The sequence below is a fragment of the Urtica dioica genome, chromosome 12, assembly GCF_054948205.1.
Source record: "Urtica dioica subsp. dioica isolate 48M chromosome 12, U.dioica_male_clone48M_v1_H2, whole genome shotgun sequence".
NCBI classification, from domain to species: domain Eukaryota; kingdom Viridiplantae; phylum Streptophyta; class Magnoliopsida; order Rosales; family Urticaceae; genus Urtica; species Urtica dioica.
In genome coordinates, this window is record NC_142767.1 from 9,469,821 (window position 1) to 9,541,909 (window position 72,089).

The 72,089-nt window shown below is 39.0% G+C and overlaps 3 protein-coding genes across 3 annotated transcripts; 1 reads left to right on the top strand and 2 right to left on the bottom strand.

The window, feature by feature from the left end:
* Window positions 1-4,341: 4,341 nt before the first annotated feature.
* LOC149378986 (cyclic dof factor 1-like) lies at window positions 4,342-8,290 on the bottom strand. The gene is made up of 4 exons (XM_089603923.1): window positions 8,171-8,290; window positions 5,480-5,582; window positions 4,564-4,842; window positions 4,342-4,364 (listed from the first exon to the last, which is right to left on the bottom strand). The coding sequence occupies exons 1-4, from the start codon at window positions 8,288-8,290 to the stop codon at window positions 4,342-4,344; spliced, it is 525 nt and encodes a 174-aa protein (XP_089460049.1).
* Window positions 8,291-21,296: 13,006 nt separating this feature from the next.
* LOC149378987 (tryptophan N-monooxygenase CYP79A68-like) lies at window positions 21,297-25,173 on the top strand. The gene is made up of 9 exons (XM_089603924.1): window positions 21,297-21,571; window positions 21,686-21,842; window positions 22,143-22,201; window positions 22,254-22,385; window positions 22,463-22,550; window positions 22,618-22,655; window positions 23,150-23,664; window positions 23,774-24,195; window positions 24,547-25,173. The coding sequence occupies exons 1-9, from the start codon at window positions 21,297-21,299 to the stop codon at window positions 25,171-25,173; spliced, it is 2,313 nt and encodes a 770-aa protein (XP_089460050.1).
* A 2,569-nt stretch (window positions 25,174-27,742) lies between these two features.
* LOC149378988 (butanoate--CoA ligase AAE1-like) lies at window positions 27,743-30,038 on the bottom strand. The gene is made up of 4 exons (XM_089603721.1): window positions 29,841-30,038; window positions 29,494-29,765; window positions 28,775-29,404; window positions 27,743-28,289 (listed from the first exon to the last, which is right to left on the bottom strand). Exons 1-4 carry the CDS (start codon window positions 30,036-30,038, stop codon window positions 27,743-27,745), a joined length of 1,647 nt encoding a protein of 548 aa, XP_089459847.1.
* Between the last annotated feature and the right edge of the window lie 42,051 nt (window positions 30,039-72,089).

Below are 72,089 nucleotides of genomic sequence, written 5' to 3' on the forward strand. Positions count from 1 at the left end.
TCAAACGAAGAAACAAACAGGGCCTAACCTTCTTTGGGCCACAGCTTTTCGATGCGGCAATTATGTGACGTAATGAGCATTAGTTGTCATTTTTATTTCATTTCTGTTTCAGACTTATTTGGTGGCATTTATTTCCTCTATATTTTTTTTATTCTATTTAAAGACCATATAGGTCACACTATGGTTGTAATCGATTAGCTTTTTTATAGTTGAAAAAACTCGAGCTTGAACAACCCTTGCGTTTTTCTCTCTTTCATATATCGCTCTACATCAGTTGGTATTAGAGCCAGTCTGACCGCCCTCACCACCACCATGGCTCGTCGAGGTCAACATGGAGGAATTCCTTATCACGAGGCTGATTTAGACGTGAAGAGTTCGCTGGATTCCGTCAACTATTTGAGGCTCTAACTCGCTCCGTGGAAAGTGCTTATGCAACAGCAACCCGAATCGCAGTTAGCTCTCATCGACGGTTCTGATACCGACATGGATAACCCATTCACATCAAACCTCGTCGATCCGCTCCTAGTTCATCCGCGTGCAGACAGTTTAAAGGGCGACATGTGTTGAGAATCGGCGTTCAAGATGGATATTCCCGAGTTCCACATCAACAACGAAGAATTCTGCGACTGGCTTGTCGCGCTCGAAGAAGTCCTCGATTTCAAGTGGTGTTAGGATATCGGTGAGCCTTCCTCATGGCTACCCGGTTTCGTGGCCGCGTAGTCGCTTGTGGACCCAGACGAAGGCGCAATGCACACGTAGAGGAAAGGCGAATATCGCTATATGGGAGAAAATGAAGAAACACATGTGTACCGCTTTTCTTACGTACAACTACGCCCGTACATTGTATCAATCTCTCTAGAATATCTCCACCAAGTTACAAGATCTATCACAGATTATTCGATGAAATTTTTCATGCTCATTGCCTGGAACGAGATTGCCGAGACAGTGGATCAAACCGTCTCCTGCTACATTGGAGGGCTACACGTCAAATCCAAGATGTATTGAATATGTTTGATCCCGTAACGGAGGCCGAGGCACATCAGCGCACCTTCACAATCGAGAAGCAACAGTCTCACCGTGCCTATAGCGCGGCCCCAGCGAACATGAAATAGCCCTAACCCGCCCCCGTTGTTGTCCCTTGCGTAAATCATGTGCCTATCCAACCCATCCCCGGTGCGAATCAAATCACGCCCCCGATCGTTGGTGGTGGTCTTCATTGTTTCGGATGTGGCGAATCGGGCCATCGTCGAAATAATTGCCTATAAAAATCGCAATGTGGCTTACTCGCAAAGGAAACACACGAACTCTTTGGCGATCCCTTCTTTGATTCGAAAAGCCATAGATCACGGTCAATTTATAAGCTTCAAGAGTGGAACTTAAAGCCCGCGTATTGACATCTCTTCTTCGCCGATGACTCGCTCATATTCTATCGAGCCGATTTGAGGGACTTCATGGTCCTTCAGCATCTCTTGGATCTGTATGCCTCGGCTTCCAATCATATTGTGAGTTTTCAATAATCCGCCATAAACATCAGCCAGAGTCAGCCAGCATCGAAGCTGTCATACCCCGGGAAAGTGGGGTTTGATTATTGACTATAAAATAAACTAATAAACTTTAGAGAACTATCTCACAGTGCATACTCAGTCATTTACTTCACAAGTCCAAAGATAAAATAAACAAAACTCGAAATAAACAAATTTTTATTTGAGTCTCCCCTCTCTCATCAGCTGTAGGAAGAAATCCCTTTCAAGCCCATGTATGACATGGTCATATCCTGCATCACGTCATGGTCATGGTGGGATATAATGTTCTCTTAAGCAGGCCGTGAAACCCTCATAAAGGCGGTGGCTCTAGCTCTTCCTACTTACTCCATGAGCGTCTTTCAGCTTCCTTATTCTTTTTTCGACGAAATGAAGTCCATTATGGTGCCTACAAGAAGAGTAGTAGTCATTACTTATTTACATTTGATGTAATAAAGTCTTACGAAGACTATTGCTTGTAACTGCTGAATAATTAATAAAAGTTGAAACTTTCATTCATTCTTCTTTGTCTGTTTGAAGCTTTATGATAAGAATTAAAGACATTTTTGTTATAATTGATCTAGGATTTAAGAAAAAGTTTAACGCTTCGTTAAGCGGCGGAATTTTAAAAAATTTCTTTTTCAAGTAAAACAGTTTTTACTAACCTAGACGAAGTGCAAGCACATGTAAATAAAACTAATATGAGCATAATAAATTTACTAACCTCTTTAGAAGCTTGAACGTTGATGAGCCTTCGGAAGGTTGATAACGTTCGTCTCCCTCGCAGCACGTCTCTCTTTCTTTCCTCGGCGACTCGAGCAACCACGAAAGTTTCTATCACTAAATCACTCGAAATAAAAGGAATTAGTGTGTGGGCACTTTTAAACACTACGACTTAAGAACGAGTCTTGAGGTCGCAGAGCTAAACTCTAGGTCAAATGAGGACCTAGGTGCCAAAACAATAAAACGAAATTGAACAGAGAGAGAGAGAGGATTGGCCAAGCTAGAGAGAGAAGCTCTCAAATCTCTAGAACTTTGGATGAATGAAATGTGAAGAATGGGGCTCCTATTTATAGGAGAGGTCTCACCTTCAATAAGATAGTTTCCTCTTCTATAGAATATCACATATTCATGAGCAAAAATTGCCCATTTCCCCTTTAATTCACTCGGCCAAGGCTCCCTTTTAGAAGGCTTGGATTTGTTTCCTTTTTTGTTCCTTGCCTTTCCTTTTGTCAACTTGGCCGATTCCCTTAAGCATCCTTATGCAAATTTGTTTCCTCTTTTTCTTTTGGCAAGTATCTTGATACATTTATGCACAAAAAATTCTCTCTTTCTCTTAGGTATTTGGGCGCCCAACATCATTCTAGAAGGAGCTTCTAGAAGCTTCTTCGTTTGTTCATGACAACATGAAAAAGGCCCATTAAGAATTTTCAATAAAATTCTTATGAAATGAAATTAATCCACAAGGCCTAATGATCAAGTCATGGCCGAGTGTTATTAAGTCATCAAATGACCTTGTCAAAAAATTTATTGACATTCATTTCATGCTATGTCTCAAAAGACAAAAATACCATTTTGACAATTTTCGTTCTTGTTTTGACTTAGCTTCCAGTTTAACTATTCCTAATCGATGTGATTCGTGACAGTGGCCTCATGGATCCAAATGAACAACGCTTGAGCTAAAATACTTGGACTCAAAAGTTCACAAACATTTTCCAAGTTCAGCTTAATGTCAACTGACTCCACTAAAGAGTTGACACTGAAAATCTCTCGGTCCAAATGAATTTATTTTCTACTCAAGAATTCAACCAAATTGTAATGAGTGGATCCACAGAATATTATCAGTGTTTACCCTTCATGAATATCATCAGCTAGTCGGGATTTACAAAATTACCATTTTACCCTTCTAGCTGTTATTTCCTCAACTCTTTTGTCGCTTGTGAATAAGTTAGAAACGATGTATTGACGAGGAGCTAACAAGTCACATTGTTTCATCCAAAAGAGTCAAGACTCAATTTGGACACTGGCCAGTTCATTTATTCACACTCCAAGGAACAAAGCATGAGGTGATATACATTGCATTTCAGCAATCTTGTACATGAATTCCATGTCTATGAGAACTTCACAAAGTTACTCATGACATTCTCACAACTCAGTACTTCACCAATAGGCCTTGTTCGGAATCACACAGTGAGTCCGAACTCTGACTTTCTCAAATGAGAATACTAAGGTGTGAAATGACATGTCTCATTTCAGGATTAAGGTAAGCACGATGCAATTCATACATAGTGACTTCGAGACATAAGAGGTTAAATAGTTTATTCTTATCTTGTCTCTAGAAGTGCACTGGTCAATTCAGTACCTTCGGAAGATACCTAGAAGAACTATAGAGTCTCGAACTCTCAATGCCTCATAACCAGACATCATAGATTCTTCTAACAATCATACTGAGGTCAATAGTCCTTTGACCCTTAGATTGCGAATATATCGTTTTAAGCAAACTACGAAGAGTTTGTTCATGCAAATCTACATTTGTCTCTTCGTAAGTTGTTTAGTTTGTTTATGGACTAAAGACTAATGTTTTATCATAAAGCTTCAAACAGACACGGAAGAATGAATGAACGTTTCAACTTTTTATTAATGAATAAGCAATTACAAGCAAGAGTCTTCATGAGACTTTATTACATCAAATGTACAATATAAAGATTACAACTCTTCTTGTGGGCACCATTGACAACAATTTTTGACCCCTCGTCTTTGACCTCTTTAACACCTTGGTCCCTGATTAAAAAAAACTTGCAGTCTTGACCCATTATTATAGTCACTTTTTCACTTTCAGTCCTTCTGTTAAAAAAACCGTCAAAACAGATGAAAAAATTGATCATGTGCTTTTTAAATGAGGACAAAATCGTAATTTAATAATAAATTATAAAAACAAATCATATTACAATTAAAATTAATAAAATAAAAAATAAATAAAAATAAAAACAAATCATCTTCTTCTTCTTCTCTCTCTCGCGTTGCTTCTCCGTCGACGCAGAACCGGTCTTCTCGTTCCTGATCCCGAGCGTAGCCCAAATCGAGCTCTTCGCCGTCTCGGCCGGGTCGTCGATCCTCAGCATCTTCGGTATCAGAACCTCCCCGTCGACGACCCTCGAGCGTTTCCCTAGAACCCCCGGCTGCTGAGCTGTCCACGGCCCCGCGGGGCCCGGGCCCCAGAACGGTCCCGCCGGGTAGAACGAGACGGGGTAGCCCGAGTGGCAGAACCCCTGAGGAGCCCAGTACGGCCACGCGAGAGGCGGGCCCGGGAAGCTCGCCGGAGCTTGGTGGTTGTGGTGGTAACCACAAAAACACAATTACACTTACAACCAGATCTATTGTACTTAACCCACTTTCTGCTTCTGAATCCATCATCATCGTCCTCTTCTCTCAACCAGATCTATGCATCTGAAACCCATATTACAAAATCAACAACTCAATTCTCATCAATTCATAACCAATATACTGCAATTCTCCCTCTTTTTATTTTATGCAAAACCAGCAAACAAATCTGGAACCCAACAACACTCAACTTGCAGATTAGTCCCAAGAATCACTCAAACCCCAACCCAACAAAAGACCTTTCACAAAACCAGCAAACAAACACAATAGGGCTTCGTTCCTCTCTCTCTCTCTCTCTAGGGTAAGAACACGCATATTTACAGAGTAATTATAAGCGGGGGGAGATGATTTCACTAGGTCGAAAAATAGGATACGATTCGTGAGTAACAGAATTCCAAAGGGAAAGTGACGAAACCGTAGGAAAATTTTGGGGAATCAAAAAGGCTTTTGTATCGGTCATTTTCTGTTACCCACAGCTACGTCAACTATGTTCGATTGAAGAATAGATTTTTCGCATTACGGGCTTTTCGCACTGAACTACACCATAAAGAGTTTTTAGGCGCGAAGAGAGGCGTTACCTGATCTGGACTGACATAAAGTTTGGGACCCATCAAGCTGAACTGAAGCGATGAACACACGGGCTCCTTTCTGTGCAGGTTGTTCTGCTCGGGTGCCCAGACTCTTGCGATTTGAAAATCCAAGAAGTACTAAAGATCTTCAATTGGTGGTTTGTCGTTTTGGGTTGTTGTATCGGCTGAGGGGATTCGATCTGTATGTGCGTTTGTGTATATATGTAAAATGTGTATGTGTACGGGCAAATACTGAACTCTTCTTTTTTTTTTTAACAAAACTTAAAATTAAAAACAAATAAATTGTATAAATGAGAAGGGCATTTTAATAACTTTACTCTTTTTATTCGACACGTAAGCATTTTCTGTCTATTTTGACACTAAAAGTAACAGAATGATTATAATTGAAAATTTGATTATCATAAAGGATCAAAATGGCAGTTTTTTTTAACATAGGTTCAACATGTTAAAGTGGTCAAAGACGAGGGACCAAAAATGTCATTAATTCTTATGATAAACCATAGTCTTTAGTCCTTAAACAAACCTAACAACAAATGAAGAATCAAATATAGATTTACATGAACAAACTCTTCATGGTTGCTTAAAACAGCATATTCACAATCTAAGGATCAAAGGGCTATTGATCTCAGTATGATTGTTATGAGAATCTATGATGTCTGGTTATGAGGCATAGAGAGTTGGAGACTCTATAGTTCTTCCTAGGTATCTTCTGAAGGTAATGAATTGACCAGTGCACTTCTTGAGACATTGTAAGAACAAACCATTTAACCTCTTCTGTCTCAAAGTTACTATGTATGAATTGCATCATGCTTACCTTAATCCTGAAATGACACATGTCATTTCATAACTTACGTATTCTCATTTGAGAAAGTCAGAGTTCTAGATTCACTATGTGATATAGACAAGACCTATTGGTGAAGTACTAAGTTATGAAGATGTCATGAACAACTTTGTGAAGATCTCATAGATATGGAATTCATGTACAAGATTGCTAAAATGCAATGTATATCACATCATGCTTCGTTCCATGGAATATAAATAAATGAACTGGCCAGTGTCCAAATTGAGTCATGACTCTTTTGGATGAATCAACGTGACTTGTTAGCTCTTCGTCAATACATTGTTTCTAACTTATTCACAAGCGACAAAGGAGTTGAGGAAATAACAACTAGAATGGTAAAATGGTAATTTTGTAAATCCCATCTAGTTGATGATATTCATGAAGGGTAAACATAGATAATATTCAATGGATCCACTCATTACAATTAAGTAGAATTCTTGAGTAGAAAATATATTCAGATGAACCGAGAGATTTCAGTGTCAGCTCTTTAGTGGAGTCAATTGACATTAAACTAGAACTTAGAAAAGATTTGTGAACTTTTGAGTCCAAGTATGCTAGCTCAAGCTTTGTTCATTAAGATCCATAAGGTCACTACCACAAGTCATTAGAGTAGGATTAGTTAAACAAGAAAGCTAAGTCAAAACAAGTTCAAATGTTGAACTAGACAAGTTTTACAAAAATTGTCTAAAGGGTAATTTTGTCCTTTTGGACATAGGATGGTATGATTGTCAATAAATAAGCTTTTTGACATTGGCATCAGTCATGAACTTGGATCACACGGCCACACTTGAGAAATTGGGCCTTGAGGATTGATTTCATTTCATGGGATTTTATGTGAAAATTCTAAATGGGTTTTTCTTATGTTGTCATGAACAAATACAGAAACATCTAGAAGCATGTTCTAGAAGCCTCATTTTCGTGCACCATCAAGAGAGAAAGAGATTTATTTTGTGCATTAATGTATGAAGATACTTGCCAAATGAAAAAGAGGAAACAAATTTGCTTCTAGAAGCAATAGGATGGGCGGCCAAGAGAGAAGCAAGCAAATGATGAAACAAATCCATATGTCATGAAGACATGTTGGACGTGCAAGGGTAGAGAAAGAGGAAACTATAATTTGCTCATGAATATGTGATATTCAATGGAAAAGAGGAAACTACATTTTCAAGGCAAAACCTTCTCCTATAAATACTCCACCTCATTCACAATTCACAAGACACAATTTTAGAGATTGAGAGCTTCTCTCTCTAGATTGTTGGACGCTCATCTCTCTCTCTCTCTAGATCTTTTCTTGTTCTTTTCTCCTGGCATCTAGGTCCTCATTAGACCTAGCGTTCTGTTTTAGCTCTTTGACTCATAGACTAGTTCTTGAGTCATAGTGTTTAAAAGTGCCCACACACTAAATCCTAACCATACTCGAAAGACTCTAATGGTAGAAACGTTCGTGGTTACTCACAAGTTCAAGAAGACTCGAGGGAGACAAGCTAAGTGGGGAGATAGTGATTCAACCTTTCCAAAGGCTTCTCAATGCTCAAGCTTCTAACGAGGTTGGTACCAAGTGAAAACTCAAAGTAGTTTTTAAATTTTAATAATACGCTTATGCACTTTGTCTAGGTAGTAAAATCGTTTTACGTGTTTTTAAAGAAATTTTTATATTTCGTCGATTGCTAGAAGCGATAATCTTTTCTCAAATCCTAGATCTATTCCAACATGCGTTCGATACTATGGGGCAGAGAAGTTCTCGAGAGAGGTCTCTATTGGCAAGTTAAAGATGGCTCTCGTATAAACGCCTTCTTGGACCACTGGCTTCCAGACCGATCTAGCTTTTCTCCCATTACCAGAGCACCATCGGACCTGGAATGAGGCCAAATCCGGAGTATTATTTGGTCACCCAACGTCAATTCAATCATGGCCATCCCGCTGAGTCTCATCTTGGCTCGGACTTGTAGCCATGGCATTATGACAGCTTTGTCATATACGTAGTGAGATTGGGATATGGTCTCCTCTCCGAGCACTCTGCCACTCTTCCGTCCTTTTCGTCTCCACCAACATTTTGGATGTCCCTTTTGATCTTTCTATCCTCCCTAAGATGACGATTTTCATGTGAAGATTGGTCCGTTTAAGCTGAAAAACACATGATTATCTGCATCACATAGTTGACTCACACTGAACAAGTTTGCCTTCAAACCATTGACAAGGAGAACAATCTTGGGACGTGGAAATCTTTCTTTCTAAGCATTCGTTTTCCCATAATTTTTCCTTTTGCTCAATCTCCAAAGGTTACATTCTGAGTCTCACATAGCTTGATGCTGATAATACAGTCTTTGACACCAGTCATGTGCCCTGAACATCCACTATCAAAGTATCAGCTCCCTTCTTGTACATTTGTAGAAGAGTTGTAGGCAACAAAGCACTGATGTTGCTTTACTATCTAGTCCATCCAGATTGGAGTTGGCATTCTGACTCTGTGATTTTTGAGATCTGCAAGATACTTGAAACAACAAGGTTTAATATGGCCAGCTTTATTACAATAGTGACATACCCACTTCTTCTTCTGTGTGCCAGCTGTTGGAGTTGCCTGTTGCTGAAGTAGTTTGAACATCTTCTTAGCCACTTCAGTCTTCACATGCTCTCCAGCTTTCACAAACTTTGTCTGACCCTGTGATGATTCACCGTGACAACCAAGTCCTCTGTTGCTTCTACTTCTCCCCTGCGATACGAGTATCGTGTCAAGGTTGCTGGACCGAGAGTTGAGCATTTTCACATTCTTCTTCAGTTTGCTCAGATCATTAGAGGCTTCCAAGTATGCTTGTCTGGAACTTATGACCTGCTTCTCCATCATAGCAACAATATCAGAGATTAGATCAGCTACCTTCATCTCAAGAGCAATCTTCTCAATCTTCAAATCAGATATGTTCTGGCTCAACTTTTTGTTGTTTTCGACTACCATGACCCACTTTTCATTTAGCAATGACTAGTTCTTGATGATATCCTCTTCTGTGATTTCAGATTCTTCATCACTGCTTGAGTTAGAAGGGGTTCCCCTAAAACAAGTGGGGAGAAGCAATCTTGTATGGAAATTATATTTTGAACAAGTTACTTCGAACGAAGGAAGATAAGTCCACATCTGGGTTATTTAAAGGAGAGAGACCTTCCTATAAATACTTGTGAATGTGGGGGTGCTTACCCAAGGTAATGGCACTGGCTCCTAAGAAAATGAAGATGAGACCAAAGATCGTTGATTATATCTTCATTCGATACGCACACCTTAGTAATGCTTATCAATTTCTTGTGTATGACTCGAAAAACCCGATATACATAAAGATTCAATTATGGAATCTAAACATGTTTCGCTCTTCAAACATGTATTTCCTTATAAGTCTAAGGAAGATGGACCGAGTTCTTCAAATCAATTTCTTGTGGATATTGAAGAAATAACTCAAGAAAATGATGAACAATGCGAAGAAGAGATATAGTGTAAAGGACTTAGACAAAACAAACGAACAAGGGTAGAAAAGTCATTTGGTTATGATTTTCTAACCTATATGCTAGAGGCTCAACCTCTAACATACAAGGAGGCTGTGAACTTCGTCGATGGTCACTTATAGAAAAAAACCATAAGAAGTGAAATAGACTCTATCATGCAAAACCACCCATGGTAGTTGATTAATCTTCCTCCTAGAAGTAAAACACTTAGGTCAAAGTGGATCTTCACGAGGAAGATGAAAGTGGATGGCACTATCGATAAGTTTAAGGCAAGACTTGTAACCAAAGGGTTTAGACAACAAGAGGGTCTTGACTACTTTGATACTTATTCTCCTGCGACGAGAATAACATCTATTAGATTGATAATTTCAATTGCAGCGGTATGCAATCTTGAAGTTTATCAAGAAATGAAAGTGTTTAAGTTAGTCAAATCACTTTATGGCCTTAAACAAGCCCCAAAGCAATGACATGAGAAATTTGACACTGTTATGATTTCAATTGGATTTAAGATCAACGAGTGTAACAAATGTGTATACATTAAAATCACTGAACATGGGTATGTGATTTTGTGTTTATATGTAGATGAAATGCTCATGGTGGGAAACAATGATCGTGTGGTACAATCCACAAAAGATATATTGAACTCAATGTTCTATATGAAAGATCTGGGACTTGATGATGTAATTTTGGGGATAAAGATCACACGAACGACCAATGGAATTGTCCTGGGTCAATCACACTATATTGATAAAAATTTAGACAAGTTGGAAATGACAATTTTGGAGTTTCTAGAACTCCTATAGACATTAGTCAGCACTTTTCTACGAATAAAGGAGAAAACATCTCTCAAATTGAATATGCGCGAGTGATAGTTAGCCTCATGTACTTGATGAGTTGTACAAGACCTGATTTAGGCTTCACTGTGAGTAAATTGGCTCGATATACGATTAGTCCAAGTGCTGAACACTGGAAGGCAATCATGAGAGAACTGTGGCATCTACGATTCACTTGTGATTATGGTCTACATTATACAAAATTGTTGGGGAATCAAGTGGGTATCAGACACGAACAATCGCTCTGATACCACTTGTTGGTGGATTCGAGCGCGCATCGGACACGAACGATCTCTCCGATGCGCCTCGTTTGAGATGATTCCACCATATAACCATATTAATGCGGAAAAATAATTAATTACGCTGATCATAAGCTAATTAAATTATGGTTATAATTAACAAGATCTAGTTATGTTTAATTAATTTAATTCACGAGAGCATATCTATCAAGCAACCGATTATAAGAGTAAAACGAATACTTACATTGATTTTCGGTTCACGAACTGAAAGCTTTCACAATCCGTCTTCGTCTTGAACGTACAACCTTTCACACGATCAAATAAGGAATTCCTCCTTCAAGGACTCGATGTGATGACACCTTAGTCTTCCGAAACGTAATCTCCGAGACGAATAAGAAAGATGAGTGGGCACAATCTTTATCTCACTAGATCACGAAACTAGGTGTTTCGAGATCTCTCTCTTATTTTACTAAGAATGGAAACGAATTTCCGAGGGGAGGGAGAGGCTGAAAATTTCGCACACCTAAGAGGGAGAGCCACGAAATTTTCCACAAATTAATTTCCACTTTTTGCCTTCTCATGAACCCCTATTTATAGTAGTAAAAATGAGATATTCGTGGAATCTTCCAGAATATTTTATTTCCTTTTATTGTGTTCACACTAGTGGATTAAATCTGGGCCATTGGATCTCAACAAGTGAATCCTACTTTTTCTCTCATCCATCAGATCAATATCTATGGGATATTATTCTTTTATTTAAATAGAGAATAATTTATTTAGTGAGATAATAAAGGAGAATATATTATTCTCCTAAATATTCTCCTAAATATTCTCCTAAATACTTTCCTTTAAATAAGGAGAAAATATAGGACAATATCTTATATTTTTCTCTCTCCTTTATTTAAACAACTAAAGAGAAAATATTGGTAAATACCAATATTGAAATTTTCGAACTTGATGGCACACGGCCAAGGGGATTTGCGCAAATTCCTAGTGCCAAAACCATAATTCGATTTTTATATTTTGTGCAAGGCCCAATTGCTTAAAACCCAATTAATTATTTATTTACTTGGTCCAACAATAAACAAATAATTAATAATTGTTTATTTACTTGATCAAACAATAAATAAACAATTCTACCATAAATATTTATTTAATTCTGCGAATACCCGTTTTCCAGAATTAATGCTGTCAATCACAATTACAGCAAGTGAGATTAATAATGATAGACATCATTATACGAAAGTTCTTATCCGCCTTTATCAGAGCCGAATCGGGGACTATGGACCTAGTAATAGGAGCTTAACAAATCCGATGAAAAAGACGAAATAGTCCTTTCTCTTTTGTCCATCGATTCGTCTAATCTTGGTCAAATACTCCACCTTGTAAGCCAAGACTGAACTCTCCTTTATACTAGAATTATATTTACTCATCGTGACGAGTGTCCACTGATATAGTCAGTTCGTGATCAAGATCCTCCAGGTTCAACCCGTGTCAAGAGAAGTCAATTTATCCGTTATACTTCTCTTGATACATATCAGCCCTAAGCATTGTTGCTTCCCCAGCGAAAGATTCTTTCGAACGTTACTTACTTCAAAAGTGCTACCAATCTATCGGTTCTGGAATCAACCCTTAGGTGAGTGAACATTAACCTTCTTTCAGGAAGGCTAGATTCCGTATCTGTAAATCACTTCCCACTCGAATTATGCTCTGAGAAAACTCCCAAGACATAAGCTGTGATTAGCATGAATAGCCTTTTAGCGAATGAGTCAAAGAGCTCAGTAACATAACCCAGTGTCCATGATCACTTCAGGATTTAGATCAAGTCTCACTGTGACCATCATAGTGGCCTCGGTTAGTGTGTCGTAACGGTCCTTAAACGACACATCTACACCAAGACCTGTCCAGGTCGTACACTTACCACAAGTGTAGAATGCTCCCACATAGTGATCAGCCTTCACCTATGTGTTCCACATATATGACTTTAGATATAGCTTTCCAGACGTATATCAGTCATCGACCATGTTTTAGCACATCGCCCGAACTCAGGTGCCCAGCACGTGACTCAGTTAGATACGGAGGCTATGGAAGATAGTTTTTATTGATTCTAATTGTTTAGAACTCAACCCACTAATCATATAATGCTAATAAAGTAATCTTATTATTGAATTTAGCAATCATTTATTCATTATCTTCAGGTGGGCAATATTCCTAACAAAAATATCCTAAAGTCGTTGAAGATTTCACTGATGCGAGTTGGATATCTGATATTCAAGGATCGAAAGCAACTAGTGGATAATTATTCACTCTGGGAGGTGTGTTGTGTCTTGGAAATCCTCCAAAGAAACTATGATAACGAGATCCACGAAGGAATCCAAGTTTGTTACATTAAATAAATGTGGCAAAGAAGCTCAATGGCTAAGGAACTTCATGGAGGATATTCCTGATTGGACGAAACTTGTGCCTGCAATATGTGTATATTGTGACAACCAATCTACTATTGGTAGAGCACAAAATGTGATGTAAAATGGTAAGCATATACATATACGTCGACGACATAATACCATTAGACAACTTCTCTCGTCTGGAGTCATTGGTATCGACTATGTTACGTCCAAAGAGAATATTGTGGATCTGTTAACCAAATGGTTAAATAGGGATCAAGTAGAGAAGACATATAGAGGAATGGGGCTTAAGCCCATAGAAAATAAAGCCAAGGCAAGAAAAACCCAACCATGATAACAGGAGATCCTAAGATCTTGGTTCAAAGGGACAACCTAATTGTCAAAGGCGAAGTAAGGTCACTTAATGTCACTGTGGGGGAAGATCCTGTTAGGAATATTACCCACTGAAGATAATAAATATACATGAATGATTACTGAATTGGATAAGAAGTTAACTTTATTAGCATCATATGATTAGTAGGTTGTTTTATGAATCAGAATTAATAACAACTATCATCCATAGCCTTCGCATGAAACTGAATCACATGCTGGTATCTGAGTTCGGGCAGTGAGCTAAAACATGGTCGATGATTGATACATGCATGGATAGCTGTATCTAAAATCATATATGTTTAACATAAGTGAAGGTTGATCACTTTGTGGGAGCATTCTGCACTTGTAATTAGTGTACCACCTGGATAGACTTTGATTATTGATGTGTCGTTGAGGTATCGTTACGACACACTAACCAGGGTCGCTATGATGGTCACAGTGAGACTTGATCTAAATCCTGAAGTGATCATGGACTTCTAGGTCATATCGCCGGGTTCATTGACTAATTCATTAAAGGCTATTGAGATTCTAGGATACTTATGTCTTGGGAATCCGGAATGTGATCTGAGAAGGAAGTGGTTGACAAATATGGAATACAGCCTTCTTGAAAGAAGATCAATGTTCACTCACCTAATGGTTGATTCCAAAACCGATAGATTACTAGCACTTTCGTAGTAAGCAACGTATGGAACAATCTTTCGCTAGGGAAGCAATGGTGCTTAGGGTATATATGTATCAAGAAAGGTATAACGGAATAATTGACCTTACTCGATACGGTTTGAACCTGGAGGATCTTGATCATGAACTAACTAGATCAGTGGACACTCGTCATGATGAGTAAATATTATTCTAGTAATAAGGAGAGTGCATTCTTGGATTACTTTGTGGAGTACTGAACAAGATTGAACGAATCGATTAAAAAGAGAAATGACTATTTAGTCTTTTAATCGGATTTGTAGGAACTTATGTTACTAGGTCCATAGTTCCCAATCCGGCTTTGACTAAAGAAGACAAGAACTCTCTAGTAATAATAAAGATAAAGATTATTTATTATTATTACAATCTCACAGCCGTAAATTGTTTAGCAGCAGTCATTCGAAAATTTGTCTATTTTCCGAATTAAATATTTATTGTGGAATTAGTTATTTATTGTTGGATCAAGTAAATAATTAATTGAATTTTAAGTTGGGCTTTGTGCACACTATAAAATTCAAAATTCCTAGGCCCAATAGTAGCTACGTTGGGCGCCTACTATGGGTATTAATTACCCAATATTCTCTCTAATTAGTTGCTAGATTTGTGGAAAAAAAAATCACGTAACTAATTAAATAAGAGAGAGAATAATAATGGTTGAGATATTCTCTCTCAATTAAATAATGAAATAAGATATTGTCATTTATTCTCTTTCATAATTAATTTCCTAATATCTATGAGAATAATAAAGGTAGAGATATTCTATCTATTAAATATAGAACTAAGATAATGTCCTCATTATTATCAAATATCTAGATTCTATATGAGAAAAATTAAGAAATATAATATCCTAGATTCTGAATATGATAGATGAGAGAAAAAATAGGATTTGTAGTCATGATCTAAGGGTTCATGGTTAACTACAAAATATGAAAGAATAAATGAGAATAAAATATCTCTAGGAGCATCCTAGAACATCTCTTATCTATTATTATAAATAGGGGTCAAAGAGAACACAATATACACACAAGAGAAGAAGCAAAAATTCGCCCAACAACATAGAGGTGGACGAATTTTCTTTTCTCTCCCTATCCCTCGCAATTTCACGATTCCATTCTTAGAAAAATAAGAGTAAATCTGAAACTCCATAATCAAATCTTGTGAGATTAATAGAGTGTGCCCACATTGTATTCTTGTTAGTCCTGAGATCACGTTTCGGAAGACTACGGTGTCATCCAAGGAGATCCAAGAGATTCGGAGATATCCCGGAGATCAGATCGGAGCTCAAAGATTAGAGAGGAAGATGAGAAGAAGAAGGTGAACCTGTTTCAAAAGATTAAGGATAAACCCGTTAGTTTTCTGATAACTCATCTATTTATTTGGGTTGTTTGATTATTGCTCTCATGGTTTGATATTAATTAAATAAATCTAGATGTTGTTAAATAACCTTAATTAATTAGATAAGTAACGTAATTAATTTATTCCGCATGGTTATGAAGAGGTGAATAATCACCAACAAATCTCTAGTCTTATTCCTATGATAAAATGGTGATACCCATATGATGTTAAGCTTTAAGGTTTTAATGATTCTAAGAAATCAGATCTAAGATTTTCGAGTGAGTAATGCACGATTACTCTTAGGTATAAGAACCACCTATGTGAGAGAGAAATGAGACGGCTTTGAAATAGAATTAATTGGGCTAAATTCTCTAGAATCTCTTGCAGAACCAGGCGATTGTTTAGGGTCGAAATGAACATAACCTTGAGAACTAAACCTGTGTCATAAAGATATAAGTGGGGGATATGTTTATAGTTTATGCAAAATGACTAACATTTCAAAGATATCGTGTCTACTGAGTAGTAAGTAAAGCTGACATATCTTTCCGAGGGAAAGTTCAAAGGCCGTGACTACTTATCATATACTCATATTGAGCGTAGAATCTACCACTCATCGAGTCGTGTCGTTTTTTTTTTGTCGTCGCCGCTCAATTTCATAAAGTGTGAGATTGTTGGTGAAATATATATTAGAGAGTATTTAATACTTGGTGCTAGGCCGATTTGTGGCAATTGGTTGAGTGGATCCACTCATCGGAATTGGTTGGGCTGGACCTAACTAATATTTTTCCTTCCATAATATTAATTTTATTTATTTATAATAATAAATAAATATTTTGGTATTAGTGCTCGTTAATGGGTTGTAACCGAGCAATTAATGAGCTACTATTTTATATGAACCTAAACTGGTGGCAATTGTTTTTCAAATGTTTGTAACAACTCCATTACTTGCAGTAATGGTATTAACGAGCACTTATTGTGAGCGGTTATAACCGCACTTGGTTTCTCCAATATAAGGAGACTTTCGCTTCTCATTTGAGGAAACCAACACCGTAGCAAGTCTTCTTCTCTTCATCTTTCCCTCCTGAAATTCGAGTTTTTATTTTTCCTTTTGTAGTCCGGTGGTAGTGTCTGATAGAGTGGTTCTAGTTTGCCGATGTCGAGACGAGTGGTGCTAAGCTCGCCTTGTAGTCGTTATATCATGGGAGACTTTCGCTCAAGCAATCCACCAAATGTGGAGGGCTTTTAAATACTTCAAGAAAACCATCTAACTGGCATCAATGCTTCCTTTATTTCATTCCGTTCTTGTTCTCATCGGTTGAGGTTTATACCAGTTTATTTATTATCTTATTGTTTTATGTTTTCTTTTGTTTTATTAGTTTTTTTATTTAATTATTTTATTTAATTTTCATAAATTGTCTTTATTCCGGCACAATATTTTATTAGTATTACTAACAATATTTACCACATCGTTAGATACCCAATTGGGAAAGGGCGGATGCGAGGCACTTGCAATGTGGAGGGTCTGGAATCAGCTGTACTGCCCTTTTCCGTACCCAATCGAAACTTTTTCGCCGTACACAACCCCTGCCCGCTCTAAGAAGCTGATCGGATTGAGAGGAGTGTAGTTCACTGAGCACTTTATCGAACCCTCCATTGATTAACAAAGACCAATCTCAGACTATCTTTACACCTTCACTATATTTTAAGTACACAACACTGCATTAAGATAGATCCCACTAGGACAATATGGAGCTTTAGACGCGACAAAAGTCGTGTCTAAAGCTCCCAAAGTCGCGTCTATTTACCTAATAGACGCGACATCAGACGCGACAATGGTCGTGTCTGTATGTTCGTGTCTGTTGGTAAACAGACGCGAGAAGTCACGTTTAATGTTAGACACGACTTTCAGTCGCGTCTAATCGTGATCCAATTAAGCAATCTCTCCTCTTAGTCTCTTTTAAAAATTTTCCCAACTTTCTCTCCTCTAATTCCATCTACTTCATATCTAAAATTTTATTCTAGCGGCAAGGATGCCCTAATCTCCATCTAAATCTAATCACACATTTTGGCTATCCACTTGATTGCTTTAATTGGATTTCTTAAGCAAAACACTTTTCCAGATAAAAATTTCGGGTGACATATTGTACCTGAGGATTGGTTGGGCGAGTTATGAGAATATTAACGATAGGCGGATTTCTCGAGCGATGAACGGACGCGGTGGACTTCTACGAACCAGGCCGTCGACTTCAACAAAAAAGCAATAGGTAATAGAAAGCAACCAGTATACCCTGTTATATATGATAGCAACAGGTAGGATTTTCAGCTGCATACCAGGCTTTTTAATCATGTCGAGTTGATATATTCGTCTTGAATAGTGTCACTGGTAAAATATGATTGTAGTTTTCTTAATAAACAAAGTGTTGATGCCTTACATTTCTAAACATCTTTTAATTTAATGTATTCTTATTGATGCTTCTTATTTGTTTTTATTTGTCCTCAGGACTGTATTGTCTCTACCCCCTATTATAAATGGTGCTCACTCTGCAATTACTCTTAAGACAAAGAATGTCTTCATTGAATGCACAGCTACAGATTTGACAAAGGCCAAGACCGTCTTGAATACAATTGTATGCGAGAAAAATTTCAATATACATGTTTGGTTATTTCTATGGGACGTATGTTCTCATGGATGGTAATCTAATTCATTATTTTTATAGGTAACTGCTTTATCATTTTACAGTGAAAAAAAATTGAGATAGAACCAGAGGAAGTGACTTGCTCAGATTTGCAAAGGAAATTCGACAATTCCACAATTCAGCTTCGTCCAAAATTCCCTTTAACATTTCAATTTTGTTACAGTCAGTGAGCAACACAGTGTAGGAGAGAGATCAACTCACCTCGACGAGCGGCGGAGCGGCGGCCGAAATCACGCGAAGAGAAGACAATTTGGATTTTTGGGAATCACCGAACCTGGGTTTGGGAGTGAAACCTGCGATTGGAACGACGGAGTTAGAAAGAATCAGAGGAAGAGAGGAAGAACGAGAGAAACACTCACCAAAGATGGCCGTCAATTTCTGGGACAGAGCGGCGCGAAAACTTGGGAGAGTTGGGAGAGTGGTTAGCGCGCGTTCGTGCGTGGAGGTTAACCTGATTATTTTATAAGAGAAGATAAAATAATTTAAGCCGAAAAATCTGTAATCAGTTGTGTCTATTTCCTACAGACACGACTTCCGTCTACAGACGCAACTTCTCGCGTCTAAATCTCTACCGCAAAAAAAAATCGATGCAAATATTTCCATTTTATTTCCCCAAATCTATATAGAGACTCGACATGATATTTTGACGCGAAATGTCGCGTCTATTACCAAACAAATTTACTAAATAACGGGATATATGTCGCGGGTAAAATTTTCGTGAAATTTTGTATCAGACGCGATAAGTCGCATCTGAAACATGAAACGTCATGTCTATGTAGACGCGACTAGTCGCGTCTGAAAATATTCGAGTCTAAAGCTTTAATTTGTAGTATAGCAGACGTGAGAACTCGCGTCTGAATCTTGAGCGAATTTTTTTCGGAGCAACTACTTTCCTTTTTATTTCCCAATTCAATATAGACACGGCTTTATGATTTAGACGCGAGAAGTCGCGTCGGTTGACAAAAAAAATTAATAAAAGGCGGGATAAATGCCCCGGTCAAAAATTTGCATAAATTTTTTATCAGACGCGACCTTTCGCGTCTGAAACACTAAAAGTTGCGTCTAAATAGACGCGACTAGTCGCGTCTGAAACATTTCGTGTCTGATGCCTTAGTTTGTAGTAGTGTCCGTTGATATATATGAGACGATTCTATTATCTATTTTTGTGTTTCAGAAAGCAACAAAATGAAATGTACGAACTATATATAGCGATATATGATACGATATCTAAAACGATTATAGAAAGTACATCACACATATTTATACGATATCTGTACGAACTTAATGACTCTACTTGATTTCAACTCAAATACATCACCCATATTTATATAAACCCATATTTATATAAGTGGTGAATTCCTAAATAAAGAGTGACGATTCTATCATCAATAATTATACACTTATACATCTTTGAAAAATTATATTTTATATCTTGTATAATTAAACTCAATGACTACTTCCATTCAACTTATCTAGAATTCGATTATAAAAATTAGACTATTATTTATACTCCAATAAAAGTTTGGGTAAATACTTGAAATCAATTTTAACAATTCAACACCTCCTTAAACTTGATTATTTGCTACTCCATGTAAAATTCTTAATGTGACAAAGTGTTCGCGCATGAGCCGTTATGTGATATCATCCAAGAAATGAAATACCGATACCGATATAGTACCGGGACTCAAATTTTATGGGTATACCAAGATATACAAAGTGTTTTCCAGGGTTTACCCTTGAGTTTATCATGAGTTTACCTTATATGAGGGATAAACCGGTGAATTCTGTATTTACCGAGGGATTTTTAGTAAACAAATAAATACGAACATGTATTTATATATATATATATATATATATATATAATACATATATAATTAATAATAATATTTAGGTGAACTAAAAAATATTAATATTGAATATATTATATTTACATATTGTTATCCTCTTCTAAAACTAAATGATAACACAAGATATGATTTTATTTTATATTTGATGAGTAATTATCATATTGTAAATTAATTAGATGAAATTTTTTAGAGTTTATAATAATTAATTTTTTCATTTATTGATTTTTTTATTAGTGTTGAAAAGTTGATATTACTAAGAAAATACTTAAAAAAAACAAAAAAAATAAAGAATAAATAAAATAGAATAAAAGAAAAAAAAATATTTTGGTATTAGTGCTCGTAAATGGGTTGTAACCGAGCAATTAATGAGCTACGATTTTATATGAACCTGAGTTGGTGGCAACGGTTTTTCAAATGTTTGTAATAGCTGCATTCCTTGCACTAATGGTATTAACGAGCACTTATTGTGAGCTATTATAACCACACTTGGTTTCTCCTATATAAAGAGACTTTCACTTCTCATTTGAGGAAACCAACACCGTAGCAATTCTTCTTCTCTTCCTCTCTCACTCCAGAAATTCGAGTTTTTATTTTTCCTTTTGTAGTCCGGTGGTAGCTTATGGCAAAGTGGTTCTAGTTCACCGAAGTCGAGCCGACTGGTGCTAAGCTCGTCCTGGGAAGCTTTAATTCGCTCAAGCAATCCACCACCTTCAAGAAAACCGTCCAAACGACCTTGACACTTCATTTGTTTCATTCCGTGATTGTTCTTACCGGTTGAGGTTTATACCGGTTTTATTTATTATCTTATTGTTTTCTTTTTCCTTTTGTTTTATTCGTTTTCTTATTTAATTATTTAATTTAATTTTCTCAAATTGTCTTTATTTCCTCACAATATTTTATTAATATTGCTAAGAATCTTAAAGCTTTTTATCTCGTGTTTAGATAGTTTGCGAGGAAGAAAATAAAGAATTTATTTTCATTATTTTACCGGATTTGTTATATTCAAGAAAACTATTTTTTTTATTTCTTTTGTAGAAATAGAAAACACGACTAACATGACCATTGATGGGAACGTCACCGAGACTCCCAATGTGGTGAAATCCCCGAATATGACTAATGTGACCACGGCTCAAGTCTCCAACGCGGTGGGACAAACCTTGATGCCGGATACGGCCGAGAACGGCGCCGTGGGCCTTGTTTCAAGCGGTTATGTGGCGCGCATGCCCGCCACAACGTTACCGGTCAAGAAGCCCGAGAAGTTCACGAGGCTAAAGTTCAAGCGTTGGCAACAAAAGATGTTGTTCTACTTAACAACTATTGGTCTTGCGCGGTTCTTGACCGAAGAGCACCGACTCCTTGCGAGGAGGAAACCGATCCACAAGTGCTAATTGCATAGCGCGTGGAAAGATTTCAACTACTTGTGTCGAAATTATGTGATTAATAGTCTCAATGACTCGCTATACAATGTGTATACCTCCAAACGCTCCTCCAAAGAGCATTGGGAATCATTGGATCGGAAATATAAAGCTGAGGACGCGGGCTCTAAAAAGTATATTGTGGGCCGCTTCCTCAAGTTTCAAATTGTGGATTCGAAGACCATGGTGAGTCAAGTGCAAGAGCTGTAACTTATCATCCACGAGATTCATGCCGAAGGGATGACTATTAGGGAGTCATTCCAAGTTAACCCGTTTTCGCTTCTCATTTGAGGAAACCAACACCATAGGAAATCTTCTTCTTTTCCTCTCTCACTCCATAAATTCGAGTTTTTGTTTTTTCCTTTTGTAGTCCGGTGGTAGCCTCTGGGTAGAGTGATTCTAGTTCGCCGAAGTCGAGACGAGTGGTGTTAAGCTCGTCCTGAAAAACTTTCGCTTAAGCGATCAACCACCTTTGGCTCTGTGAAGCGGCAATCAGCGGTGATGGAGCAAAGGCTCTTGAAGCTTCAGTCAGATAATCTCAAATGGTAGCAAGATTATTTCCACCGGATTCTCAATCTGATGGGGCATCACCACAAGGAAATCTGGGATTGTACTCGAGACTCTCATCGCTTCTCCGCCGGAGCTAGAGCAGACTGTGATTTTGTGCGGCGGCGGGGATGTTTCCGCCATAAGTCGGATACTAGATCTTCTGGTTGGCGGTGGGGATGGGTTTGTCCTTGTCAGAGTTCACGACGGAGTTCATCAAATACCCAAATTTTGCGAAATCGTTTAACACCATTTGACAGTGGCAAAGTGGTGGAGGAGGGAGGCGATATTGTTGACAATGACACCGTTGACGTGGAGGAGAAAATCGTGGTTATCAGTGGAGGATCGGTTTATTTTTTTTTTTTTTGGGTTTTGTTGGTTGAATAATATAAATATAAGTTAAATTATTGAAAAGGTTGATTTGGGAATAATATCTCATTACCACATGAAATGGTTCATTCATATCCCATTTTACAAAGAATCAAATCAAGATCATTTTCATATAATGATTATTACACCATATTTATATGAACCAAAATAAAGCAATGATAACTTTCAAAAATCCATTCCATTCGATTCGTTAAAAAATAATCACCAACCAATGCCAATTTCTAGCAATATGGAAACATATATATAAACGTTTGTATAGAAATTCATTAAAATTCTATAAGATAAGGATAAAGTAGAAGATAAGGATAAAGTAAGTGATGATGATGTTTATATTAGAAATGCAACCATTATATAAATATGGGTGATGTAGTAGTATAAATCAAATCACACATCAATAGTACTGTATTAGCCGTTCATCACCACACTTCTCTCACCATCCAAATTTTTTTTTTTGCGGACCTGTTAAGGATACAAATATTGGACAGTACTCCATATTTGATTCTCTCTTATATTTTCTAAAATCTTACTATCAGAATATATAGTTTCATATCTCTCAGTATAATGTTGGAAGCAAGTACCCTAATAATTACCTGCGTAGCTCTCGTAGCCCTATCACTTAACCACATGATCATCAAGTGGTTTACCAAAAGATCTCATCCTCGGCTTCCACCGGGGCTGTCTGCGTGGCCAATAGTGGGAAGCATAGCGGCAATGTGGTGGAACAAGCCGGCCTACAGGTGGATCCACCGCGTGATGGACGACCTAAACACCGACATCGCTTGCATCCGACTCGGGAATTCGTATGTGGTCCCTGTGAGATGTCCCGAGTTGGCGAGGGAATTTCTGAAGAAGCACGATGCAGTTTTTGCTTCGCGACCATCAACTGTGACCACTCGGATCCAGAGCCATGGGTTCCTCAGCACGGCAGTTGTCCCGTCAGGACATCAGTGGAAGAAGATGAGGAGAGTTATCGTCTCGTCTGTCTTCAGCGCCTCTAACTTGAGGTGGTTGCTTCACAAGAGAAATCTCGAAGCTGATAACCTCGTTCGCTTCATTTATAACCAGTGCGGAGGTGATAACACTTTGTTTCAATATTAACTTAAAAAGTATGAATAAAAAAATATTAGATATTTTGCTTGGTTATCTATAGCACTGAAACACAGTTCTGAATGTATGTATAGGTACTGTCGGAAAAGTGGTTAATGTTAGAACCATTGTGCAACATTATACAGTCAACGTCATGAAAAGAATGGTATTTGACAAAAGACACTTTGGAGCAGTAAACAACAACGGGGGTCCCAGTTTTGAAGATGAAGAGCACGTCGAAGCTCTCTTCACGCTGCTTTTGTATACTTATGCCTTCAACATATCTGACTATCTTCCAATCCTGAAATGGCTCGACTTAGATGGCCATTCCAAAAAGGTCCGTGAAGCAATGGAAATTATAAAAAAAATCCAAGACCCGATTGTGAATGATAGGATTCGACAGTGGAGAGATGGAACGAGGACGAATCATGACGACCTTCTAGACATATTCGGTTCTCTGGCAGATTCGAAGGGAGACCCCCTTTTGTCGGATGATGAAGTTAGAGCACAAGTCTTGGTAAAAAATCTGTTTTCTATCATGCTATTAAATGATCACATAATCTATTCGAATTGGAAGGGCACCAAAATAGGACAGTCATTCTGGACATAGTCTCAATTATTAGATATCAAAGATTTTATTCCCTAGTTTAATAAACCATGTATCTCATAACCTCCATAAGTTTCATTTCTGCTTAATAGAGAGCGATAACGTAGGTGAATTAGTCATAAAAAAATTTGATTTTCCGCCAACATTTTTCATGCCAATAGGGTTTTCGTACCTAATTTCCCCTTGTTGTTATACATCTATTGTGTAGAACGTAAACCTTTAGTTGATTTATTAACACACTGGTCTCTCTACATCTTATAGGAAGTATTTATCGCGGTGATTGACAACCCATGTAACATCGCGGAGTGGGTATTGTCAGAGATGTTAAACCGGCCGGAGATTATGGAGAAGGCAGTTGAAGAACTCGACAGAGTTGTCGGAAGAGACAGACTTGTCCAGGAAGTGGACATTCCGCACCTCCCATATCTGACGGCATGCGCCAGAGAGGCCTTCCGGCTATACCCAGTGGCGCCCTTCAACCTGCCGCACACTTCAACAGCCGACTGCACCGTCGCCGGCTACTTCATCCCAAAAGGCAGCACTGTGTTGCTGAGCCGTCTTGGCCTTGGCCTCAACCCTAAAGTTTGGGACGACCCTTTGCGGTTTGATCCCAATCGCCACTTGTCGAAGGGAAATGGTGACCTGTCCGAGGAAGATCTCAGGTTCATATCCTTCTCCACTGGGAGAAGAGGGTGTCCTGGCTTCGACTTGGGCTGCAAAACTATTTTAATGCTTCTGGGGAGAATTCTCCATGGATTCACTTGGACAATACCCGATGGCTTGGACAAGATTGATATGGATCGAGCTGTGTCACTTTTCAAGGCCAAGCCCTTACATGCCCATGCAAAACCTCGCTTGAATGTATCTGTGTATACGGCTCTGAAGTAAACACACAAAACATAACGCCTCATGAAATTTCAAAAGAAAGAAGAGGGTTTCAAGAATAAACGGATATGCGACCAATGCTTAATAATATCTTTATTCATTTTTATATTGCTTGTTTTTTTGTCTGTACTATGAGCAGAGGTAGCTCGAGCTATTCAAAACCATTGAGTGAACGTTTAGTTGATTATAGACGATTAGCCACTGATTTATCCAAATAATTCCCGCCCATTAATTGTCAATGGGATGGAGTTATTAGGCAAAAAATTGTCAATTAGTTACTGTAAATAGAATTAGAAGCTAATTAATTAAACATTTGCTATTATGATGAAAACTTAAGGTTTAAATTATCTAAATTATCTAATATAATGTTACCGTACCATACTAGCCATATGAAACTAGGCAAGACATTGAGAGATATTACAAATTGACCATATAATTTAAACGCTTTTAATGTTTTCTAAAATTTCAATATATAAGTTGAAAAATACACTTTTAAAAATATAGTTAAAAGTCTACAAGCAAACCTTTTAAAAATAGAAACATGCAAAACCCTAGCCTTGACAAAACACTACACTTTATTGTATAAATATATAAGAATAATAAAAACGCCGTACATCTATCAACATGAAAAAGTCTAACTCTAACCTAAGTTTAACTTAAAAGAGAAATTGCTTCATTTACCACCAATTTCATAATATTTTCTCACTTTCCACCAAAAGACTAATTTGGCCCAAAATGTCACCATCTATGTCAACAATGTTGACATCTAATAGTGAAGAGGGCGAAAATAGATGTCAACACTGTTGACATTGTCAAGTTTGCCGCGCTCCTCTACAACTAGGAGCTGTCCCGTGAGCTCTTTGATGGACAAAGACTTGAGATCCACCAGTAATTCGATCGCCATGGCCATTTGTTAATATGCGCGCGGTACGCTTTGAAGGAATTTGAGCACCGCCTTGTGCTCGGTCACTGGATTTCCCAACACCTCGAGGTCGTTGACGATCGCTGTGAGTCGAATGGCGAAAGACTCCGCTCCCTCGCTGATGCAGGCGGAAGCTAAAGGCGAGGTGATAATTTCGATTGTTGATTCGGCACACAAATACCCAAACAAAACTATTCCAAGTCGTTGTTGATTCGTCGAACGAATGCCAAAACTCGGGCAACAAAATTCGAATTCAAAGAAAACACAGTAAGCATTAAATTCAAGAACGTACACATGATTTCATAACAGTCTAGTTATATCTAGGCTAGGAATGTATTACGGTAATTCAATCCAGAAACACTAACAACCTAATATTTCTCAAGCATCAAGTTGAAATTAAAAAAATAATGCACGGAGTCGTGAATCTCATACAAGAATTAAGCATAGAATTGAATTAAGAAAACCAATATAGAATGAAAATAAATGCTTCAATATATTAATAGGAATCCATAACCGTAAGACTCGCTACGCCATAGCCCTTAATGTGATTAGTTCATGGCGTCGAGGAGAATAGAAATAGAAGAAGAAAAAAAAAACTCAAAACCAAACAAACGAAAGACGTAATAATTATTATTAATAAAAACGGAGTTCAAGAGATTAAAGAAAGAAGAATAAAAATTGTAATTGTCGATGAAACCGTGTTGATGAAGACGACTATCCAATCTCTATCTCTATCGAGCACACAAATTGAAAGCGAAAGCAAAAGAGAAACTAAAATAAATGTAAACTTACGTTTCTAGGTTACAATAGCTCTATATATAATCTTTTCGAAGTCATCTGAGCTTTTTAATGAGATCCAATGGTCGAGATTTGCTAAAAAACGGGTCATAAACACTTCAGCCCCGAAGCCATCGCGCCGTGATGAATAACATGGATTAGGTCACTCTATGGCTTGTTTCCAGCATTGACGATTTCAAATATGCGCCGTTTTGACTTCCGATTACTTCATTTTGTCAAGAAGTGGTCATTTGAACCTGTAATTCATCAAAAACACACTAAAAACTATTAAAAATACCCAAGGACTCTCGCTAGTTTTAAATCGAGAAATATGAGTTTTACGCGTGATAAACGCACCTATCACTGATACTATTTGAATTTGTTTTTACGATGTGAATACTAAACTGAGAAATGATTCAATCTAGGCCCCTTCAAACTATGAAGGTAAAAATGTATGCGTAAAAAACTATCAAGGGTAAAAAGCTTCTTATATTGGTCCACACCTTTGGACGTCGAATTAGGGTTTCCAAACTCATTCCCGCGCATAAAGCATAAACGTAGAAGGTCCTGTGCGGACAATCTTAGCAAATCATGAAATTTTCCAAAAATACTGATGTCGATAGATTCAGTAGATGAAGACCAAAATGTCTCAACATATTACGGAGCATGTTGCAAGGCATTTTTCCAAGATAAATTTACCGACAGAAACAAGCTAATAACACATGTAACAACATATATCATCATTACGGATGGTATAATACAATTTATTTGTCCAATTAGGCTATATTTTTAACGATCTTGGAGTACAGATATATTGAGAACGAAATGGCAGACAAATGAAAAGAAAATAAAAAGAAAAAAGAATGACTTGCGTCAAAGTTTTGCGGAGACAAGGGTGGCCATGGCTATAGCCTTGTCTTTGAGAATATACTTCTGAACTTTGCCAGTGGAAGTCCTTGGCAAATCCTGGAAAACGACAGTACTGGGAGCCATGTAGTGAGGCAAACGGCCCTTAACGAATCCAATAATCTCCTCCTCAGTCGCAGCCAAACCCGCCTTGAGCTTCACAAAGGCACACGGAATCTCCCCCAAGAAGTCATCGGGCCTTGCCACCACCGCGGCCTCGAACACCGCGGGGTGTTCATACAGTACCGCCTCGACTTTGATGGAGCTCACACTCTCTCCCCCGGTGATGATGACGTCCTTGATCCGGTCCTTGAGCTCCAAGTAACCATCCGGGTGCTTCACCGCCACGTCACCGGTCCGGTACCACCCTCCCCGGAAGACTTCCCTTGTCCTCTCAATGTCCTTTAGGTACCCGCTCATCACAGTGTTCCCTCTGAACATCACTTCCCCGACTTCCTTTCCGTCCCCCGTCACGCTCTCCATCGTCTCTGGGTTCTTGACGTCCGCCTCCATCCTAACAGTGTTGAGAGGAGAAAATCAACAAGATGTACATACTACAAATTAAGTGTTTGAATATTCTACACACTACACAACTTTAGAACACTGCTAAACAAAAGGGTTTTCGAAGTCGCCCATAAAGCGACGCCCCACTATGAAAATCCAACGCGGCGTCAGGTGGGCCGTCGCTTTAGAAAAAGCTGACTCGCAACATCAAGAGCATCGCCCAATAATGCGGTTGCGTGTGAGAAATCTTTATATACACTGCGTCGCTTTTGAGCGTCGCAAAAACCCCATTTGTAGTAGTGAAATTCTCTCTTAATATACGATTTCTCTCTCATCTCTTTTTCCTTCTATTTTGTCTTAATCCAAACTACAAACGAATATCTTCAAGTTCCAAACACAACCATTATCTTATAAGCGAACAATTAGGGGATGGAGTTTATCAACTCATTAATTGCCATTTGATTTTTAGATGACACGTAATAGTATTTAACATACCCGATGCAGGGTACGCCCTGGCGAGACCTAAGCCGGGCCTGCGCCAACGGATCCAGAGAGTCCCACTCAGGGTTCTGGAGGCAGATGGTAGCAGCGCCATAAACCTCAGTCATGCCATAGCAGTGGACGACGTGGAAGCCCAAGTCCCGCATCCCGAGCAGCACCGTCGGGGGAGGCGGGGCACCCCCTGTCAAGACCGAGACCACCGCGCCAAGCGGAGGACCCCTCTCAGCCTCGGAGGCGTTGACAAGGGCGGTGAGGACTGCGGGGGCTCCGCCCATGTGAGTCACTCCGTGCCTGCGGATGGCAGCGAAGACGGCTCCGGCTGTGACGTCTCGGGGGATGATGTTGGTGCCGCCGAGAGCCGCGATGGCCCACGGCAGGCACCACCCGTTGCAGTGAGACATGGGGACCAGCCAGAGGTACACCGGCATAGAACGCATGTCGTTGTGGAGGAGGATGTTGAGAGAGTTGAGATACGCGCCTCTGTGGCTGTACGTCACTCCTTTCGGGCTCGACGTCGTTCCCGAAGTGTAGCTCACCGATATCGGATCCAGTTCGTCACCTGGTCTCAGCACCTCAAAATCACCACTACCTCTCGATATCAGCTCCTCGTACTCGACCAACCCCCTAATCAAAGATCATTTTCAACACACTCAAAAATAATATTAAAGACGTAGTATTATATCAAACAGAAAGAGACGAGAATAATTAATCACTCGTATTCCTCCGATGTGTCTTCGTCTTCAATGAGGATGAGGAGAGGGAGGTTATTGGATGAGGCGTGGCCGGACAAGATATCGAGCGCGGCGCGGGCAACGGGCAGGAAGTTGCGATCGACGAAGAGCAGTTTTGCAGCAGTCTGTTGGAGCTTTTCGGAGAGCATGTCGGCTCCAAACTGGGTGCTGAGAATGCACAAAACCGCTCCAGCAATCGGGACTCCGAAATGGGCTTCGTACGTTGCTGGTACGTTCGGAGCGAAAACACCAACCTGCATGCGTTCATTTTCTCATTTCAAGGACCATGAATGACTAACTTGATTATTAATTAGTTGGATATTATTTACCACATCGCCACGTGAGATACCCAGTTGGGAGAGAGCGGATGCGAGGCGTTTGCATCGTTGAAGGGTCTGAGACCATCTGTACTGCACTTTTCCGTACACAATCGAAACTTTGTCGCCGTACACAACCCCAGCCCGCTCCAGGAAGCTGATCGGACTGAGAGGAGTGTAGTTCGCTGAGCACTTCATCGAACCCTCCATTGATAAACAAAGACCAATATCAGACTATCTTTACACCTTCACTATATATGTTAAGTACACAGCACTGCATTAAGATAGATCCGTTGATATATATATATATATATATATATATATAGAGAGAGACGATTCTCATATAACAAAATGAAATGTACGAACTATATATAGCGATTTATGATACGATATCTGAAACGATTAGAGAAAGTAATCCTACCTATTTTGGGTGCGAGGAAGCGAGTGACTAGGGGATTTTGAAAATCATAGAATACTTGTACATTATTGATGAGTCTTAATGACTCTTTACTTGATTTAAACTCAAATACATCACCCATATTTATATAAGTGGTGAATTCCTAAATAAACATTAACGATTCTATCATCAATAACTCTACAGTTATCTTCAAGAAATTATATTTTATCCTTATCTTGTATAATTAAACTCAATGACTACATCCATTCAACCTATGTAAAATTGGATTCTAAAAATTAGGCTATTATTTTTACTCCAATAAAAAGTTTGGGTAATATACTTAGAAATCAATTTTAACAATTCAACACCTCCTTAAACTTGATTATTTGCTACTCCATGTAAAGTTCTTAATGTGACAAATTCTTCGCGCATGAGAAACATGATGGAGATATCAGCCAATAATTGAAATATCGTTACCGATACAGTACCGGACTCATATTTTATGAGTATACCAGGATATACCAAAAGTTTTTTTGGGAAATAAAAGCTTGAGTAATGCTTAAAATCAATTTAACAATTCAACACCCTCGTTAAATTTGATTTTTTTACTCCATGTAAGGCTTTTAATGTGACAAAATCTTCGCGCATGAGATGCTTTGTGGAGATATCATCCAAGGAATGAAATACTGTACCGATATAGTACCGAGACTCAAATTTTATGGGTATATCGAGATATACAAAGTGTTTTCCAGGGTTTACCCTTGAGTTTATCGATGAGTTTACATTAACGAAGGGATAAACCGGCGAATTCTGTATTTACCGAGGGATTTTTATTGAGCAAATAAATAGGAACGGGTATATATATATATATATATATATATATATATATATATAATTAATAACACTAGTACAATTGATAGCATCAGGTGCGACAAAAGTCGCACCTGAAAGCACCAATGTCGCACCTGAAAGTATCATCAGGTGCGACTTTAGGTGCGACAAAGTCGCATCTGAAAGTGCGCACCTGATGATTTTAGGTGCGGCTAGTCGCACCTGAAAGTCATCACTATCAGGTGCGACAAGTCGCACCAAACGTCGCACCTAAATATCCCTCAAAATAAGAAATTAAAGCATGAATTATAGTATAGAGTATCAGATGCGACTAGTCGCATCTGATAGTAATTCCCCGCGAAACATTTGGCGGGTGTTAGTACAATCAGATGCGACTAGTCGCATCTGATACTCTTCCCGCGAAAGTATCAGATGCGGCTAGTCGCATCTGATTGTCTGTAGTTATGTTTTTTTAAAATGCTGATTCTAATAGAATCAGCCTATTAAATATATAAAAATTATAATTTAAAAAATTAATTAAATAATTTTTTTGTTAAATTAAATAAATAATTTGAATAATATTAATTAGAATAAGTATATAAATAATAATATTAAATTCATAAAATTTGATAATTTACATTCAATAAATTAAAAAAATTACAATTTATTCTTTTTGTTTCCCTTTTTCATTCAAAGTCTGCCAATTCTGGAATGCACGGCCTCCTCTTCCGCCAGATCTTGCTCGTGCGCCTTGGCGGCCTGATGCGCCGCCGCTCGAACGATGTCGCTAAAATTCTACCGAACCTGGCGTCTGATCAGCATTTGGCATGGAAGCGGATGGCGGCGTCTGAACATTCGGCATTGAAGCGGATGCCGGCGTCTGAACATTCGGCATTGAAGCTGATGGCGGCGTCGTCCCAGGGTGCATCATCGCGGGGGATGTCTGCATGGGAGACGGATGCTGCTGTGTGTAGGCAAAGAACTGTCGCTGAAACGCCTCCATCTGAGCTTGTTGTGCGGCCAACGCTGCTTGTAGCTCGCTAATCACTGGATCTGGAACGCGCGTCGATGAAGAACCTGAGGACGAGCTGTCGTCCTGAGCCTGAGCCAAGAGATACGAGGATCTCGGGATCGAGGGACCTATCCCAACATACCAATCTCGACGTTGCCCGAGAACAGTATCCATCGCGTACTGCTCCGCCTGGTCTATGTCAAACATTTGGCCTGACTCCGCTGCTTGTCGCTGCATATCCTCGACTTGAGTCATAATTCGCGCCTTCAAACATATGTTAAAAAAATTATTAAGATTATCGAAACTTGATTATTAAGTAATTAACACAAGTAACTTACAAATGCTTGTTGCGCCCAAGCTGTCGTCCAATTGCCTTGATCATCTTGATGTTTTTTCTCCCACGTGTTTAACGCCGAGGCCAAAGTCCCATCTTCCATACTCTGCAGTTCTTATGAAAATATGAGTAATGTATTTATTGCAAAAAAAAGATTACAAAATTAGAATAAACTTACGTTCAAATGTCGATGAGCCAAAAAAGAAATCGACCCTTGTGTGTGTTGGAATCGATCTAGGGTTTAAGAAAATAATTAACGCTTCGGTAAGCGGCGGAATTTTAAAAATTTTCTTTTACAAGTAAAACAGTTTTTACTAACCTAGACAAGTGCAAGTACATGTAATTAAAAACCAATATGAACTAGAAGTTTACTAACCTTTCTTGAAGCTTGAACTTTGAAGAAGCTTGTGGAAAGTTTGCAACGCTCGTCTCCCCTCGCAGCACGTCTCTCTTTCTTTCCTCGGCACCTCGAGCAACCACGAAAGTTTCTATCACTAAATCACTCGAAAAGAAGGAATCAGTGAGTGGGCACTTTTAAACGCCACGACTTAAGAACGAGTCTCAAAGTCGCAGAGCTAAAGACTAGGTCGAGTGAGGACCTAGGTGCCAAGACAAGAAAAATCGAAAATAGAAACTAGAAAGAGAGAGAAGAGGGGCGGCCAACAATGTCTAGAGAGAGAGAGTCTCTCAATCTCTAACTTATGTTGAATGAATGGAATGAAGGGAATGAGGCCTCTATGTTGTCAATGGTGCCCACAAGAAGAGTTGTAGTCTTTATTTTGAACATTTGATGTAATAAAGTCTCATGAAGACTCTTGCTTGTAATTGCCTATTCATTCATTAATAAAGTTGAAACGTTCATTCAATCTTCCTTGTCTGAAGCTTTATGATAAAACCATAGTCTTTTAGTCCATAAACAAACTTAACAACTTACGAAGAGACAAATGTAGATTTGCATGAACAAACTCTTTGTAGTTTGCTTAAAACGATATATTCGCAATCTTAGGGTCAAAGGACTATTGACCTCAGTATGATTGTTAGAAGAATCTATGATGTCTGGTTATGAGGCATTGAGAGTTTGGGACTCTATAGTTCTTCTAGGTATCTTCCGAAGATACTGAATTGACCAGTGCACTTCTAGAGACAAGATAAGAACAAACCATTTAACCTCTTATGTCTCGAAGTCACTATGTATGAATTGCATCATGCTTACCTTAATCCTGAAATGAGACATGCCATTTCACACCTTAGTATTCTCATTTGAGAAAGTCAAAGTTCGGACTCACTATGTGATTCCGAACAAGGCCTATTGGTGAAGTACTAAGTTGTGAGTCTGTCATGAGTAACTTTGTGAAGTTCTCATAGATATGGAATTCATGTACAAGATTGCTGAAATGCAATGTATGTCACCTCATGCTTTGTTCCTTGGAGTGTGAATAAATGAACTGGCCAGTGTCCAAATTGAGTCCTGACTCTTTTGGATGAAACAATGTGACTTGTTAGCTCCTCGTCAATACATTGTTTCTAACTTATTCACAAGCGACAAAGGAGTTGAGGAAATAACAGCTAGAAGGGTAAAATGGTAATTTAGTAAATCCCGACTAGCTGATGACATTCATGAAGGGTAAACATAGATAATATTCAGTGGATCCGCTCATCATAATTAGGTCGAATTCTTGAGTAGAAAATAAATTCATTTGAACCGAGAGATTTTCAGTGTCAGCTCTTTAGTGGAGTCAGTTGGCATTAAGCTAAACTTGGAAAAGGTTTGTGAACTTTTGAGTCCAAGTGTTTAGCTAAAGCTTTGTTCATTTGGGTCCATGAGGTCACTGTCACGAATCACATCGATAGGAATAGTTAAACTGGAAGCTAAGCCAAAACAAGAACGAAAATAGTTAAAAGGGTATTTTTGTCTTTTGAGACAAAGGATGAAATGAATGTCAATAAATTTTTTGACAAGGTCATTTTGTGACATGTTTCACTCGGCCATGACTTGATCATTGGGCCTTGTGAATTAATTTCATTTCATAAGAATTTTATTGAAAATTCTTAATGGGCCTTTTTCATGTTCTCATGAATAAATGAAGAAGCTTCTAGAAGCTCCCTCTAGAGACATGTTGGGCGCCCAACATACCTAAGGAAAGAGAGTTTATTTTGTGCATAAATGTATTTAGATACTTGCCAAAAGAAAAAGAGGAAACAAATTTCCCACACAAGCATGGGGAATTTCGGCCAAGAGACTAATAGGCAAGCCAAGGAACAAAAAAGGAAACAAATCCTAGCCTTCTAGAAGGCTGCCTTGGGCGCCTAAGAGGAATGGGAAATAAGGGTTATTTTGCTCATGAATATGTGATATTCTATAGAAGAGGAAACTACCTTATTGAAGGTGAGACCTCTCCTATAAATAGGAGCCTCATTTCCTCACAATTCATTCATCCAAGTTTAAGAGATTTGAGAGACTCTCTCTCTAGAACTTGGCCGAAGTCCTCTTCTCTCTCTCTCTAGTTTATTTTCGATTATTTCTTGTCTTGGCACCTAGGTCCTCACTCGACCTAGTCTTTAGCTCTGCGACTTTGAGACTCGTTCTTAAGTCGTAGTGTTTAAAAGTGCCCACTCACTGATTCCTTCTTTTCGAGTGATTTAGTGATAGAAACTTTCGTGGTTGCTCGAGGTGCCGAGGAAAGAAAAGAGAGATGTGCTGCGAGGGGAGACGAACGTTGCCAACCTTCCAAAGGCTCATCAACGTTCAAGCTTCAAGAAAGGTTAGTAACTTTTATAGCTCATATTAGTTTTTATTTACATGCATATGCTCTTGTCTAGGTTAGTAAAAACTAGTTTTACTTAAAAAGAAAATTTTTAAAATTCCGCCGCTTAACGAAGCGTTAAACTTTTTCTTAAACCCTAGATCGATTCCAACAAATGGTATCAGAGCTATGGTCAAAGAGATGCATGTACATGTTTTTAATATTATGAGCTTGAAAATCGTTTTCGAAAGTTTACTAATTTTGTGACAAGTTAGAATTGTAATCTTAGATTTTTTTTAATTTATTGCTCATGCCTTTAAATTAAAAACCATGTTGTTTTTCTATGATTTTGGGATGTTTTTAAAACACATTAGAATCAGTTCTAAAAGTTTTTAATTTTTTATATTGAAAAACGTGTTTTAAAGGTTTGAGATTTTTCGAGTAAATTTTGTGACTAGTTTTATTTTCTTGCTAGTTTCGTTTATTTACTTGAAATCGTTTTATGCATGTTGTTATTTCTTTTATTCTATGTTATTACCCTGCTAATAAAACACAAATAAAAGCTTTAAACAACATCTTAAAACGTTCCGTTACACTAGATTCTTTTTCGCACCTAAAAGGACGAAGCTTTAATTTATTTCTTTTTCTTCGAGCTGGAATGTAAACCCGCATTAAAAGCGGCATAACTCTCTGCTCAGAAATCGAAATTTAATGATTCTTGAATCAAATTAAAGCTCTGTCTGTCCTCTGTCCAATGCCACCAGTTTCGGCTCAAAAGGACATCGGAGCCGCCAGATATGGCGATTTTACTCCGAGGTGCGCGGCTGTCTGAAACTCCAGTTTTTTAGAAATCCGGATTTTCAAACCCCACTACCATGAGTTATAGAACTCTAATGAGAAAACTTTCTTGAGCAAAAATGTTTTTCATATGATTATAAACATGATGTGTAAAGATTAAAAGTTTTGATTTTTGAAAGATTAATTGAAATTGAATTTTTACAAAACTAGTTTGAATTTTGAAAAACCGTTTTCACTTTCAAACTTGAAAATATTTTGTCATCCAAATCAAATAAGTTTTCAAAATGTTTTCAAAACTATATCTATATCACATATGTTCAAAATCTATATGCTCTTGAAATTTTGAGTGGGAGGTCTCTTTGTAGACAAAGCCGAAAAATAAAAAGATGTGTAATCTCAAACTTTCAAGTGTTCGAGTGAGTTGAAGTTCACACTTCCCTCACGCACTTTCCCGAAATAGAAAATAGGAAAAGATCGAGTATGTCCCTTGTGCCTTTATGCACTAATACTGCTCTGAACATGTCGATCTAGGATTCTCTTCTAGTTGTCCGCTCTGTCGCTCTCTAACTAGGAAATTTGTTTCCGAACTTAAAAGAGTCGATGAACCATCTCCAAAAACTAAGTGGGAGGGTTATACTTGTTGTTTGTAACCCACGATCCCCAACACTAATGAAAAGTGCAAGTGTCGCCGGACTAAGAGTCACCCTCGTGGCCCTCTCTTAAATGAGAGTACTCAAGGGCGCTTTGCTCTGATCATTGCTCAATGAGCTACGTTCGAGAGTGAGACGATGATGACAAGACCTCCCCTCGGCGGATTGTTTTTCAAAGTCAATCTTTTGGACTAAGTGGTTGGTTACACACTTAGACTCAATCCCTAGTAATCCTCCCTCGAGGCCCTGCGAAAGGATGTGAGTGATCAAACCAATTTACAAGGTGGCTAGTCAAAATTGATGTATTGACATCTTGGCTATGCATTAATGATGAGTCATTTACTTATGAAAGGAGACTCGTTGCGGCCTTCCCTCGAAGGAGTAAAGTGTCATTTCATTCATAACACCTTTGGATTTTACAAAAGTCTTAATGAAACTTAAATCCTAAACCAAAGACTAATCATAAACTTGTTTCAACTTACATAGGCAATATGTCTCTCAACCATCTCTCTATCTTTCTTTCCTCGATCAAACTCGAAAACGAAAACTACGTAGAATCGAAACGTAACCTCGACATAATACCTACCGTTAACAAGCACAAATGGGTACTCACCACCCCGTGTCCTCCTCTGACGAATGATGATTCAACTCAAGAGGACAATGACGCCTTAGCGGCCTGGCTTCGATCCGATGAGATTGTGAGGTGCTATATGATGGCATCTATGAACAATATGCTGAAAGATCAACATCGTGACATCGAGACTGCCGCTGACATGCTCTACAATCTCCTTGAGATGTTTGGAGGGCAAAGGCGTCAAACAAGGCAACAAGCAGTCCGACAGTTTATGAACTGTCGCATGAAGGCTAGGACTCCTGTTGGAGACTTTATGATATTGATCATTAGTCATCTGAGTAAAATGGAAATTCTAGGATCTGAGATTGATGGGAAGAATGTCATAGATGTGATCTTAGAAACTCTCCCTGCAACTCTTGATACCTCCATGATGAACTACTCCATTAACAAGCTAGAGTACACTGTTACCAAGCTTATGGAGGAACTTCACACTGTTGTAGGTCTCACTAAGAGAAAGAGGAATCAAGGAGAGGCACATGCTACTGAGCAAAAAGCCTCCGCCTCTGAAACTGTGAAGAGACCTTACAAGGCCGACAAAAGGAACTGTCCCGCCCATCTCAAAGCAAAGGAACATAGTATTGTACTAGTTACCGAAGCATGCTTAGTAGCTGATAATGTATCAACGTGGATTCTTGACTCCGCTGCTACTAACCATATTTGCTGTTCTTTGAATGGTTTCAAGAAAACCAAAAGCTTAGAGGAAGGCGAGTTCTGTTTCAAATGGGGTGATGGGAGCCTGGTGTCTGCAAAGGCTGTGGGATCTGTGACGCTGTCTTTTGAAGACCGCACTTTAAACTTGAATAATGTATATTTTGTTCCTACCTTTGGGAAGAACTTAATATCCGTTGCTCGTCTTCGTGAGCAAGATTATTGTTTAAAGTTCATTAAGAATGGAATTCGTATTTCGTTTCCTGATAATTCTTTTGTCACTGACGCATGTATGAAAAATGCTCTTTTCTACATCTATCCCACTCAACCTTCTCTTTTAGACACCGAAATAGATAATGATCTAATTAGGGAGCCAAAGAGGATCAAACTTTCTGAATCCTCCGATCTAACAAAATCAACACATCTATGGCACTTAAGACTTGGTCATATCAGTCTAGAAAGGATTAAGAGACTTGTGAGGGATGGTCCACTCCAAGCCTCTGCAATAGGTTCACTGCCTACTTGTGAATCCTGCATAGAAGGAAAAATGACTAAGCGACCTTTCTCTGATAAAGGTCGAAGAGCCACTGAGTTGCTGGAACTAATACATTCTGATGTATGTGGTCCGCTCAGCCAACAGGCGCGTGGAGGATACGAATACTTCGTTACCTTCACTGATGATTACTCACGATATGGGTTTGTCTATTTGCTCAAACACAAATCCGAGACCTTTAACGTATTTAAGGTCTTTAGGGCTTTAGTGGAAAAGCAAACTGGCAAAGTGATCAAAACCCTTCGATCTGATCGAGGTGGTGAGTATATGTCTGGAGAGTTCGACGACTTTCTTAAAGAAGAAGGTATTGCTTCTCAGCTTACCGCACCTGGCACACCTCAACAAAACGGAGTGTCAGAGAGAAGAAACCGAACTCTTATGGAGATGGTTAGATCGATGATGAGTTACTCATCACTCCCGCTTTCCTTTTGGGGATATGCCCTCGAAACAGCCACTTACATTCTGAACCAAGTTCCGTCTAAAACGGTTCCTGGTACTCCTTATGAAAGATGGACTGGCCGTAAAGTAAGTTTGGGCCACATCCGAATTTGGGGTTGCCCTGCACATGTGCTAAGGCAAAAGACTAGCAAGTTGGCTAGTAGGTCAGAATTGTGCCTGTTTGTAGGATATCCAAAGGAAACCAAAGGTTTCATTTTCTATAGTCCCGAGGACGATAAGACTTTCGTTAGCACGAATGCTCGTTTCCTTGAGGAGGACTTTATGAAGGATGCGAAACCTAGAAGCAAAATTGTGCTTGAAGAAAAGTTGGGTGAGGAAGCTTCTACCTCATCTGTAAGAACTGTTCTTACCCCAACTGAAACACAACCTAACTCATCAGAATCTCGTCAAGTAGTACTTAGACGTAGTGGGAGGGCTACTCAAAAGCCTGACAGGTACATGTCTTATGGAGACTCTCTTGTAGCCGTCTCCGACATGGATGACCCTGTTTCCTATAGCCAAGCGATGGCTTGTTCTGAATCAAACCTTTGGCTTGACGCCATGAAAGTTGAAATGCACTCGATGTATGTCAACAAAGTCTGGAAACTTGTAGACCTTCCTGAAGGGATTAAACCCGTAGGGTGTAAGTGGATATACAAGAAGAAAAAGGGTCCTGATGGGAACGTCGAGACGTTCAAAGCACGACTTGTGGCAAAGGGTTATACCCAACAAGAAGGGATTGACTATGAAGAAACCTTCTCGCCAGTCGCGATGCTTAAATCCATCCGCATACTCCTATCCATAGCTGCAGCTCTCGACTATGAGATCTGGCAAATGGATGTCAAGACAGCCTTTCTGAATGGCAATCTTGACGAGCGCATTTACATGGCTCAACCAGACGGTTTCGTGGATAAAGGTCAAGAGACCAAGGTTTGTGAGTTGCTTAAATCCATTTATGGACTAAAGCAAGCATCTAGGTCATGGAATATTAGATTCGATGAAACTGTAAAGAGCTTCGGCTTTGAACAGTCAATAGATGAGCCTTGTGTTTACAAGTTAATACACGAAGGCAAAGTTGTGTTTCTGGTACTATATGTCGATGATATACTGCTCATTGGTAATGACGTGGGTAAGTTATCTGAGGTTAAGGTCTGGCTAGCAAAGCAATTCGATATGAAGGATCTAGGAGAAGCCGCGTACATTCTGGGAATCCAAATCTTTCGAGATAGGAAAAACCGGACCCTGTCGCTCTCTCAAGCATCTTATATTGATAAGGTGATGGATCGCTTCTCGATGCAAGACTGCAAGAGGGGTCAAACACCCTTTAGGCATGGAGTTTCACTCTCTAAGGACCAGTCTCCCAAGACTGCACAAGAGATTGAAGACATGAGGAAAATTCCTTACGCCTCTGCCGTAGGAAGCCTCATGTATGCTATGCTTTGCACCCGACCTGATATATGTTTCGCCGTTGGCGTAGTTAGTCGTTTCCAATCCAACCCTGGACCCGAGCACTGGATTGTTGTTAAGCATGTTCTTAAGTATCTTCGAAGAACTAGGAACTTGATGCTTACATACTCAGGTACTGACCTGACTATGACGGGATATACCGACTCCGATTTTCAAGCGGATAAGGATTCCAGGAAATCCACTTCGGGATCTGTGTTCATCCTTAATGGTGGAGCTGTCGTGTGGAGGAGTATTAAGCAATCTTGCATTGCTGACTCCACAATGGAGGCAGAATATGTGGCTGCTTGTGAAGCATCCAAAGAGGCTGTATGGCTTAGAAAGTTCCTTAAGTATTTGGAAGTTGTTCCAAACGTCGACGAGCCCATGACCCTTTATTGTGATAATAGTGGGGCTGTCGCTAACTCAAAGGAACCTAGAAGCCATAAGCGCTCTAAGCATATTGAGAGGAAATACCATTTGATTCGAGAGATCGTGCAGCGCAGAGACGTGGAAGTGAAGAAGATCTCAACGGTGGACAACCTCGCAGATCCATTCACCAAGGCCCTAGCGAACAAGGTCTTCGACCAACATCGTGAGGGATTAGGCATGAAGGACTACACACACCTTCTTTGAGTCAAGTGGGAGTTTGTTGTCAATGGTGCCCACAAGAAGAGTTGTAGTCTTTATTTTGAACATTTGATGTAATAAAGTCTCATGAAGACTCTTGCTTGTAATTGCCTATTCATTCATTAATAAAGTTGAAACGTTCATTCAATCTTCCTTGTCTGAAGCTTTATGATAAAACCATAGTCTTTTAGTCCATAAACAAACTTAACAACTTACGAAGAGACAAATGTAGATTTGCATGAACAAACTCTTTGTAGTTTGCTTAAAACGATATATTCGCAATCTTAGGGTCAAAGGACTATTGACCTCAGTATGATTGTTAGAAGAATCTATGATGTCTGGTTATGAGGCATTGAGAGTTTGGGACTCTATAGTTCTTCTAGGTATCTTCCGAAGATACTGAATTGACCAGTGCACTTCTAGAGACAAGATAAGAACAAACCATTTAACCTCTTATGTCTCGAAGTCACTATGTATGAATTGCATCATGCTTACCTTAATCCTGAAATGAGACATGCCATTTCACACCTTAGTATTCTCATTTGAGAAAGTCAAAGTTCGGACTCACTATGTGATTCCGAACAAGGCCTATTGGTGAAGTACTAAGTTGTGAGTCTGTCATGAGTAACTTTGTGAAGTTCTCATAGATATGGAATTCATGTACAAGATTGCTGAAATGCAATGTATGTCACCTCATGCTTTGTTCCTTGGAGTGTGAATAAATGAACTGGCCAGTGTCCAAATTGAGTCCTGACTCTTTTGGATGAAACAATGTGACTTGTTAGCTCCTCGTCAATACATTGTTTCTAACTTATTCACAAGCGACAAAGGAGTTGAGGAAATAACAGCTAGAAGGGTAAAATGGTAATTTAGTAAATCCCGACTAGCTGATGACATTCATGAAGGGTAAACATAGATAATATTCAGTGGATCCGCTCATCATAATTAGGTCGAATTCTTGAGTAGAAAATAAATTCATTTGAACCGAGAGATTTTCAGTGTCAGCTCTTTAGTGGAGTCAGTTGGCATTAAGCTAAACTTGGAAAAGGTTTGTGAACTTTTGAGTCCAAGTGTTTAGCTAAAGCTTTGTTCATTTGGGTCCATGAGGTCACTGTCACGAATCACATCGATAGGAATAGTTAAACTGGAAGCTAAGCCAAAACAAGAACGAAAATAGTTAAAAGGGTATTTTTGTCTTTTGAGACAAAGGATGAAATGAATGTCAATAAATTTTTTGACAAGGTCATTTTGTGACATGTTTCACTCGGCCATGACTTGATCATTGGGCCTTGTGAATTAATTTCATTTCATAAGAATTTTATTGAAAATTCTTAATGGGCCTTTTTCATGTTCTCATGAATAAATGAAGAAGCTTCTAGAAGCTCCCTCTAGAGACATGTTGGGCGCCCAACATACCTAAGGAAAGAGAGTTTATTTTGTGCATAAATGTATTTAGATACTTGCCAAAAGAAAAAGAGGAAACAAATTTCCCACACAAGCATGGGGAATTTCGGCCAAGAGACTAATAGGCAAGCCAAGGAACAAAAAAGGAAACAAATCCTAGCCTTCTAGAAGGCTGCCTTGGGCGCCTAAGAGGAATGGGAAATAAGGGTTATTTTGCTCATGAATATGTGATATTCTATAGAAGAGGAAACTACCTTATTGAAGGTGAGACCTCTCCTATAAATAGGAGCCTCATTTCCTCACAATTCATTCATCCAAGTTTAAGAGATTTGAGAGACTCTCTCTCTAGAACTTGGCCGAAGTCCTCTTCTCTCTCTCTCTAGTTTATTTTCGATTATTTCTTGTCTTGGCACCTAGGTCCTCACTCGACCTAGTCTTTAGCTCTGCGACTTTGAGACTCGTTCTTAAGTCGTAGTGTTTAAAAGTGCCCACTCACTGATTCCTTCTTTTCGAGTGATTTAGTGATAGAAACTTTCGTGGTTGCTCGAGGTGCCGAGGAAAGAAAAGAGAGATGTGCTGCGAGGGGAGACGAACGTTGCCAACCTTCCAAAGGCTCATCAACGTTCAAGCTTCAAGAAAGGTTAGTAACTTTTATAGCTCATATTAGTTTTTATTTACATGCATATGCTCTTGTCTAGGTTAGTAAAAACTAGTTTTACTTAAAAAGAAAATTTTTAAAATTCCGCCGCTTAACGAAGCGTTAAACTTTTTCTTAAACCCTAGATCGATTCCAACACTCTATTTATAGAGGAGGTTTTACCTTCAATAAGGTAGTTTCCTCTTTCATTAAATATCACATATTCATGAGCAAATATTGCTCTCCTTCCCTTAGAGTCACTCGGCCAAATAGGCTTCTAGAAGCCCTTGGATTTGTTTCCCTTTTTGTTCCATTCCTTGCTTGGCACTCTCTTGGCCGAATTCCCTCTTACCCAACATAGGAAATTCATTTCCTCTTTTTCTTTTGGCATGTATCTTGATACATTAATGCACAAAATTGGTCTCTCTTCTCTTGGGTTTGGGCGTGTAAGACTTTCTAGAAGCCTTCTAGATTTTTCTTCATTTGTTCATAACAACATAAGAAAAGCCCATTAAGAATTTTCAATAAAATTCTTCTGAAATGAAATTAATTCACAAGGTCCAATGATCAAGTCATGGCCGAGTGAAACATGTCATAAAATGACCTTGTCAAAAATTTATTGACATTCATTTCATCCTTTGTCTCAAAAGACAAAAATACCCTTTTAACTATTTTCGTTCTTGTTTTGGCTTAGCTTCCAGTTTAACTATTCCTATCGATGTGATTCGTGACAGTGACCTCATGGACCCAAATGAACAAAGCTTGAGCTAAACACTTGGACTCAAAAGTTCACAAACCTTTTCCAAGTTTAGCTTAATGCCAACTGACTCCACTAAAGAGCTGACACTGAAAATCTCTCGGTTCAAATGAATTTATTTTCTACTCAAGAATTCGACCTAATTATGATGAGCGGATCCACTGAATATTATCTATGTTTACCCTTCATGAATGTCATCAGCTAGTCGGGATTTACTAAATTACCATTTTACCCTTCTAGCTGTTATTTCCTCAACTCCTTTGTCGCTTGTGAATAAGTTAGAAACAATGTATTGACGAGGAGCTAACAAGTCACATTGTTTCATCCAAAAGAGTCAGGACTCAATTTGGACACTGGCCAGTTCATTTATTCACACTCCAAGGAACAAAGCATGAGGTGACATACATTGCATTTCAGCAATCTTGTACATGAATTCCATATCTATGAGAACTTCACAAAGTTACTCATGACAGACTCACAACTTAGTACTTCACCAATAGGCCTTGTTCGGAATCACATAGTGAGTCCGAACTTTGACTTTCTCAAATGAGAATACTAAGGTGTGAAATGGCATGTCTCATTTCAGGATTAAGGTAAGCATGATGCAATTCATACATAGTGACTTCGAGACATAAGAGGTTAAATGGTTTGTTCTTATATTGTCTCTAGAAGTGCACTGGTCAATTCAGTAGCTTCGGAAGATACCTAGAAGAACTATAGAGTCCCCAACTCTCAATGCCTCATAACCAGACATCATAGATTCTTCTAACAATCATACTGAGGTCAATAGTCCTTTGACCCTAAGATTGCGAATATATCGTTTTAAGCAAACTACGAAGAGTTTGTTCATGCAAATCTACATTTGTCTCTTCGTAAGTTGTTTAGTTTGTTTATGGACTAAAAGACTATGGTTTTATCATAAAGCTTCAGACAAGGAAGATTGAATGAACGTTTCAACTTTATTAATGAATGATTAGGCAATTACAAGCAAGAGTCTTCATGAGACTTTATTACATCAAATGTTCAAAATAAAGATTACAACTCTTCTTGTGGGCACCATTGACAACAAACTCCCACTTGACTCAAAGAAGATGTGTGTAGTCTTTCATGCCTAATCTCTCACGATGTTGGTCGAAGACCTTGTTCGCTAGGGCCTTGGTGAATGGATCTGCTAGGTTGTCCACCGTTGAGATCTTCTTCACTTCCACGTCTCCGCGCTGAACGATCTCTCGAATCAAATGGTATTTCCTCTCAATATGCTTAGAGCGCTTATGGCTTCTAGGTTCCTTTGAGTTAGCGACAGCCCCACTATTATCACAATAAAGGGTCATGGGCTCGTCGATGTTTGGAACAATTTCCAAATACTTAAGGAACTTTCTAAGCCATACAGCCTCTTTGGATGCTTCACAAGCAGCCACATATTCTGCTTCCATTGTGGAGTCAGCAATGCAAGATTGCTTAATACTTCTCCACACAACAGCTCCACCATTAAGGATGAACACAGATCCTGATGTGGATTTCCTGGAATCCTTATCCGCTTGAAAATCGGAATCGGTATATCCCGTCATAGTCAGGTCAGTACCTGAGTATGTAAGCATCAAGTTCCTAGTTCTTCGAAGATACTTGAGAACATGCTTAACAGCAATCCAGTGCTCGGGTCCAGGGTTGGATTGGAAACGGCTAACTACGCCAACGGCGAAACATATATCAGGTCTAGTGCAAAGCATAGCATACATGAGGCTTCCTACGGCAGAGGCGTAAGGAATCTTCCTCATGTCTTCAATCTCTTGTGCAGTCTTGGGAGACTGGTCCTTAGAGAGTGAAACTCCATGCCTAAAGGGTGTTTGACCCCTCTTGCAGTCTTGCATCGAGAAGCGATCCATCACCTTATCAATATAAGATGCTTGAGAGAGCGACAGGGTCCGGTTTTTCCTATCTCGAAAGATTTGGATTCCCAGAATGTACGCGGCTTCTCCTAGATCTTTCATATCGAATTTCTTTGCTAGCCAGACCTTAACCTCAGATAACTTACCCACGTCATTACCAATGAGTAGTATATCATCGACATATAGTACCAGAAACACAACTTTGCCTTCGTGTATTAACTTGTAAACACAAGGCTCATCTATTGACTGTTCAAAGCCGAAGCTCTTTACAGTTTCATCTAATATTCCATGACCTAGATGCTTGCTTTAGTCCATAAATGGATTTAAGCAACTCACAAACCTTGGTCTCTTGACCTTTATCCACGAAACCGTCTGGTTGAGCCATGTAAATGCGCTCGTCAAGATTGCCATTCAGAAAGGCTGTCTTGACATCCATTTGCCAGATCTCATAGTCGAGAGCTGCAGCTATGGATAGGAGTATGCGGATGGATTTAAGCATTGCGACTGGCGAGAAGGTTTCTTCATAGTCAATCCCTTCTTGTTGGGTATAACCCTTTGCCACAAGTCGTGCTTTGAACGTCTCGACGTTCCCATCAGGACCCCTTTTCTTCTTGTATATCCACTTACACCCTACGGGTTTAATCCCTTCAGGAAGGTCTACAAGTTTCCAGACTTTGTTGACATACATCGAGTGCATTTCAACTTTCATGGCGTCAAGCCAAAGGTTTGATTCAGAACAAGCCATCGCTTGGCTATAGGAAACAGGGTCATCCATGTCCGAGACGGCTACAAGAGAGTCTCCATAAGACATGTACCTGTCAGGCTTTTGAGTAGCCCTCCCACTACGTCTAAGTACTACTTGACGAGATTCTGATGAGTTAGGTTGTGTTTCAGTTGGGGTAAGAACAGTTCTTACAGATGAGGTAGAAGCTTCCTCACCCAACTTTTCTTCAAGCACAATTTTGCTTCTAGGTTTCGCATCCTTCATAAAGTCATCCTCAAGGAAACGAGCATTCGTGCTAACGAAAGTCTTATCGTCCTCGGGACTATAGAAAGTAAAACCTTTGGTTTCCTTCGGATATCCTACAAACAGGCACAATTCTGACCTACTAGCCAACTTGCTAGTCTTTTGCCTCAGCACGTGTGCAGGGCAACCCCAAATTCGGATGCGGCCAAGATTCACTTTGCGGCCAGTCCATCTCTCATAAGGAGTACCAGGAACCGTTTTAGACGGAACTTGGTTCAGAATGTAGGCGGCTGTTTCGAGGGCATATCCCCAAAAGGAAAGCGAGAGTGATGAGTAACTCATCATTGATCTAACCATCTCCATAAGAGTTCGGTTTCTTCTCTCTGACACTCCGTTTTGTTGAGGTGTGCCAGGTGCGGTAAGCTGAGAAGCGATACCTTCTTCTTTAAGAAAGTCATCGAACTCTCCAGACATATACTCACCACCTCGATCAGATCGAAGGGTTTTGATCACTTTGCCAGTTTGCTTTTCCACTAAAGCCCTAAAGACCTTAAATACGTTAAAGGTCTCGGATTTGTGTTTAAGAAAATAGACAAACCCATATCTTGAGTAATCATCAGTGAAGGTAACGAAGTATTCGTATCCTCCACGTGCCTGTTGGTTGAGCGGACCACATACATCAGAATGTATTAGTTCCAGCAACTCAGTGGCTCTTCGACCCTTATCGGAGAAAGGTCGCTTAGTCATTTTTCCTTCTATGCAGGATTCACAAGTAGGTAGTGAGCCTATTGCAGAGGCTTGGAGTGGACCATCCCTCACAAGTCTCTTAATCCTATCTAGACTGATATGACCAAGTCTTAAGTGCCAGAGGTATGTTGATTTTGTTAGATCGGAGGATTCAGAAAGTTTGATCCTCTTTGGCTCCCTAATTAGATCGTTATCTATTTCGGTGTCTAAAAGAGAAGGTTGAGTGGGATAGATGTAAAAAAGACCATTCTTCATACATGCATCAGTGACGAAAGAATTAGAAAAAGAAATACGAATTCCATTCTTTATAAACTTTAAATAATAATCTTGCTCGAAAAGTTGAGTTACAGATACTAGGTTTTTACAAAGGAAGGAACATAATAAACATTATTCAAATTTAAAGTTCGATCTTCAAAAGATAGCGTCACGGATCCCACAGCCTTCGCAGACACCACGCTCTCATCACCCCACTTGAAGCAGAAGTCGCCATCCTCTAAGCTTTTGCTTTTCCTAAAACCAGTCAAGGAGCAGCAAATATGGTTAGTAGCAGCGGAGTCAACAATCCACGATGATACATTATCAGCTACTAAACAGGCTTCAGTAACAAGTACAATACCTTTTGCTTTGGTTTTGAGGTAGGCAGGACAGTTCCTACGCCAATGACCAGGCTCGTTGCAGTGGTGGCACTTGTCGTTAGACTTGTCCACCTTTGGAGCCTTTGGCGCCTTCTTCTTCGTGTGAACCTTAGGTTGGTTCTTCTTCTCGGCGTTGCGAGGTCTCTTCTTAGATCCAGAGGTGGAGGCAGTAGCATGTACTTCTCCTTGAGCCCTATTTTTCTTAGTGAGTGCCTCAGCGGTTTGAAGTTCCTTCATGAGCTCGGTAACAGTGTACTCTAGCTTGTTCATGGAATAATTCAACTTGAAGGTATCAAAGGTTTCGGGGAGAGTTTCCAAGATCATATCTATTTTAGTCTCCCCATCAATCTCAGATCCAAGAATCTCCATCTCGTTGAGATAGCTAATGATCAGCATCATATGATCTCTAACGGGAGTTCCAGCCTTCATACGACAGTTCATGAATTGTCGGACCGCTTGTTGCCTAGCTTGACGTCCTTGCCCTCCAAACATCTCATGGAGATTGTAGAGCATATCGGTGGTAGTTTCATAATCACGATGTTGTTGTTGCAACACATTGTTCATCGATGCCAAAATATAGCATCTCGCAATCTCATCGGATCGAAGCCAGGCCGGCAGGACGTCTTTCTCCTCTTGCGTCGAATCATTCGTTTGAGGACAGGGGGTGGTGAGAACCCATTTGTGCTTGTCGACAGTAAGGACTATGTCGAGGTTACGTTTCCAGTCGAAGTAATTGTCGCCTTCGAGTTTATTCGAGGAAAGAATTGTAGAGAGAGGGTTGAGAGACATATTGCCTATAAAAGTTGAAACAAGTTTATGATTAGTCTTTGGTTTAGGATTTAATTTTTATTAAGACTTTTGTAAAAACCAAAGGTGTTATAAACCAAACGATAATTTACTCCCTCAAGAGAAGGCCGCAAAAAATCTCCATTTATAAGTAAATGACACATCATTAATGCTAAGCCAAGATGTCAATACATCTATTTTGACTAGCCACCTTGTAAATTGGTTTAATCACTCACATCCTTTCGCAGAGCCTCAAGGGAGGATACTAGGGATTGAGCCTAACTGTGCAACCAACCACTTAGTCCAAAAGATCAGCTTTGAAAAACAATCCCCCAAGGGGAGGCCTTGCCATCATTGCATCACTCTCGGACGTAGCTCATTGAGCAATGATCGAAGCAATAACGCCTTGGAGTACTCACATTTAAGTGAGGGTCGCAAGAGCGGCTCTTAGTCCCACGTTATTGCATCTTTCATTAGTGTTGGGGATCGTGGGTTACAAACAACAAGTATAACCCTCCCACTTAGTTTTTGGAGTTGGTTCATCGACTCTTATAATTTCGGAAACAGATTTCCTAGTTAGAGAGCGACAGAGCGGACAACTAGAAGAGAATCCTAGATCGACATGTTCAGAGCAGTATTAGTGCATAAAGGCACAAGGTACATACTCGATCTTTTCCTATTTTCTATTTCGGGAAAGTGCGTGAGGAAAGTGTGAACTTCAACTCACTCGAACACTTGAAAGTTTGAGATTACACATCTTTTTATTTTTCGGCTTGTCTACAAGGAGACCTCCCACTCAAATTTTCAAGAGCATATAGATTTTGAACATATGTGATATAGATATAGTTTTGAAAACATTTTGAAAATTTATTTGATTTGGATGACAAAATATTTTCAAGTTTGAAAGTGAAAACGGTTTTTCAAAATTCAAACTAGTTTTCTAAAGATTCAATTTCAATTAAACTTTCAAAAAACAAAACATTTTAATCTTACACATCATGTTTATAATCATATGAAAAACATTTTTGCTCAAGAAAATTTTCTCATTTGAGTTCTATAACTCATGGTAGTGGGGTTTGAAATCCGGATTTCTAAAAAACTGGAGTTTCAGACAGCCGCGCACCTCGGAGTAAAATCGCCATATCTGGCGGCTCCGATGTCCTTTTCAGCCGAAACCGGTGGCATTGGACAGAGGACAGACAGAGCTTTAATTTGATTCAAGAATCATTAAATTTCAATTTCTGAGCAGAGAGTTATGCCACTTTTAATGCGGGTTTACTCCAGCTCGAAGAAAAAGAAATAAGTTAAAGCTTGGTCCTACTTAGGTGCGAAAAAGAATCAAGTGTAACGGAACGTTTTAAGATGTTGTTTAAAGCTTTTATTTGTGTTTTATTAGCAGGGTAATAACATAGAATAAAAGAGATAACAACAAGCATAAAACGAATACGGTAAATAAAAGAAACTAGAAAGACAAAGTAACTAGTCACAAAATTTACCGAAATTTCTCAAACCTTTAAAACACGTTTTTCAATATAAAAAATTAAAAAATTTTAGAACTGATTCTAATGTGTTTTAAAAACATCCCAAACTCATAGAAAATCAACATGCTTTTTAATTTAAAGACAAGAGCATTAAATTAAAAAAAATCTAAGATTACAATTCTAACTTGTCACAAAATTAGTAAACTTTCGAAAACGATTTTCAAGCTCATAATTTTAAAAACATGTACATGCTAATCTTTGACCATAGCTCTGATACCATTTGTTGGAATCAATCTAGGGTTTAAGAAAATAATTAACGCTTCGGTAAGCGGCGGAATTTTAAAAATTTTCTTTTACAAGTAAAACAGTTTTTACTAACCTAGACAAGTGCAAGTACATGTAATTAAAAACCAATATGAACTAGAAGTTTACTAACCTTTCTTGAAGCTTGAACTTTGAAGAAGCTTGTGGAAAGTTTGCAACGCTCGTCTCCCCTCACAGCACGTCTCTCTTTCTTTCATCGGCACCTCGAGCAACCACGAAAGTTTCTATCACTAAATCACTCGAAAAGAAGGAATCAGTGAGTGGGCACTTTTAAACGCCACGACTTAAGAACGAGTCTCAAAGTCGCAGAGCTAAAGACTAGGTCGAGTGAGGACCTAGGTGCCAAGACAAGAAAAATCGAAAATAGAAACTAGAAAGAGAGAGAAGAGGGGCGGCCAACAATGTCTAGAGAGAGAGTCTCTCAATCTCTAACTTATGTTGAATGAATGGAATGAAGGGAATGAGGCCTCTATTTATAGAGGAGGTTTTACCTTCAATAAGGTAGTTTCCTCTTTCATTAAATATCACATATTCATGAGCAAATATTGCTCTCCTTCCCTTAGAGTCACTCGGCCAAATAGGCTTCTAGAAGCCCTTGGATTTGTTTCCCTTTTTGTTCCATTCCTTGCTTGGCACTCTCTTGGCCGAATTCCCTCTTACCCAACATAGGAAATTCATTTCCTCTTTTTCTTTTGGCATGTATCTTGATACATTAATGCACAAAATTGGTCTCTCTTCTCTTGGGTTTGGGCGTGTAAGACTTTCTAGAAGCCTTCTAGATTTTTCTTCATTTGTTCATAACAACATAAGAAAAGCCCATTAAGAATTTTCAATAAAATTCTTCTGAAATGAAATTAATTCACAAGGTCCAATGATCAAGTCATGGCCGAGTGAAACATGTCATAAAATGACCTTGTCAAAAATTTATTGACATTCATTTCATCCTTTGTCTCAAAAGACAAAAATACCCTTTTAACTATTTTCGTTCTTGTTTTGACTTAGCTTCCAGTTTAACTATTCCTATCGATGTGATTCGTGACAGTGACCTCATGGACCCAAATGAACAAAGCTTGAGCTAAACACTTGGACTCAAAAGTTCACAAACCTTTTCCAAGTTTAGCTTAATGCCAACTGACTCCACTAAAGAGCTGACACTGAAAATCTCTCGGTTCAAATGAATTTATTTTCTACTCAAGAATTCGACCTAATTATGATGAGCGGATCCACTGAATATTATCTATGTTTACCCTTCATGAATGTCATCAGCTAGTCGGGATTTACTAAATTACCATTTTACCCTTCTAGCTGTTATTTCCTCAACTCCTTTGTCGCTTGTGAATAAGTTAGAAACAATGTATTGACGAGGAGCTAACAAGTCACATTGTTTCATCCAAAAGAGTCAGGACTCAATTTGGACACTGGCCAGTTCATTTATTCACACTCCAAGGAACAAAGCATGATGTGACATACATTGCATTTCAGCAATCTTGTACATGAATTCCATATCTATGAGAACTTCACAAAGTTACTCATGACAGACTCACAACTTAGTACTTCACCAATAGGCCTTGTTCGGAATGCAATGATGCAATTCAGGATTAAGGTAAGCATGATGCAATTCATAATGAGACATGCCATTTCACACCTTAGTATTCTCATTTGAGAAAGTCAAAGTTCGGACTCACTATGTGATTCCGAACAAGGCCTATTGGTGAAGTACTAAGTTGTGAGTCTGTCATGAGTAACTTTGTGAAGTTCTCATAGATATGGAATTCATGTACAAGATTGCTGAAATGCAATGTATGTCACCTCATGCTTTGTTCCTTGGAGTGTGAATAAATGAACTGGCCAGTGTCCAAATTGAGTCCTGACTCTTTTGGATGAAACAATGTGACTTGTTAGCTCCTCGTCAATACATTGTTTCTAACTTATTCACAAGCGACAAAGGAGTTGAGGAAATAACAGTTAGAAGGGTAAAATGGTAATTTAGTAAATCCCGACTAGCTGATGACATTCATGAAGGGTAAACATAGATAATATTCAGTGGATCCGCTCATCATAATTAGGTCGAATTCTTGAGTAGAAAATAAATTCATTTGAACCGAGAGATTTTCAGTGTCAGCTCTTTAGTGGAGTCAGTTGGCATTAAGCTAAACTTGGAAAAGGTTTGTGAACTTTTGAGTCCAAGTGTTTAGCTCAAGCTTTGTTCATTTGGGTCCATGAGGTCACTGTCACAAATCACATCGATAGGAATAGTTAAACTGGAAGCTAAGTCAAAACAAGAACGCAAATTGTCAAAAGGGTAATTTTGTCTTTTGAGACATATGATGAAATGAATGTCAATAAATTTTTTGACAAGTTCATTTGATGACTTAATGTCACTCGGCCATAACTTGATTATTGGGCCTCGTGAATTAATTTCATTTCATAAGAATTTTATTGAAAATTCTTAATGGGCCTTTTTCATGTTGTCATGAACAAGTGGAAAAGCTTCTAGAAGGCCTTTCTAGATAAGTCATAGGCGCCCAAATACCCAAGAAACAAGAGAGAATATTTTGTGCATAAATGTATGAAGATACTTGCCAAAAGAAAAAGAGGAAACAAATTTCCTCTAAGGGAAATAAGAGGTAGGCGCCCAACACAAGTAAGATGCAAGGCAAGGAACAAAAAAGTAAACAAATCCAAGGCTTAATGAAGCCCACCTTGGCCGAGTGCATCATAGAGGAAAATAGGAAATTGGCTCATGAATATGTGATATTCTATAGAAGAGGAAACTACCTTATTGAAGGTACGACCTCTCCTATAAATAGGAACCTCATTCTTCTCATTTTTCTCATTCCACATAAGTTAGAGATTGAGAGCTTCTCTCTCTAGAACTTGTGGTTCCCGCCCCTCTTCTCTCTCTCTCTAGTTTATTTTCGATTTTTCTTGTCTTGGCACCTAGGTCTTCACTCGACCTAGTGTTTAGCTCTGCGACTTCGAGACTTGTTCTTAAGTCGTAGTGTTTAAAAGTGCCCACTCACTGATTCCTTCTTTTCGAGTGATTTAGTGATAGAAACTTTCGTGGTTGCTCGAGGTGCCGAGGAAAGAAAGAGAGACGTGCTGCGAGGGGAGACGAGCGTTGCAAACTTTCCACAAGCTTCTTCAAAGTTCAAGCTTCAAGAAAGGTTAGTAAACTTCTAGCTCATATTGGTTTTTAATTACATGTACTTGCACTTGTCTAGGTTAGTAAAAACTGTTTTACTTGTAAAAGAAAATTTTTAAAATTCCGCCGCTTACCGAAGCGTTAATTATTTTCTCAAACCCTAGATCGATTCCAACAAATGGTATCAGAGCTATGGTCAAAGAGATGCATGTACATGTTTTTAAAATTATGAGCTTAAAAATCGTTTTCGAAAGTTTACTAATTTTGTGACAAGTTAGAATTGTAATCTTAGATTTTTTTTAATTTAATGCTCTTGTCTTTAAATTAAAAAGCATGTTGATTTTCTATGAGTTTGGGATGTTTTTAAAACACATTAGAATCAGTTCTAAAATTTTTTAATTTTTTATATTGAAAAACGTGTTTTAAAGGTTTGAGAAATTTCGGTAAATTTTGTGACTAGTTACTTTGTCTTTCTAGTTTCTTCTATTTACCGTATTCGTTTTATGCTTGTTGTTATTTCTTTTATTCTATGTTATACCCTGCTAATAAAACACAAATAAAAGCTTTAAACAACATCTTAAAACGTTCCGTTACACTTGATTCTTTTTCGCACCTAAGTAGGACCAAGCTTTAATTTATTTCTTTTTCTTCGAGCTGGAGTAAACCCGCATTAAAAGTGGCATAACTCTCTGCTCAGATATCGAAATTTAATGATTCTTGAATCAAATTAAAGCTCTGTCTGTTCTCTGTCCAATGCCACCGGTTTCGGCTGAAAAGGACATCGGAGCCGCCAGATATGGCGATTTTACTCTGAGGTGCGCGGCTGTCTGAAACTCCAGTTTTTTAGAAATCCGGATTTTCAAACCCCACTACCATGAGTTATAGAACTCTAATGAGAAAACTTTCTTGAGCAAAAATGTTTTTCATATGATTATAAACATGATGTGTAAGATTAAAAGTTTTGATTTTTGAAAGATTAATTGAAATTGTTTTTTTTTTACAAAACTAGTTTGAATTTTGAAAAACCGTTTTCACTTTCAAACTTGAAAATATTTTGTCATCCAAGTCAAATAAATTTTCAAAATGTTTTCAAAACTATATCTATATCACATATGTTCAAAATCTATATGCTCTTGAAAATTTGAGTGGGAGGTCTCCTTGTAGACAAGCCGAAAAATAAAAAGATGTGTAATCTCAAACTTTCAAGTGTTCGAGTGAGTTGAAGTTCACACTTCCCTCACGCACTTTCCCGAAATAGAAAATAGGAAAAGATCGAGTATGTACCTTGTGCCTTTATGCACTAATACTGCTCTGAACATGTCGATCTAGGAATCTCTTCTAGTTGTCCGCTCTGTCGCTCTCTAACTAGGAAATCTGTTTCCGAACTTAAAAGAGTCGATGAACCAACTCCAAAAACTAAGTGGGAGGGTTATACTTGTTGTTTGTAACCCACGATCCCCAACACTAATGAAAAGTGCAAGTGTCGCCGGACTAAGAGTCACCCTCGTGGCCCTCTCTTAAATGAGAGTACTCAAGGGCGCTTTGCTCTGATCATTGCTCAATGAGCTACGTCCGAGAGTGAGACGATGATGACAAGACCTCCCCTCGGCGGATTGTTTTTCAAAGTCAATCTTTTGGACTAAGTGGTTGGTTACACACTTAGACTCAATCCCTAGTAATCCTCCCTCGAGGCCCTGCGAAAGGATGTGAGTGATCAAACCAATTTACAAGGTGGCTAGTCAAAATTGATGTATTGACATCTTGGCTATGCATTAATGATGAGTCATTTACTTATGAAAGGAGACTCGTTGCGGCCTTCCCTCGAAGGAGTAAAGTGTCATTTCGTTCATAACACCTTTGGATTTTATAAAGTCTTAAACAAACTTAAATCCTAAACCAAAGACTAATCATAAACTTGTTTCAACTTCTATAGGCAATATGTCTCCCTACTCTCTCTCTTTCATTCTTTCCTCGAACAAACTCGAAAACGAAAACTACATAGACTCGAAACGTAACCTCGACATAATACCTACCGTTAACAAGCACAAATGGGTACTCACCACCCCATGTCCTCCTCTGACGAATGATGATTCAACTCAAGAGGACAATGACGCCTTAGCGGCCTGGCTTCGATCCGATGAGATTGTGAGGTGCTATATCTTGGAATCTATGAACAATATGCTGAAAGAGCAACATCGTGACTTCGAGACTGCCGCTGACATGCTCTACAATCTCCTTGAGATGTTTGGAGGGCAAAGGCGTCAAACAAGGCTACAAGCAGTCCGACAGTTTATGAACTGTCATATGCAGGCTAGGACTCCTATTGGAGACTTTATGATATTGATCATTAGTCATCTGAGTAAAATGGAAATCCTAGGATCTGAGATTGATGGGAAGAATGTCATAGATGTGATCTTAGAAACTCTCCCCGCATCTCTTGATACCTTCAAGATAAACTACTCCATTAACAAGCTAGAGTACACTGTTACCAAGCTTATGGAGGAACTTCACACTGCTGTAGGTTTCACTAAGAGAAAGAGGAATCAAGGAGAGGCACATGCTACTGAGCAAAAAGCCTCCGCCTCTGGAACTGTGAAGAGACCTTACAAGGCCGATAAAAAGAACTGTCCTGCCAATCTCAAAGCAAAGGAACATAGTATTGTACTAGTTACCGAAGCATGCTTAGTAGCTGATAATGTATCAACGTGGATTCTTGACTCCGCTGCTACTAACCATATTTGTTGTTCCTTGAATGGTTTCAAGAAAACCAAAAGCTTAGAGGAAGGCGAGTTCTGTTTCAAATGGGGTGATGGGAGCCTGGTGTCTGCAAAGGCTGTGGGATCCGTGACGCTGTCTTTTGAAGACCGCACTTTAAACTTGAATAATGTTTATTTTGTTCCTACCATTGGGAAGAACTTAATATCCGTTGCTCGTCTTCGTGAGCAAGATTATTGTTTAAAGTTCATTAAGAATGGAATTCGTATTTCGTTTCCTGACAATTCTTTTGTCACTGATGCATGTATGAAGAATGCTCTTTTCTACATCTATCCCACTCAACCTTCTCTTTTAGACACCGAAATAGATAACGATCTAATTAGGGAGCCAAAGAGGATCAAACTTTCTGAATCCTCAGATCTAACAAAATCAACATACCTCTGGCACTTAAGACTTGGTCATATCAGTCTAGATAGGATTAAGAGACTTGTGAGGGATGGTCCACTCCAAGCCTCTGCAATAGGTTCACTACCTACTTGTGAATCCTGTATAGAAGGAAAAATGACTAAGCGACCTTTCTCCGATAAGGGTCGAAGAGCCACTGAGTTGCTGGAACTAATACATTCTGATGTATGTGGTCCGCTCAGCCAACATGCACGTGGAGGATACGAATACTTCGTTACCTTCACTGATGATTACTCACGATATGGGTTTGTCTATTTGCTCAAACACAAATCTGAGACTTTTAACGTATTTATGGTCTTTAGGGCTTTAGTGGAAAAGCAAACTGGCAAAGTGATCAAAACCCTTCGATCTGATCGAGGTGGTGAGTATATGTCTGGAGAGTTCGATGACTTTCTTAAAGAAGAAGGTATCGCTTCTCAGCTTACCGCACCTGGCACACCTCAACAAAACGGAGTGTCAGAGAGAAGAAACCGAACTCTTATGGAGATGGTTAGATCGATGATGAGTTACTCATCACTCCCGCTTTCCTTTTGGGGATATGGCCTCGAAACATCCACTTACATTCTGAACCAAGTTCCGTCTAAAACGGTTCCTGGTACTCCTTATGAAAGATGGACTGGCCGTAAAGTAAGTTTGGGCCACATCCGAATTTGGGGTTGCCCTGCACATGTGCTAAGGCAAAAGACTAGCAAGTTGGCTAGTAGGTCAGAATTGTGCCTGTTTGTGGGATATCCAAAGGAAACCAAAGGTTTCATTTTCTATAGTCCCGAGGACGATAAGACTTTCGTTAGCACGAATGCTCGTTTCCTTGAGGAGGACTTCATGAAGGATGCGAAACCTAGAAGCAAAATTGTGCTTGAAGAAAAGTTGGGTGAGGAAGCTTCTACCTCATCTGTAAGAACTGTTCTTACCCCAACTGAAACACAACCTAACTCATCAGAATCTCGTCAAGTAGTACTTCGACGTAGTGGGAGGGCTACTCAAAAGCCTGACAGGTACATGTCTTATGGAGACTCTCTTGTAGCCGTCTCCGACATGGATGACCCTGTTTCCTATAGCCAAGCGATGGCTTGTTCTGAATCAAACCTTTGGCTTGACGCCATGAAAGTTGAAATGCACTCGATGTATGTCAACAAAGTCTGGAAACTTGTAGACCTTCCTGAAGGGATTAAACCCGTAGGGTGTAAGTGGATATACAAGAAGAAAAGGGGTCCTGATGGGAACGTCGAGACGTTCAAAGCACGACTTGTGGCGAAGGGTTATACCCAACAAGAAGGGATTGACTATGAAGAAACCTTCTCGCCAGTCGCGATGCTTAAATCCATCCGCATACTCCTATCCATAGCTGCAGCTCTCGACTATGAGATCTGGCAAATGGATGTCAAGACAGCCTTTCTGAATGGCAATCTTGACGAGCGCACTTACATAGCTCAACCAGACGGTTTCGTGGATAAAGGTCAAGAGACCAAGGTTTGTGAGTTGCTTAAATCCATTTATGGACTAAAGCAAGCATCTAGGTCATGGAATATTAGATTCGATGAAACTGTAAAGAGCTTCGGCTTTGAACAGTCAGTAGATGAGCCTTGTGTTTACAAGTTAATACACGAAGGCAAAGTTGTGTTTCTGGTATTATATGTCGATGATATACTACTCATTGGTAATGACGTGGGTAAGTTATCTGAGGTTAAGGTCTGGCTAGCAAAGCAATTCGATATGAAGGATCTAGGAGAAGCCGCGTACATTCTGGGGATCCAAATCTTTCGAGATAGGAAAAACCGGACCCTGTCGCTCTCTCAAGCATCTTATATTGATAAGGTGATGGATCGCTTCTCGATGCAAGACTGCAAGAGGGGTCAAACACCCTTTAGGCATGGAGTTTCACTCTCTAAGGACCAGTCTCCCAAGACTGCACAAGAGATTGAAGACATGAGGAAGATTCCTTACGCCTCTGCCGTAGGAAGCCTCATGTATGCTATGCTTTGCACTAGACCTGATATATGTTTCGCCGTTGGCGTAGTTAGCCGTTTCCAATCCAACCCTGGACCCGAGCACTGGATTGATGTTAAGCATGTTCTTAAGTACCTTCGAAGAACTAGGAACTTGATGCTTACATACTCAGATACTGACCTGACTATGACGGGATATACCGACTCCAATTTTCAAGCGGATAAGGATTCCAGGAAATCCACTTCGGGATCTGTGTTCATCCTTAATGGTGGAGCTGTTGTGTGGAGAAGTATTAAGCAATCTTGCATTGCTGACTCCACAATGGAAGCAGAATATGTGGCTGCTTGTGAAGCATCCAAAGAGGCTGTATGGCTTAGAAAGTTCCTTAAGTATTTGGAAGTTGTTCCAAACGTCGACGAGCCCATGACCCTTTATTGTGATAATAGTGGGGCTGTTGCTAACTCAAAGGAACCTAGAAGCCATAAGCGCTCTAAGCATATTGAGAGGAAATACCATTTGATTCGAGAGATCGTGCAGCGCGGAGACGTGGAAGCGAAGAAGATCTCAACGGTGGACAACCTCGCAGATCCATTCACCAAAGCCCTAGCGAACAAGGTCTTCGACCAACATCGTGAGGGATTAGGCATGAAGGACTACACACACCTTCTTTGAGTCAAGTGGGAGTTTGTTGTCAATGGTGCCCACAAGAAGAGTTGTAGTCTTTATTTTGTACATTTGATGTAATAAAGTCTCATGAAGACTCTTGCTTGTAATTGCCTATCTATTCATTAATAAAGTTGAAACGTTCATTCATTCTTTCTTTGTTTGAAGCTTTATGATAAAAACCTTAGTCTTTTAGTCCATAAACAAACTTAACAACTTACGAAGAGACAAATGTAGATTTGCATGAACAAACTCTTCGTAGTTTGCTTAAAACGATATATTCACAATCTTAGGGTCAAAGGACTATTGACCTCAGTATGATTGTTAGAAGAATCTATGATGTCTGGTTATGAGGCATTGAGAGTTGGGGACTCTATAGTTCTTCTAGGTATCTTCCGAAGGTACTGAATTGACCAGTGCACTTCTAGAGACAATATAAGAACAAACCATTTAACCTCTTATGTCTCGAAGTCACTATGTATGAATTGCATCATGCTTACCTTAATCCTGAAATGAGACATGCCATTTCACACCTTAGTATTCTCATTTGAGAAAGTCAAAGTTCGGACTCACTATGTGATTCCGAACAAGGCATATTGGTGAAGTACTAAGTTGTGAGTCTGTCATGAGTAACTTTGTGAAGTTCTCATAGATATGGAATTCATGTACAAGATTGCTGAAATGCAATGTATGTCACCTCATGCTTTGTTCCTTGGAGTGTGAATAAATGAACTGGCCAGTGTCCAAATTGAGTCCTGACTCTTTTGGATGAAACAATGTGACTTGTTAGCTCCTCGTCAATACATTGTTTCTAACTTATTCACAAGCGACAAAGGAGTTGAGGAAATAACAGTTAGAAGGGTAAAATGGTAATTTAGTAAATCCCGACTAGCTGATGACATTCATGAAGGGTAAACATAGATAATATTCAGTGGATCCGCTCATCATAATTAGGTCGAATTCTTGAGTAGAAAATAAATTCATTTGAACCGAGAGATTTTCAGTGTCAGCTCTTTAGTGGAGTCAGTTGGCATTAAGCTAAACTTGGAAAAGGTTTGTGAACTTTTGAGTCCAAGTGTTTAGCTCAAGCTTTGTTCATTTGGGTCCATGAGGTCACTGTCACGAATCACATCGATGGGAATAGTTAAACTGGAAGCTAAGTCAAAACAAGAACGAAAATTGTCAAAAGGGTAATTTTGTCTTTTGAGACATATGATGAAATGAATGTCAATAAATTTTTTGACAAGTTCATTTGATGACTTAATGTCACTCGGCCAAAACTTGATTATTGGGCCTCGTGAATTAATTTCATTTCATAAGAATTTTATTGAAAATTCTTAATGGGCCTTTTTCATGTTGTCATGAACAAGTGGAAAAGCTTCTAGAAGGCCTTTCTAGATAAGTCATAGGCGCCCAAATACCCAAGAAACAAGAGAGAATATTTTGTGCATAAATGTATGAAGATACTTGCCAAAAGAAAAAGAGGAAACAAATTTCCTCTAAGGGAAATAAGAGGTAGGCGCCCAACACAAGTAAGATGCAAGGCAAGGAACAAAAAAGGAAACAAATCCAAGGCTTAATGAAGCCCACCTTGGCCGAGTGCATCATAGAGGAAAAGAGGAAATTGGCTCATGAATATGTGATATTCTATAGAAGAGGAAACTACCTTATTTAAGGTAAGACCTCTCCTATAAATAGGAACCTCATTCTTCTCATTTTTCTCATTCCACATAAGTTAGAGATTGAGAGCTTCTCTCTCTAGAACTTGTGGTTCCCGCCCCTCTTCTCTCTCTCTCTAGTTTATTTTCGATTTTTCTTGTCTTGGCACCTAGGTCTTCACTCGACCTAGTGTTTAGCTCTGCGACTTCGAGACTTGTTCTTAAGTCGTAGTGTTTAAAAGTGCCCACTCACTGATTCCTTCTTTTCGAGTGATTTAGTGATAGAAACTTTCGTGGTTGCTCGAGGTGCCGAGGAAAGAAAGAGAGACGTGCTGCGAGGGGAGACGAGCGTTGCAAACTTTCCACAAGCTTCTTCAAAGTTCAAGCTTCAAGAAAGGTTAGTAAACTTCTAGCTCATATTGGTTTTTAATTACATGTACTTGCACTTGTCTAGGTTAGTAAAAACTGTTTTACTTGTAAAAGAAAATTTTTAAAATTCCGCCGCTTACCGAAGCGTTAATTATTTTCTCAAACCCTAGATCGATTCCAACACTTTCTTCATGCATAACCAAGGCGGCAAGTTGTACGCAGTTAGTACCACATGCCACATGCTGTACGATAAACTCATTTCTCCGAACGGATTGAATCCATCCGCAGCTAGTCCAAGCTGCACGTTTCGAGGCTCTGCAGCAAAGCCTGGGTATCTCTCGTTCAGGTTTTTCCACGTCGTACCATCCGCAGGATGTCGTAGAACACCAACTTCCCTGACGCGATCTCTTTCGTGCCACTGCATCAAAAACGACGTGTGTCGAGACGCGTACAACCGCTTTAATCGATCTTTCAGGGGAAAATATCGCAAAATCTTTTGCGGTATCATTTTCCCAGTTGGCTTCCATCTGCTCTCGTTGCATACTGGGCACACGTCGACTTCCGCGAGATCTTTTCGAAATAGGACACAATCGTTAATACACGCATCGATCATCTCGTATCCCATGCCAAAACGCTTCAGCTTCGCCTTTGCCTCGTAATGCTTCTCCAGAATTCGATTACCAGCTGGATGAGACTTCTTCAAGAGCTGCAAGAGTTCTGTAAAAGACTTGTTCTTCCAATGGTTCGTGACTTTGAGGTGCATCAACGAAACCAAGAACGACAAAGAAGAAAACTCTTTGCATCCAGGGTACAATTCTGCTTCCAACTCGGCGAAGAGGTCTTCCACTTGCTCCTCTGCACGCACCTCGCTCTGGGTCGGCTCCGTAGCATCGTCGAAATCCTCGTGATCCCTGATATCCTCCACAGCACCGTGCAATCCTCCTATTCCTCTCTGATCTGTTCCTCCGATGGAATCTTCTTCATGAGGAAGTACGACACGCTCGAGCTTGCCGTGATGGTACCATTTTGTGTAGCCTGGGGTAAACCCCTTGTTCAGCAAATGATTCCTGAAAACCCCGATTTCGTGCCATCTCACGTTGTTGCAAGGTTTGCAAGGACACCGATATTTGCCAATTTCGTTAGGGAATCTTCTTGCAGCGCGAATAAACTCGTTAACACCGGTTTTGTACTGCAATGTCACCCGATTATTCTCCGTGATCCAATCTCTACTTGGATTGGACATTTCGCTGAATGAGAGCGAGAAATGAAAGTTTGGAAGAGTTATTGATAAAGGACGACGGAGATCAAAATGAAAGAGAGATTATGAATTCTATGTTATTTTGAGCTCGGATTGAATAAGTTGGGAGGTTTTAAACTAATTAATTCGAAACTCTACTGAAATTTCGGCAGAGTTTCTCCTATTATACTGACAAACCAAAAACCTGCAAAATTATTTAAAAACATACACAAACCATCCAGAACTATCCTATAAATTAGCTCAGCCCTAAACCGAACCTCCGTGGTTCGATCACAACATTTATAAATGAAAAATCGAAATAAATAAAATATCACAAACTATCAAACATGTCACAAACTATCAAAGCATGTCACAAAACTATTTTTCTTATTTAAATTACAATTTAATTACATGTTAAATAAACTACACAAACTTATCACAAATTAATTAACTAATTATAAACTAAGCAACATAAATGTAATTATTAAACTAATTACAATTTCTAGGTAATAATTTACTTACAATTAATCTAAATTAATTAAAAGCAAAAAATTTAAAAATGTCACAAACTATATTTCAAAACATGTCAAAAAAACAACTAAAACTTAATTTTAACCTAATATAAACTAATCACATTATTAAACTTAATTATCAAAATCAAACTTATTTTAACCATATATCATATTAATACTAACTAATTTACAATCAATTATCAAAATTAATTATCAAATTACTAAACATGTTAAATTAATTATCAAATTAATACTAATCAAGTTACACATTATTATTAACTTACATACTTCACATTAATTAACTAACCTAACATATTATATATATACACTAACCTAACATATTATATATATACACTAACCTAACTAACTAATATATACACTAATATATATATACACTAACCTAGGACGGCCGGCCGGGGACTCGGGGACAGCGGCTCGGAGGCTGGGACTCGGGGACAGAGGCTCGGTGTGGCTGGGACTCGGAGGCAGCGGGGTCGGGGCTGAGCGCACGGTGAGGTCCGGAGGCACGAGACGACGGCTGTGAGTTTAAACCGAGTTAGAGAGAGCGAGGCAGAGAGGGAGCGAGGCAGAGAGGGAGTGAGAGAGAGAAATACCGAGTGAGAGAGAGAGTCGGTGGTGACTCGGAGGCAGCGGGGCCGGGGCTGAGCGCACGGCGAGGTCCGGAGGCACGAGACGACGTACGGCTGTGAGTTTAAACCGAGCTGTGAGAGAGCGAGGCAGAGAGGGAGCGAGGCAGAGAGGGAGTGAGAGAGAGAAATACCGAGTGAGAGAGAGAGGCAGTGGTGACTGGCGAGGTCCGGTGGCCGGATGAGGCGGAGGTCCGGTGGCCGGGTACGGGTACGTGGCGTGGTGATCGGCGAAGGAAGAGGCCGAGAAGAGAGGGACGGAGGAGATGAAGCAGCGACAGCGGCGGAGCTCGGTGTGGCTGGGACTCGGAGGCAGCGGAACTTGAGACTCGGCGGCGGAGCTCGGTGTGGTTGGGACTCGGCAGAGCTCGGTGTGGTTGTCCGGTGGTGGTCGGCGAAGTGTTCTTATGCGAAGGAATAGTCGGAGAAGAGAGGGACGGAGGAGATGGATGTGGGCTAATGAGTTTACAACCGGAGAAGAAGAGAAGTTCGCAGGGAGAGAGAGAGCGTTTTTTTTTAACAGAGTTTGAGCGGCTGGAGAAGAAAGGATCGCGACCTGGGTTTTTAAACAAAACCCTAATAATCAGGTGCGACAGAATCGCACCTGATAAGACTATTAGATGCGACTAGTCGCATCTGATGAGTTATCAGGTGCGACTAGTCGCACCTGATTATAAAAATAAAAAATAAAAATTTCATTCGCCACGTCAGACTAATGAAATAAAAGAGGGGGAGATGAGGCCCGCTCAAAAATTTCAAACTATCTGATGCGACATAGTCGCACCTGAAAGTTTCAACATATTTTCAGGTGCGACTAGTCGCATCGGATTGTCAAAATCAAAAGACAATTTGAGCGAATTTTTTCGGCTTCTGAAAGACTATCAGATGCGACTAGTCGCACCTGAAAGTCATTTAGATGCGACTTTTAGGTGCGACTAGTCGCATCTGATAGTCTTGCGCATCAGAAAATCAATTTTGTAGTAGTGTAATAATATTTAGGTAAACTAAAAAGTATTACTATTTAATATATATTATATTTACATATTATTATCCTCTTCTAAAACTAACTGATAACACAAGACACGGTTTTATTTTATATTTGATGAGTAATTATCATATTGTTAATTAACTAGATGAAAAATTTAAGAGTTTACTATACTTCATTTTGTCATTTATTGATTTTTTTTATTGGTGTTTAAAGGTTGATAATACTAAGCATGATAATAAAAGAAACAAATAATAAATAAAAAAGTAAAAAAATAAATATAAAAACTTCTGAAAAAAATTAATAAAAAAATTAATTTACACTTCTTTGCTCATTTTTAATAAATTTTTATATTTTCATACTCTAAACATTTACACTCTTGACCCATTTTAAAAACTTTATATTTTTTGCCCTGAATCTTTTTTTTTTTTAACTTAGACCCCTAAGTGAGCTTCGCTGGCTCCGTCCCTGTTGTACATACATACATTATATATATATATATATATATATATATATATATATATATTGCAGAAAAAATATACTAAATAAATAATAAATAATAGAAGAAATAATATATGTATTAAATAATAAAGAATAAAATAGTGTTAATGTTACGCATAAATATAACATATTCCGTACGTATCATTCTTGCATATTACGTTCAAAATCCAATAAAAGTTACAACAAATGCACTACGACTAACCTCTTTCCTAAAAGTTCTACATGGAAAAAAAATAAGACAAATTTACAAAAAAAAAAAAAAAAAAAAAGATATAAATAAGAAGCTTATGGTTAGACAACCTCGAACACACTACAAAAAACACAGACAACAGCCACAATATTTTTATTCGGGGTGATCACGACTAGCTAGTTGTAGCTAATAAATAATCGCGACTTGTCGTGGCTATTGCTAATTTCATGTTTTCATTTGGGCGGGTCAATTCAGGTGCTTATTATTTGGCTATTTTTCAATAACCACGACTTTAGTCGTGGCTGAATATATGTTAGTGTCATCATAAAGTCTTTTTCTTTTTTTCTCTCGTTTGATTAAATAGTCTATCTCTCTCGACCACGCACAACCACCACTAACCACCACCATCATTCTCGACCACGCACAACCACGACCATCATTCTCGACCGCACACAACCACCTCGACAGACACCATCTCTCGCCTCAATATTTTTGGTATTATTGCCGGGCCTAACCTTTATTTTTCCTTCAAAAATATTAGTTTTATTTATTTATATTAATAAATAAATATTTTGGTATTATTGCTCGTTAATGGGTTGTAATCGAGAAATTAATGAGCTACGGTTTTATATGAACCTGAGCTGGTGGCAACTTTCAAACGTTTGTAACAACTCCATTACTCGCAATAATGGTATTAACGAGCACTTATAGTGAGCAGTTATAACCGCACTTGGTTTCTCCTATATAAGGAGACCTTCGATTCTTATTTGAGGAAACCAACAATGGAGCAAGTCTTATTCTCTTCCTTGTTTCCCTCCAATAATTCGACTTTTTGTTTTTCCTTTTGTTGTCCGATGGTAGCTTCTGACAGAGTGGTTCTAGTTCGCCGAAGTCGAGCTGAGTGATGATAAGCTCGTCTTGTAGCGGTGTGTCCACTACTACAAACTGAGGCTTCAGACACGAAAGGTTTCAGACGCGACGAGTCGCGTCTATATAGACGCTACTTCTAGTTTTCAGACGCGAAAAGTCGTGTCTAATACAAAATTTCAGCAAAATTTTGACCGAGACATTTATCCCGCTTTTTATTAATTTTGTTTGGCAACAGACGCGACTTCTCGCGTCAAAAACTTAAAGTCGCGTCTATATTGAATTGGGGAAATAAAAAGGAAAGAACAACTGATTCAGACGCAAGTTCTCGCGTCTGTAGGTTAAAAAAGAAATAACAACTGATTACTGAAGTATCGGCTGCAAATATTATATCCTCTTTTCTCTATTATAAAGAAAAAACACAGAGTATAACCTCCCCCACATTAATTTCCAATCTCCCAAGTTTCCCGGTCTACATGCAAAGTTCTCCCATAAATTGACCGCCACTCCGCGCCGCCGTGGATTTTGGTGAGTGATCTCTCGTTCTTTCTCTCTTCCTCTGACACTCTCTCACTCCTTGGTTCCGAACCCAGGTTTTACTCCCAACCCAGGTGCGGCGATTCCCAAAAATCCAAAATTTGTCTTCTCCACGCGATTTCGGCTGCCGCTCCGCCGCTCGTCGAGGTGAGTCGATCTCTCGTTCTTTGTTTGTGTCGCTCACTCCCCCACTCTCTCATTATGTCTCAGAAGTCTCTGGTTAGCCGCGTTCAGGTCCACCACATCCGTTCCGCCGCTCAAGAATCCGCCAATCGATCGTTATCTCAAGACCTGCCCAGAAATCCGCCAATCCTCACCCAGGTAATGGGTCGGTATTATCTGTGGTATTTTTGAGTCAGAGAGTGAATTGGAGATTTGGTCGTAGTTGTCTCTGATATGGTATTATGATTTCAATGGACAATTTTTCTTTCTTTTGGGTCTTAGATTATGGTGAGATGAGTGATGTATGTGAGTTTTGTTGTTAATTCGTGTCTTACTACAATTTTGGGTACAATTCATATAATTTAGTGTACTTTTAGGTAGACGATGAGTTTTTTTTTTTGTGTGTCTTACTTCAGTTTTTTTTTTTTGCCTATCTATATCTTACTCTGTAGGTGTTCTTTTATTGTGTGTTGATGGTCTTTTGAAGCTCTGAAAAAATACATATGTGTTGCAGCTATGACTGAGAGAATATTGTCCTGATTACTTGTGTGTTGATGGTCTTTGTTGTGTGTTATTTATTTTTTACTTGTGTGCAATTGCCTCCTTGGAGCAAAGGCCTTCTTGGTTGGCCTGATTGATTCATAAGGAGAAAGAAGAAAAATAAAAATTAAGGTCGAGTTAGTCATTTTGTTGAGGCGTGTGAAAAGATTGAATCTTCTTTTAAGGTTTTGCAACCTCTGAATATGTGTTTTTAAATCTCCACTCGTACCCTTGAAGTTCTTTTCCCACTAGTTCCTGAAGTGGGGTTGCCTGATTCATGTCTTAATAACAATATACCGAGCACTTGTAATTGTATATGACAATCTGAAGAATATGAAGTTATTTTATAAATAGAGTTTGATTTGATTATCAGTGCAGGCAAACATTCAGTGGCGTGTTTGCGAAGAACCGAGAAGCCGAAGTCGAAGGCCTGGTTCGTAAAAGTCCACCGCGTCCGTTCCACCGCTCGAGAAATTTGCCAATCGAACCTTAATTTCTCATAACTCGCCCAAAAATCCGCCAGGTTAGGATACAAACATATTTCTGTTGCCGTGCTTATTTGAAACATTATTGCTATTTTATAAGAATATCTGCGAGTTATGAAGAAAAAAAATTATAGATGTTTTTTCGCTTGAAATAATGACATGTTTCTTTGTGAGAATTTTTTCAAGTGTTCCTCGTTAAGATTGAATCAAGTTTTTTTTTTAAATAATATATCATGATTGATATTTTTACTCAACATAATTAGACCAAAACGCTAAGAAATATTCACAACACACTACAATTCCAAAAAAAAAAAAAAGACACACCAACTTATTTAAATATAGAAAGCAAGGAAAAAATATTTATATAAGAAAATAGAAAAAAAAAAAAAGTTAGATAAAACTTGATTTTTTTTAGTTGTATCTTCTTTAACGTAGTAAAAAAAAATAGTCTTCTTATTGTGATAAAACCTTCAGATTTGGTGTGATGGTCTAAATGCTGGAGAGAAATTTTCCACAGTTGTTTCTTGTTTATGCGTACACCGTACACTACACTTAGGTTAATGTTTTGTTTTTCTTTTAAAACCCATTGAATGACATAGACCTGGTCAGATTTTGGAGGCTTAAATTGAACCAGGCTGTACGTTACATTGATTATAAACTCTGAACACATTTCAATTTTTTTTTAATAATATAAAGGGATAATTTTTTTGGGCCTTCTATAAAATGTAGCCTAAAGCAAAGGTTTTAGTAGCCTACAAAGTGGGCCAGGCCTGCTTATACTGAAAAAAAATCCAAAGGTTAAAAGTAGCATAAAACGCTTATCAACGTTGTTAATGCTCCATTCCTATCAACTTTGATCGTCTTTTTATAAGTATTTGACATAAAAATAACATCAACTAGCTAACAAATAACTAAAATTTTCAACAGATGACTATTAATGAAGACTAAAACAGTCGGTAATGAGAAAAAAAAAACATATGATTTCATTTATAAGAACCACTCATTTAATTGATTCATTCATCTCCATTTACTTTTTATTTTCTTATCTATTTTTTTAAGCAAGGATTTGATATATATGCCTTATTTAGACATGAGGATTATCTCTGAATTTTTAATCAGTGAAATGTCGAATCCAAATCGTGAATGGATTTCTGAGAATAATCGTGTGAGTTTGGAGTTTCGAAATGGTGTAGCGGAGTTTATTCGACTTGCACACGAGCAAGTGGTAAATGGAAAAGCCAAGTGTCCATGCAAAACTTGCAACAACGTGAAGTATCAAACTATCGATGATGTTGAAACCGACTTGTACATCCGAGGGTTTTCACCGAACTACAAACGGTGGTTTCATCACGGGGAACCAATAATTCTAGAGGTCATAGAAGACGACGAGAGCATTGATGAAAGTGAAGATGAAGGGTTGAATGACGCTTTGCATGACATCCTGGATCATGATGAATACGACCCATATATGATCCGACCCCGAGAGAAGAACGAGAACAAGAGCAATTAGAGAACCTATTCTCCGAGCTTGAAGCAAAGCTGTACCCTGGGTGCGAAGAATTTTTGTCTCTTTCATTTTTGGTGTCGTTGATGCATATCAAAGTCATGAACCAGTGGAGAAACAAGTCGTTTACTCAGCTTCTTCAGTTATTGCGGAAGTCTCATCCGACCGAAAATGAATTCCAGAAAAGCACTACGAGGTGAAGGCAAAGTTGAAACGTTTTGGCATGGGGTACGAGATGATCGACGTTTGTGTCAATGATTGTGCCTTATTTTGGAAAGGCGAGGAAAATGCCGACTATTGTCCCGTTAGCAAAGAAAGTAGGTGGAAGGTCAAAGGGGCGGGAAAGAAGATTCCGCATAAGATATTACGGTATTTTCCTTTAAAGGATCAATTGAAGCGATTGTATGCATGTCGACATACAACCCAAGAAATGATTTGGCATGAAAAAGAACGTATCGAGGAGCCAGGTGTACTTAGGCATCCTGCTGATGGTTTGGCGTGGAAGAGTTTGATAACAAGTATCCTAATTTTGTAGCGGAGCCGAGAAACGTTCGTCTTGGGCTTGCTGCTGATGGGTTCAATTCGTTTGGGGAAAAGAGCTTATCATACAGTATGTGACATGTGGTCTTGACTGCATACAACTTGCCGCCTTGGTTGTGCATGAAATCGAAGTACATGATGTTGACGATGCTCCTTCCAGATCGCAAGTCACCGGGAAAAGACATGGACGTTTTCCTTCAACCGCTTGTTGAAGAGCTAAACGAGTTGTGGCAAGGTGTCAGATTACGAGATGGGGCCACCAGTATGGTATTCACAATGCGCGCTGCAATGCTCTGGACAATTAACGATTTTCCAGCACGAAGTAGTTTATCGGGATGTAGTGGACAAAGGTATTTAGCTTGCCCCACATGCAATAAAGATATGCCAGCACTCCGTGTAGAAGCAAGATTGTCTATTATGACCACCATCGATACCTGCCATCGAATCACTCGATGAGAAAGAACGAACACTACCAAATCCGCAACGAGAAAGGGAAGCCGCCGAAGAGGTTAAGTGCAAGTAACATACTCGAGCAGTTGTTATACGTTCCTCGGACAATACCGGGCAAGCACCCTGATTTTGGAGGAAAGAAGCGCAAACGCTCGCCGAACCAGTTGAATTGGAGTAAAAAAAAAGTATTTTCTACGAGTTTCTATATTGGTCAAAATTGAAATTGAAGCACAACCTAGACGTGATGCACATCGAGAAGAGCGTTTGTGAGAATATTTTGGGAAGTCTGCTCAGTAGAGATGGGAAAAATAAAGACAGTGTTAAATCGAGAATGGATTTGAAGGACTTTAAGATAAAGAGTGATTTTCACTTGAAGAAAGTAGGTGATCGTTGGGTCAAACCACCGGCGTCATTCACGCTAACGGAAGACGAGAGAAAACAGTTTACAAGTTTCATTAAGTCTGTCAAGTTCCCTGACGGATATGCTTCAAACTTGGCAAAAAATGTTACCCCGAAAATTGACAGGTTCGAAATCTCATGATTGTCACATCATCATGCAACAATTGTTGGCCCTTGGTATTCGTCCGTTTTTGCTGAAGCCTGTGCGAGAGAGTATTGCTGAACTTTGCAACTTTTTTTAACTCGTGAGCGACAGAACGTTTCAAGTTTTTGCTATTTAGAAAGCGCAAGATGACATCATAGTGATCTTGTGTAAGTTTGAACGCATATTCCCTCCCGCGTTTTTTAGCATCATAATACATCTACCTGAAGAAGCTTTGAATGAAGGACCTGTGCATATGAGGTGGATGTATCCATTTGAGAGATATCTTGGAACGCTAAAGCATTTTGTGAGAAATAGAGCGAAGCCCGAGGGCTCTATTGCCGAAGAGTATGTTGTAGAAGAAGCTTTGACATTTTGTTCAAGCTATCTAATAGATGTCAATGCTCGTCTTGGCCGAACGGATGTGGAAGCAGAACGTGAGCTTACAATTTTTCAGTCGCATACATGTCGCCCTTATGGAGCAGCGAGCAAATAGAGTGGCACATTTTGAACAAATGTCTTGAAGTGGATCAGTATATGATGTAAGTAATATTTTCACATAGTGTAACTGCCTTTTGTACCACATTTACCATTTGGTGGAATTATCAATGAACACGAACAACTGATGGAAGCAGAAGGTTGACCCGAGGCTCATAGAAAAGAATTCAAAGACTGGTTTCAGAAAAAGGGTATTTGTTTTTGTATAATATTACCTCATTCGATCAATAATTTTTCGTAATTAATTTGTTGTTTTGGGTGTCAGATTTTTGAACTTAGATACATGGGCTCTCATGTGTCGGATGAGTTGTACGCATTAGTTATGAGACCACATTCTACAGCTCAAATATATCCAAATTGTGAGATC

Coding starts and splice junctions, on each gene's coding strand:
- LOC149378986 (XM_089603923.1), bottom strand. CDS start 8,290: ATGCCATGGCTACAAGTCCGAGCCAAGATGAGACTCAGCGGGATGGCC. Junction 4,843..5,479: donor TTTATGTCAGTCCAGATCAG/GTAACGCCTCTC, acceptor ACAACCACCAAG/CTCCGGCGAGCTTCCCGGGC. Junction 4,365..4,563: donor GATCAGGAACGAGAAGACCG/GTTCTGCGTCGA, acceptor TTTTTTTAACAG/AAGGACTGAAAGTGAAAAAG.
- LOC149378987 (XM_089603924.1), top strand. CDS start 21,297: ATGACCATTGATGGGAACGTCACCGAGACTCCCAATGTGGTGAAATCC. Junction 21,843..22,142: donor TTGTGGATTCGAAGACCATG/GTGAGTCAAGTG, acceptor GGCTCTGTGAAG/CGGCAATCAGCGGTGATGGA. Junction 24,196..24,546: donor AAGTTAGAGCACAAGTCTTG/GTAAAAAATCTG, acceptor TACATCTTATAG/GAAGTATTTATCGCGGTGAT.
- LOC149378988 (XM_089603721.1), bottom strand. CDS start 30,038: ATGGAGGGTTCGATGAAGTGCTCAGCGAACTACACTCCTCTCAGTCCG. Junction 29,766..29,840: donor GTATCTCACGTGGCGATGTG/GTAAATAATATC, acceptor GAACGCATGCAG/GTTGGTGTTTTCGCTCCGAA. Junction 28,290..28,774: donor CAGGGCGTACCCTGCATCGG/GTATGTTAAATA, acceptor CAACACTGTTAG/GATGGAGGCGGACGTCAAGA.